Raw genomic sequence first — 72,089 nt, 5'->3', positions numbered from 1 at the left:
TTTAAAACTGTATTTCTCCTCTAAACCAATCACTGTCCTCATCTTCATATTTCAGTATATATTCAAATGTGGCCTCATATTTAAACCATACATTAGACATGTAATTAGGTATATGTTCAACTTGATCGACCATTTTTACATCGTCTGATGAGATGACTCTCAAAGCTGCAACGGTATGAAGAATACAAAGTATAGCTGCTCTATTAAGCAGAGGAAGATTCATGGGCTTTGGCGACATGGGCTGCAGTTGTAGTGCCTTAAATAATTCACTGTTTATGGAAGAGGAAATAACATGGTCAATTTTCTTGGGATTATATACGATAGCTGCTCAAATATCAGTAAGTTTAGCTTGTGTCTGTGGTCCAGGTGGGATATGGCAATTTAATCCCTGAACAGGAAAGCAAATTATATAGTTCTCCGTCACAATGGGCACAGCAGGCCATCCAACAGGTATAGCACTGTCACCCAGTGGCAGAACTCACACTCAGATGGTACAACCTCCAGCCCCAGCACCAGGGCCGGAATTTGGACATGCAGAGGAAGAGGGGGGCTACCACTCAGGACATGGAGTTCTATCTCATTACCAGACACAGTTTTTTCAGTCACTATGCAGGCATTCTTATGCAATTTAGTACATTTAGCGTCCATAAATGTTTGGGAAGTAACTTTGGTCTTGCGTTTTTGAACTTCTCCTTTCTTTATATTTTCAGCACTAGGTTTCAGAGACACACCTACATTTGCCATTTCTTCCTGTACTGTGGTCTCACGGCCATAATTTTAAAAGCCTCAGTATTTGTACATTGATCTTTGACTATTTTCAGCTTCGAGTTATACTCTTATGGAAGAGGACATACTGGACATCCAATTTGTTCTCCAACCACTCACCTTTGGCCACTAAAGTAATGAGGAGATTTTCGAAAGCCCAAAACTTATCATTCGAAGTCATACTAGTATTGCGTGTATCATTCCTATTATCCAAAAAAAACAGGCGGGTCCTGGGAGTCCCTCTGCCGGACATTAGTCCCGGTTACAAGAGACTTACCCAGAGTCTTTAGCTTACTATCTTTCGCAGAGGAGAAATATCCACAACATATCAGTCTTTGTCCTGCCCAAGGGCAGTCCAGCACCGAAATGCTAAGCAATTCTCCTCTGAACAAGAGTACCAACAGCAACCCCAGACAAGTGTTTCGGTCTGGTTGGACCTCATCAGTAGGGTGGAGCTGTTCCTCTCTAAGAATAGTGAGCAAGGAGTCCACGTCTGGATTCCCCTAGTAACTTAGTGTGAGACCCAAAGTTACTTAAATATGCAAAAAACAAGGGGGGACCTGGGAGGCACTCTGCTGTACATTAGTCCCGGTTACAAGAGACTTACCCAGAGTCCTTAGCTCACTATCTTTCACAGATGAGAAATATCTAAAACATATCAGTCTTTGTCCTGCCGTAGGGCAGACCAGCACCGAAATGCTAGGCATTCTCCTCTGAACAAGAGTACCAACAGCAACCCCAGACACGTGTTTTGGTCTGGTTGGACCTCATCAGTAGGGTGGAGCTGTGCCTCTCTAAGAATAGTGAGCAAGGGGTCCACGTCTGGATTCCCCTAGTAACCATTTCAAGCGGGCTGGATAAAACTTAATTCTTGTTCACACACATTTCCATTTGGTGTGCCATACACTCCTAAGGGACTTCATTACCTACATGGTGATTAGGGTTGTCTCAGTTTTCAGCTGAGCGTGACTCAAAAAAGGTGTGCAGGTCAATACTAAAGGGACATGGAGTAGATGACAGATCCATAATGTCACCCATATATTTGACCTCATTCACCTCGTTCGTAATATCAAAACTATTGGTAGGATCAGGGAGGTTCTCAATACTATAATTTGCCAACTCAGGTATCATCACATTTACAAGAACCTTTTCAAATGACAAGCCTTGGGTGACGTATATATTGTTACATGGCTATTGGTGTACCTGTTCCTGTATAGGTAACCCTAATTGTGGGCTCACTAAGTCAGTAGCATTGATAGGGATGGAATTTACCCAAACTTTCACAGTTACTGCATCTTCTACATTGAAGGCCTCCTCAGGCAGTGCAATCACTGCTTCAAGTAGCTTTGTCCCAATACAGACCAATGATACATTCAATTTTGCTACAATTTAATTCTCAGCGGTTTCCTCCTCAATTCAGCTTAGAGGGCACACTTTCGGAAAGAAGATCATCATTTTATTTTACTTTACACCCGAGTTGGGCTTAGAAATAATTTTGGGGGGCAAATCCGGCAACAGTGGTGCATTGGTTTCAGCGTACTTAACGGTGCGGTATTATCACAAGTCTCCAAGTCTATGATGTCACTACGCTCCAACAGCATTAATTCAGAATTCACTAGCATCATAGACCTCACAGGGGTACCTGTATATTATATAAAGTTGGGCGCAAGACCAAACCCCAGACAAGAATACAGCGTACAAGTGAGGGACGGGGGAAGGGAGTGTCCTTAAAATGCTAGCAGCGAAATAAGTAAGCACAACAGTTTAGAATGCTGAAGGTATATATCGGCTGACCAAACAATTATATCACCATAAAATGCGGCCATATGCACACGCTCATACAGACTTAATCAACTGTAAATGTATCCCCACACCTTCACTAATCATGTGGCGAGATCAGTTGAAAAAAAGTAAACAAAATGGAGGCACCAGCATGAAATGTACTTGGATGGTAACCCTGACATTCACACTTAGGCTAACTCACTACTCAATAAGAGACTACGATCTTAAACAGGGAGTCACAGGGATAACCACCACTCGTGCAGGGGCAGGTAAACATAGATTAAATAATCTAAGATTTCACTGCTTGCTGCGAGCACCAAGCACTTCCTCCAATGTGCGCACACAAATGTGCACGCATTAACCATTAAGTAGATGGATCTGGGTCAAGGGGTCGGGCCTATTGGTGCCTACAAGATCGGTTAAGATAAAAAAAGGGACAGATACTAAGTAAGTAATTCTAAAAGAGGAAGGGTGGATTACACTTTCAAGCTATAATAAATATAAAGTCCATAAAGTCCAGCGAGGAGCAGATCAGCACCTTTGCAATCTATCTCCCAGTAGCGTAGTAGGGTGACAGCATCCACAGCGAACAGCACTTGCACCAAGTACATCCTCCAATGTGTCCAACAATTATTAAACTGTGAAATCAAAGTGGTCCTGCAGCTGGTTAAATTGAGTCCCATGCACATTTGAAAGTCGTCGATTGTCTGTAAACTGAAATTGGTCTGAGCCCGGCTGAGGCAGACTAATTGTAGAAAAGGGGTCTGAGCTCAGAAGAGGGGGATCCCAGGTGAACAGTAACACACACGATATTGCTGTGGCAAATGTGAACCCGACTGAGTAATGCCTGCAAACTCAAGCTGATTTGAACCCGACTGTGCGAAGCAAATTGTGAATATAGGATCTGAGCCTGGTTGAGGGGGATCCAGGGTGAAGAGTGAATCACTCGGCATGAACATTCGGAAAGGAACTTTTGTTTCATTGTTTCTGATACATCAGACCCTCTGAAGCAAGAGACTTTGAATAAAAGAGGCTTGGGGGGTTATTACAAGTTAGGCGGTAAGGGATAATGGGCACCGGTAAGGAGACCGGTGCCGGTAATCCCTAACCGCCCAATTCCGAGGTCCCTTAGCGGGAACCGCAAGGGACGTGTGGTCGGACCACAAATCCCTTACGGGTCCCGTTAGGGGACCAGGGTGCTAATTACGGGCCTGCCATTAGCAGGCCCGTAATTAGAGCCTTCCCCATTCCCATTGAGCCCTATTGGGGCTCAAATGGGAATGGGGAATGGCATTTGGAATGGGGACTTACCGGGTCCGCCTAGGGCGGAATGTCCCGGTAGGTCCCCACTACACCAGATCGGACCCAGACACGATTTTGGAGGCAGCCATCGTGCTTTTAGCACCATGGCTACCTCCAAAGTCATAATGAGGCCCCCGGGCACAGAAGGCCCTGATGTTGGTAAAAAGAACTATGACCTTGTGGTTGTCATGCGATATGCGATCCCCCCGCATGGAGATTGTGGCAGCAGTTCCGATGGAGTGGACATTAAAGAATACACTGGCTTTTTCTCTTTCTCTGGTAACGGACTAGTCTTTGCAAGTTTCTCTATGTCGTGACGTAGCCATTGCCGGAAGACTTACTCTGCGTCTTCCTGGCAAACGGCGCGTTGCAACTGTGTGTTTTCTCACTCTTGGTTGCTGTACGCTGTGTTGTGTTTTGTTACTGATCTCCCTGCTCATTACGACCCCTGTCGTTTCCCATTTTCCCTGCCTCCACTATTCCTCCATTTTCCCCTTCCTCGCTCTTTTCCTCTCCGCTTGTTCCCGGTTACGGCTCTCTGGGTCCCTTCCGGACTCCGCTGCTTTCCGCGATCCTCCTTCATTGGACCACAAGCTCCCGGCGCTTCCTGGATTACGACTTCACCTCCGCTGCCTACTACTTGGACCATCAAGAGGGGTTTTTTGTATGCCTTTGGCTTTTTCCCCTACTTTCACCCGCCTGCGGTGACGGGGCCGCAGAGGCCGCTATTCACTAGCGACCGCTGTGGCTTCCCACCGCGGTTGGGATACCGCCTCCGCTGGCTACCATTATCGTGAGGCTCAGCAATATTCTACAGACTCAAGCTCATCAGGTGAGGAGTCAGAGGAGGGAAGTGGGACTGATGAGTTTGAAATTCAGATTGTTAATACGGAATCTGACAGCTTGCAACACCCAATGGCTACTCCCGAACAGATCCAGGAACTAGCTGGGGCCATACAAAAGCTTTCTCAAGACGTCCAAACGTTGAAAACAGAGAATCAAGCTCTACAACTTGTCTCTCAAGAAATTCAGAATCTAAAGGCTGAGAACGTAGTGCTCAAACAATTGATGCCCACTAGAGAAAATCCACAGATACCCGAATTGCCCACAATGCCTTTATCATCTGGCAAGTTTGATGGGTCCTCAAGGAAGGTCAGTGAATTCCTCGATTCCTGTAAACTGTATTTCACATACAGACCCGTTCTCTTTGCCACAAGCAAGGCTAGAGTAGGGTTTATGGTGTCAAACATGGTGGGTAACGCTTTGTCGTGGGTAACTCCACTAGCCATAAGTGATGCACCTGCTCTTCAGATTTATGAAGATTTCTGCACCCTTATCAAACAGACCTTTGAACGTCCGGAAATCTTGTTTACAGCTTGTGAGGAGATTCTTGATGCACACCAGGGTTCTATGGATGTTTTGATTTACATATCTCATTTCAAGATGTTGGCTGCCTTGGCCGACTGGCCAGAGAAGGCTCAATACGCAATTTTCAGAAGGGGTCTGAAAGAAGAAATCAAATATGAGCTTGCTCGTATGTCAAGGCCCCCAACCCTCTCAGAATTGTTCTCTGCAGTTCTCCAGGTTGAATACCATTTGTCGGAAAGAAAGAATGAAAGACGAAAATACAAATCTCGGCCAGTTCTCGAGGGTATCCAACCCAATGTCCTTCCCTCCTACTCTACTCACCCCAAAGAGGAGCAGATGCAGATCGGAATCACCCAAGGACCTCTCACCAGCGAAGAAAGACGTCGCCGTCGAGAGAGAGGACTATGTGCATATTGCGCATCCGACAAACACTTGATTACAAACTGTGAAGAATTAGCAGTACGCAAGTCGGGAAACAAACATCCTCGGAGTTGAAAGGGACCAACTTCCGAGGTTTTCAAACAACTACTCGTCGCTACGTTTCACTTGCAATATCCTCACCTACCCAAGACAAGGCTGAAGATTCTCGTCTCATGGTGATAGGCGGTAAACTGCTCATTCAAGGGAGATGGGAGGAAGTTTTGGCTCTACTCGATTGCGGTGCAGCCGGCAATTTTATGGATGTCCATTGGGCCACCGATAAAGGTATCACACGCCTGGAGAAGTCTGAAAATCAGAAGGTGGAAGGGGTTGATGGTACTCCTTTATCTTCGGGGCTCATTACACACTCTACTGGGGCATTACACCTCCAGATCTTTCAACATACAGAGACAATTACCTTTGACATTATCCGGGCCACCCATTTTCCGATTATTCTGGGAATAACCTGGCTTCGCCGTCACAACCCCAGAATAGATTGGACCAACAACCATCTTGCTTTTGAGTCAGAGTATTGCCAAAAGCATTGTGGTTTACCTATGGGTACAGTGAATATACAAACTGCCAACTCAACCGCATCAATGTCCGTTGGGATTCATGCCCCACCAACAGAATATCATCGTTATCAGCAGGTGTTTCAAGAACAACCCACATTGGAACTTCCACCTCATCGACCAGAAGACTGGGCCATTGACCGGGTCCCCGGAGCCCTGGTACCATTTGGGCGCATGTTCTCTCTCTCCAACACTGAAAAGAAAGCACTTCAAGTTTATTTGGACAATCATCTACAGAATGGTCTCATCCAACCCTCTAAATCCCCCGCAGGGGCACCATTGTTTTTCATTCCCAAAAGGGATTCTACTGATTTAAGACCTTGTATAGACTTTCGTGGTCTCAACAAGGTCACCATACGAGACAGGTATCCAATGCCTCTTATTTCTGACATTTTGGAGGTAGTGCAAGGAGCCAAAATCTTTACCAACCTGGATTTGCGAAGTGCGTATCATCTCCTCAGAGTTTGTGAGGGAGATGAGTGGAAGACCGCATTTCGCACTCCATTCGGTTTGTATGAATACCGGGTCATGCCCTTTGGATTAGTCAACGCACCAGCCATCTTCCAAAGGTTCATGGACCGCTTATTCTCGGACGTGATGTTTGTATCAGTGGTAATATATTTGGATGATATCCTTATCTTCTCCAAAGAACCCATGTCTCTGATGTGTTGAGCGGTTTGCAAGAACATCATCTAAAGGCAAAGATGGAAAAATGCGTTTTTAGAGTGAACACCATACCCTATTTAGGATATATCCTCTCCAGTGAAGGGGTAGCTATGGATGACCGGAAAGTAACCGCAATCCTGAAATGGCCATCACCGAACTCCGTGAAAGAAGTCCAAAGATTCTTAGGATTGGCAAATTACTACCGTTGCTTTATTCAGAACTTCTCTGAAGTGGTACTTCCCCTTACTTCACTCCTAAAGAAGAGCTCATCTCCATTTCTATGGTCGGCTACGGCAGAAGACAGTTTCACATTTCTCAAGACTCTCTTCTGTTCGGCTCCCATTCTTCGTCACCCTCTCCAATCACAACCCTTCATTATCGAAACAGACGCCTCGGCAGCAGCAATTGGAGCAGTTCTTCTTCAAACTTTCGAAGGCGTAGAACATCCCATAGCCTATCTTTCTAAAACCTTAACGAAAAGCCAGAGAAACTACTCGGTTTTAGAAAAGGAACTATTGGCAATGAAACAAGCTTGCGAGGTCTGGAGACATCTTCTCCAAGGAGGTAGTCACCCTTTTACTATTCGCACGGACCACAAAAATCTAAAGGTCCTAGAATCAATGGAGTGCGTAAATTCCAGACAAGCTCGGTGGGCACATTACTTTGCTCAGTTTGACTTCCACATTACCTATGTACCGGGTAGTCAGAACATTCTGGCGGATGCTTTGTCTAGAAGGGCGGAAGACACATCCCCATTTTCACATTCTGAACGTATGTTCCCCGATCATGTCCATATAGCCACAATTAACACTTTCCTACAACAAGTCCGGCAAGCTACCGCTATGGAACAAACAGTTATTCCCAAGGGTTTCCAGTTAAAGGATGGACTCTGGTTTCGGGGATGCCAACTCTACCTGCCTTCCAACGACCTCCGAAAGAAGATCATCACTCTTTGTCATGATACTCATACAGCTGGACACAGAGGAGTGTCTGGAACGTTAGACCTCGTTCAACGGTCCTGTTTTTGGTCTCAAATGCGTAAGGATGTAACAGGGTACGTTTAGAAGTGTCCTATTTGTGCTCAAGCCAAATATCATACCGGCAAACCCATAGGACCTCTGGAACAATCCACAGCACCGGTGCAACCCTGGAGTGTTGTCACTACGGATTTTATAGTTGATCTCCCTCGATCTGACGCATGCACCTGTATCCTGGTGACAGTTGATACTTTCTCCAAGATGGCGCATTTTTCTCCACTATCCAAGATCCCTTCCGCAGAGGGGATGGCCAGGTATTTCTGTGAGAAGTTTTTCGCTTGCATGGGCTGCCTGACAAGATTGTGTCAGACAGGGGGCCCCAGTACATCTCAAAATTCTGGAAGGCCATATGCCAACACTTGGGTATTGAAAGAGCTCTCTCGTCGGGGTTTCATCCTCAGACAAATGGCCAGACTGAGAGGACAAATGCCACCCTAGAACAATACCTAAGATGTTTCTGTAACCAACAACAAGACAACTGGGTAGAGCTTATGCCCACTACAGAATTCGCTCATAATAATGCAAAACACTCTGCCATTAAGATGTGTCCATTCTATTGCAATTATGGTTTACACCCACGAAGCTTACTTCCAGTAACTCCCATTCAGTCATATCTTCCAGCCATAGAAACCATTCTTTCTGCCATTCAAGAAGCTCATACCACAGCTTTTCCAGTCTGCAGGATACGGCCAGAGCTAATAAAAAACAAGCGGATGCTCATCGCCAGCAGGGCCCATATTGGAAGGCCGGAGAAAGAGTTTGGTTATCCACCAAATACCTCCCTCATTGGGCACATCCCTCTAACCTTTCTCCCAGATATCTGGGACCATTTACTATTCTTGCCAAAATTAACCCTGTCTCCTACAAGCTTCAACTCCCACACAATCTTAGACGTATCCACCCGGTGCTTCACTCTTCACTACTCAAACCATTTATTTCATCTCATGGACTCTCCATATCGAACCACGCCCATTTGCAGGATATCTCAGAAGCAACTCCTGAAGACGGAGAATATGAGGTTTCCAACATCTTTGACTCTAGATACCATAGAGGGCGGCTAGAATATTTAATTGGATGGAAAGGTTACCCTAGGTCGGAAGACTCATGGGAACCCGTGGCTCATGTGCATGCCCCAAGACTCCTCCGCAGATTTCACACCTCTCACCCAGGAAAACCGGGGGGAGTCTCTTTCAGACGGGGACATACTGTCATGCGATCCCCCGCATGGAGATTGTGGCGGCGGTTCCGATGGACTGGACATTAGAGAATACACTGGCTTTTTCTCTTTCTCTGGTAACAGTCTAGTCTTTGCACGTTTCTCTACGTTGTGACGTAGCCATTGCCGGAAGACTTACTCTGCGTCTTCCTGGCAAACGGCGCGTTGCAACTGTGTGTTTTCTCGCTCTTGGTTGCTGTACGCTGTGTTGTGTTTTCTTACTGATCTCCCTGCTCATTACGACCCCTGTCGGTTCCCATTTTCCCTGCCTCCACTATTCCTCCATTTTCCCCTTCCTCGCTCTTTTCCTCTCCGCTTGTTCCCGGCTACGGCTCTCTGGGTCCCTTCCGGACTCTGCTGCATTCCGCAATCCTCCTTCATTGGATCACAAGCTCCCGGCGCTTCCTGGATTACGACTTCACCTCCGCTGCCTACTACTTGGACCATCAAGAGGGTTTTTTTGTACGCCTTTGGCTTTTTCCCCTACTTTCACCCGCCTGCGGTGACGGGCCGCAGAGGCCGCTGTTCACTAGCGACCGCTATGTCTTCCCACCGCGGTTGGGATACCGCCTCTGCCGGCTACCATTATCGTGAGGCTCAGCAATACTCTACAGACTCAAGCTCATCAGGTAAGGAGTCAGAGGAGGGAAGTGGGACTGATGAGTTTGAAATTCAGATTGTTAATACGGAATCTGACAGTGGCGAAGAAGCCCAAGAGTGTGCTGTGCTGGAATGACCTGCCTTGTCCTGTGCTAAAAATGTGGGGAAGGGAGGCCAATGGCCTAAACATCCTAACTTATGATTTTGTGAACACTTCTTTCTTTTTGTGAACATTATCCCACATTATTTTCAGCATAGCTGTAAGGACTGGCAGTAGGTTTGTTTAGTATGGGCCGTTTTTATTTGACTAGATTCCACTAGGACTGTATTGTTATTATTTGATTGTCGTAGCTTGCTCCCATCTTAGATTTAGGTTTAGATAGGCGTTCTTCACACCCCTAATAGAGTTCAATAAACACCCTTGAACTGTGATCATTTGTGTCCATCTTACTTTGATACCATGCCTTCGTTACACTACAACTTCCTTTCCACTCGGACCCAGTAAGGATGGTCTGTGAATCCCAGATTTAGCTTTTCTGATTGCTGATTCCTCTAGCATGGAGGTTCTCCCACCCCTTTGACTACAGCACTTTTGGTACCCAAGGTAAGGTAGCAAACCTAACTGGAAGTCCTGCTATTTCCAAACCATTATCTAGGATGTCTTGGTTTTGCTGGAACTGACACAGGATTTGGGTACATCATTGGGATTTTTTTAGCTTACCCTCATAGCTTCCATCTTGACATTAGGTAAATAGCTCTAAGGGGTCGTTTTTGCTTCCCCAAAGGAGTTGTATTCCCTGGTGGAAGAATGGGTTTATCCCAGCTTGTAAAGTGAGCAGTCCATTCCCAAGTCTGTGGGTATGTCTCCTGCATTGCCAACAAGGATGTCTCTTTTCTCCGGAGATCCTATATCTTGGCCTCCTGAACCACTCTTAAAATTTTGAAAGTTTGGTACATAGAAACACCTTCTTTCTGGTAGGATGGGCAAGACTCCCAACTCTGCTGCATGGTACCCATGAAGACTCTGAAAGGAAATCCAGGCTTTCAGATAGATGTGCTGGCCTCCATTGCCACAGATGACTCGGACAAGCGTATTTGCTCTAACCTCCTCAGGATATATCATGTCTGTCCAGGTTGATTAATACCTGCTGCATGAATCCAGTTGGAATATCACTTCCTTTCTGTTGATTCTGAAGCACAAGTGATATGTTTTACTGGGCCATTATCACTGTTGGTTCCTTAACCTGATATTCTAGTTCCAGACACCATACACCTTCTCTTCCCTCCCTTCCATAAGGGTGTATAAAGCTTGGGTTCACTAAGGATGACTCTGACATCTTGGGATGTACTGGTAACTTCTTTAATTAAGTTTGTGTACATTTTATTAAGTACGTCAAATCAGGTACATTCAAGTTTAGGGCAACACGCACCGGCATCCTCTCTCTCAGGGCTCTACATCCCCAACTGACTCTCACAGAACGCATTCATACATCAACATTCTCTCAGGCCACATTCTCTGTCACTCACTCCAACATTCCAAGCATTCAGTTCAGGATCCAGGGGAAGCTTAATCACTACGTATCTCCTCTCCTTAATAATAACAAATAACACCTACCAGCAAAAGATACACACTCACAAAAACACACCATCCAACGTGCATGCATCCTTTACCTCAAAACAGAAACACTCTACACACACCTAAATCTTAAGAGCGTCCTCACCCAGTGGGACATACTTCTCCAAACACATGCCTCTCCCTTTTCTACCCAGTAAAAAAAAGACAACATCAACTTAAACAAAGATACCTCACTAATCTCCTCAACAACTTCATGCCTACCAGTCCCTCTACGCACTAGTCATGTCACAACACCAACATCACACCATTTACTCAGCTCCCTCAGATCCATTCCATATGCACAACTCACTGGCTGCGCACACCACATATTCCTTAGACCAAGCTGGGTACACTGAATATCCGGATAAAAAACACCTCAATCTTAGTGTCACTATCCCACATGTGCCTGTGTTAAAAGAACACCTTCTACACCATGCCTCTTCCTACAGGAAGCTCTAAAATCACCAGTCCCCACAACATACAACACTTTATTAACCATAAGTCAACAATAATATTCATACTACTTCCCCACAGCCAGTCTATACAACAAAACACACTGGCTGTACACTTCCAATCCTAGAAACCAGGCTGGATATTCCAAACACCCGGATGAACAACACCCTACAACATAAACACCCAAGGTGCTGTGTCGCTACCCCTAACAGTTACCTGTGTCTCATGGTCCACCACACTAGAACCAAGCACACCTGCTGTGAGAAAACACAACATAACTCACACACGACAACACTGAGCACTCACAGCATCACAACCAATGGCAAACTCATACCATGTCCACACACTTCAATATAACATGTCATAACATTTAAAATACTTAGCATTTCTACTGAACGAGTTCTACCATTAAACTCCTAAGTTCTCTAACATGAATAAAAGTCCCACCTGCAAAGGAAAATCATTAGTGTGGCAAAATTTAATAAATCACACTCAACTCCGTTTACTGTAACATTGCCTAGACCACCTGCCCATAGCCTCAAAAAGTCCATCTGTGGGAAGAAAACCATTAAACATACTATTAGCACCAAACTAGCATTGCACTAAAGTTACAGCACACTGGGCCTCAGTACGAGTTTGGAGGCAGCCATGCACTTAATAAGGGCATGGCTGCCTCCAAACTCAGGTCCGGGTCTGTGGTCCCTGAATGCGGAAATACCAGGCCATTCTGACTTTGGAGGGCCCGGGATTTCCCCATTCAGGGAACCCGGACCCAGACCATCCCCATTAGGGCTCAATGGGAATGGGGAGCATGCTAACAATGGGCCTGTTAATGACGGGCCTGTTATTAGCATTGTTAGCTAGCCGGTCCGATAGCACAGCGAGTAGAGCGCTCGCTTTGACATCTGTGCAGAGCCTGCTGATGCAGGTTCGAATCCCAGCAGTGCCAAACTCAGCCTTTCATCCTCCCGAGGTCGATAAATGAGCACCACACAGCGTGGGTAATAATAAGCACCGCTCAGATACTGAGGGTTTGTAGCGCTATATAAATGCTAAATTATTATTAGCATGATGGTCCCCTCACGGGACCCGCAAAGAACGTCTGGTCTGACCAGACGTCCAGAGCGGGTCCCACGAGGGGACTTCGTAATGAGGCCGTACGGGGTTAACGGCGCCGGCACCTTTACTGGCGCCATTAACCCCTTACCGCCTCACTTGTAAGGAAGCCCACTGTCTATTGCTTTTAAAAGATCACCTGTGGGAATAAAACTGTTAAACCAAATGATGCCATTAATACTATAATTGTTACAATCCTGTGCTAACATCATTCTAACGGAGGCCACGACTCACAAACTGTGACATTCCAAATGCCACCAGCTTGCACTCCATTTCAGATCACCCAACAATACAGGCCTCACATGACGATTAAAATCACACACTATCATGTTAGATCTCTGCTGCATTACTAACAATCCACTACCATACCAACTTAAAACAACTTAATACTATAACCAGAACGTTTAAACCAATCATCTTGGTTGCTGCTTCTCCTATCATCCTATCAGCTCTTATTAGAAACCAAAAGTACCGCTGGGGACACAGCCCCATTTGTTCATTTGCTGCCCCTCCTTGGTCCAACGACCAATTGCGCTCCGTTTAACCTCCTTTGTAAAGCACATTAAAATCCCATTCGGGGCACAACCACTGACTGCGGCACCTTCTCACCTTGCGCACCAGTGTCACCGCAGCCTTCACTGGACGTTATACGCGCACCACATGAGCCCTTCCAGCACCTGGCTCCACCTCAGACAGCGCCTGTGCCTCCTGCCACTTCAGCTGTGCGCCACCATGTCAACATGTGCCATTGCAGCTCCACACAGCCACGGAGCTCCTTCCCCCAACTCCAGGGCTGCTCTCACTTAGCTGCACACAGCTGCACAGCAGTTTCCAATTAATGTACTCAGTCTGCCACTTCAGGTAAGGCTTCTGTGCTTGTGCTTCTACTCCTGCAGTGCTTTATATCCCAGCAAAGTCGTAATTTGAGCTGCTTCTCAGCCCCTCCCAAGTGCTGTACTGGCTCGAAGCCCCTCCATTGTGCAGAAATGGGCTCCAAGCCCCTACTAGGCGCTGCAATGGGCTCCAAACCCCTCCAACGCACAGAAATGGGCTCCAAGCCCCTCCTTAGTGCAGCTATGGGCTCCAAACCCCACTCAGGTGCTCCTATCATGGGTTCCAAACCCCTCCATGTCACAGCCATTGAGTTCCAAACACCTACATTTCTGTAAATGGGCCCTTAGCCCCGCCAAAGTTCATCTGACAGTCTCTAAGTCCTCACTGTCTTTTGCCTGCCACCTGCTGGCAGGCCTGCTGGCCCCAGGCCCTGGTGCCGCTCTCTACTTCCTGCGCCTCTGCATCCAGCGATAGGCCCCTCTGCGCCTTAAGGCAATCAGCGCTGCCCTTACCTGAGAGGATCTTCTTCCTTATTTGGGGGCATTGCATGTCCCTTCCTTTGTGCTGTCCCCCCAGCACAGCCAGCATCTGTGTCGCCATTGTAAAGCTCGGGTTCTCCAAAGATGACTCTGACATCTTATTACAGTTTCTGTACATCATATTAGGTTTATCATGTCAAGTACATTTGAGTTTAAGGCAACATGCACCGGCATCCTCTCTCTCTGGAGTCTACATCTCCAGCTCACAGAACACATTCATACATCAACATTCTCTCAGGCTGCATTCTCTGTCACTCACTCCAACATTCCAAGCATTCAGCTCAGGATCCAGGGGAAGCTTAATCACTACAGGTGCAATATTTGTTTCAATGGGTTATGGAGTGGGCTGAATTAGACAGGTGTGGGATACGTTTCCAAGATTTACACAAGTGTAGAACAGTGTGGTAGCTGATTATGTTTGGCTTGTCCTTGTTTTATTGGTCTCCTGAGGGATTGCCTTTGGCATCGTTGTGGATACCTGAGGAGTTAGGTGGGCTTACCTGAGATCCTTGGTTCATCTGTCTTCCTCGGTTGTCCCATCCTAGGTATCAGACATCTGAGGGTTGTGCTAGATTCTTGCTGAACTGCAGATGCTGGGGCCTTTTCTAGGGGTCCTTCATCTCCCTTGGTCTTCCATTGAAGAGCCATCTGCATTTCAGTGGAATAGGAATGTTAGACTGTCTCCAGATTAGACTGATGAAGTGTCCAAACTGACCACTGCAAAATGCGTGCCATGGTGTTCTGGAATTACTACATTATGAGTTCTTCCTTTCTACCAGTAATGCTTTTCTGTCCTAACCACTATTCCATTTGGACCCAGATACCATACGACAGTTGTCAGGGTGCCTCTTCCAATGTTTGCCAAAGTTCTCCTAAATGATGTGGATGTAGCTTACTTTCTTTGTCGAGTCTCTTTGTGATGTTCAAACTGAGACCAATGTATGCCATGTGACCATCTGCACAGAGGACCTAGAAGGCTGCTTGGAGTACCCAGGCTAACATCAGTGCAATAAAGTGGGAGCTGATGCCCTGTCCCAATGAGCAGTAGAAGTATAATGCTCAAAGTTACAGAAGAATGCCTTGTGATACTCTCCTCCCATGCAATTTGTAATAGGTCCATTGGGACCTGATGTAAGAGTTGTAGAAGCATGTTCTGACCAGTGAACAGTCTAATGAAGATGCTGTTAAGGGTTGTCAACCCTGGGTCTGGGTTGGAAGTGTGGCCTCTTGCCGGATTTGTTTTCAAATCACAATGTGAGGAGATTTGTTTGAACCTAATGTCTTAGGCAAATTCTGCGAGGCTCCTATCCAGTTGAGGCCAAAGGGCTTTGACAGTTGCCATTTCTTGTGTCCTGGGTCTCTAGGATGTCATCTGCCTGATGAGGCACACGTGCTATTGATCTGTCAGCTACTGGACTATGGATAGCCAAATTTCCTCGCCATGAGATTTGAACGCAAGTTAGACAGATGAGTTTCTCAGTGAGAAATGGCTTGCAGGAAAATCCCTCTTGGGAAGAAAAAAAACAGCAGATGTGCATGTCCAGTCAGGCTGTGCAGACCATGGGGTGATCTGTTGATAGACTGGCATATGGAAATCTCTGGAAGGTATGAGGATGGAATTGTCCGTATACTGCCCCACAAAAAGGTTGAGGACGACTCCCATGAGTGACAGACGACAGATCCAGTGATAAGGCTGGTGGGTTGGCAGACTAGGAACAATGGGCAAGTAAGGAGGTGGGCAGATACGGAAGGAACATACAGCAAGTGAACAGAAGCCATTCTATTTGCAAATTAAGAAACAGGACTACAAGGAATAGACATATCCCACTCATTCAGCAAACCTGGAGAGTTGCAACACAGTTGGTGCAATTCGCCTTCCAGCTTTGCACAACTGCTTCTGTTCTCATTTCCAATAGCAGTGGGCATATTGGGAAGTATTGATGAGGGCTGCGATTTTGGGCCAGGAGGATAGCTCAGGGGCAACGTCTTCACCTTGGAAGCAAGACGACACACAGCAACCCACGGTCGATCCCCGGCTCTGTGCTTAGAAACCTCTGGGTATTAAGCAAGTTATAAATAACCAATTAGAATTTCAATTACAAAATAAACTAGACTGTCAAGCATAGTTCCGTATGTGGGCATAATGCTTCCAATGTAGCCACAGAGAGCCATGATTCTATTAAGTGCAACAAAATCAACCACAGTGCTGAAATCAGACTCCACGGCCTGCTGGTCAGGATCAGATTCACCACTCCTATAAACCTATCTTAGATTCTGTTGCCAGGGTACAGAATTTACGGCCTTACCTTTCGGTGCCTTGGTTCCGGAGACTTTAGCCATATACCAGAGTAACCATGGTCAATCCTGCAAATGACACCACATGTCACTAATGACAACCTTGAGTGCTCTGAGTGCATACACAAGACAAACTGAGTCTAGTTCTTGTAACCCAAGAGTTTTAATGAATAGCCAAAGAAAGGTGTGGTTCAGGTAAGTGGAGACAGAGAACATAATGTAATTGTGATTTGGGAAAAATGAAGAATAAAAGTGACAAAGAAATGTCTCTGGAAACAAAAAAAGAAGGCAAAGTGTTCAATGTCAAAACTGTAAGAGAACGAAAACTCTGTCACAAAGTTCTAAGCTCAGGCGTGTCATAGTCCCAATCCATGGGCCAATTATGCACTCTGGTCCTTGTCTTAAAGTTGTGGGCTTTTAGGGTTCCTCATCCCACTTCTGTAGAATCTGAAACAGGGGCCAATCCAAAAAAATCATGGGTTTGGAAAAGTCTTAGTTTCTCCTCCAGTAGTCTAAGACAAAAATAGCTGATTTTCAACATAGGTCAGCTGTCTCCAGGTTTTAGGGAGATGCTAGTGTGGGTGTTTATCACCTGACCACATCTCTGTTCTAGTGTCTTGATCACTGGAGCACAACCTCTGTGCTACCTTGCATTATCTTCTGACCATCCGTGAGGTTTTAGCATCTAATTTCTCATAAAACCTCTAGATCTCGCCCTTGACTGAACTGTCCCATGCAACCTCCCTTGTCTAATGGGGTCACGTGTCCTTATCCCTCCTTCTCAGTCTGAGTAAGTATGTATATTCTTGTTGCCAGATGTTACCACCCCAATGCCCTCCAAAGGAACTGAGGCCAACTCTTGCTTTCTATGCCTTCCTTAATACTCTCCCATAAATGGCTCCATTCATCCTCCAACAAACTCCAACAATACTCTCACCAGATGGAAACACTCTGCTTCCCTTACAGCTATTTCCCACCAACCTTAAACTACCTCTTCCAATCTCCTTCCTTCTCAGTAGCGCTCTTACTCACCAGTGTCCCCTAACGTCTTTCCCTCCATCTCCTTCCTGAAGACCCCATGCACTTAGACTAAGCAGACTTAATGTTGATAGGAGGGTCTCTCCATACCAGAGGTGGTTCTTAGGGGCATGGATTGCACTGGTGTAGTGTAGGCTGCACTGGCCTATGATTGAGTCCTGAGCCTGTGGTCATGCGGGCTGAAAGGGCTTTGACCCAAGGCTATGTTAAGACCTTCCATTGTCAAAAGAGAAAGCATATCGTGCCTCCTATTGTAACGCTCACCTGGCTCCCACGGAGGCGCTGGTCTGGTCTGGGTTGCTGTGGCCTCTTCAAGCGTGATGCGCAGAATTCGGACCACCGATTGAACACGACCCCCAAATCTTGCTTGTCGGGCCTGTGGGATTATCCTTCTGCAGGTGAGAAAGGGGATTAACTGTCTGCGGAATAGTGTGCTTGCTCCCCCCTTCCCCCCTTCGTTCTTCTCTGATTCCTCCAATACACCCTGTTTAAGCTCACCTTATGGTTTGAAAGGATGAACTCTCCATCCTGCTTCTGGTGCAGGGGCGCGCGTTCGTCCAGTTACTTCACTGGTTTTCAGAATGCAAAAGTTCAAGTGTGAGCCTCCTTTTATGTTGTCTTTCCTGACCTTTATTTCAGGTGCAGAACAAAGGCGATGCGTTGAGGGGTTAAATTGTCGGTGGTAAAATCAGGTGAGTTAGTGATGAGGGCGACCCCTCTAAATGTCTTTATAATTCCCCAGTAATGTCTTTTGTCCTTTCCCCATAGGGGCCGGGGTGCGGTACCTGCCAAAGATACGGCGCCGGCCCGAGATGTGGAATGATTCACCAAGAAAAGCCGGTAAGTATTATGGCTGAAAATGTCCTTTCCCCTTAGGGGCCGGGGTGCGGTATCTGCCAAAGATGCGGCGCCAACCCGAGATGTGGAATGGTTCACCAAGAAAAGCCGGTAAGTAATATGGCTGAAAATTCGGCTTTCCTCTTGTGTTCCCTTGCTCACCTTTTGTTTCTTCTTCTCTCCCCTAGGTGCAGAGATGTGGCGAACGGTGCTGAGAGCCGCGATGGAGCCGGGCGGCGTCTCGGGAACAGGTGAGTGAAGCACGGCGCTGCAGCGAGCAACGCGGTGCTTTTAAATGGAAGTCTTCCTTCAGGAATGCTGGCGTGAAGATTCTGGATGCAGGTAAGAAGGTTGAATAAGTTCTTGGTTTTCACCTTTCTCTTCTCTTATTCCCTTACAGGTGTTCCAGGTTCGAGGCGGGCGTGGCTGGAGTCCAGGTGCAGGAGCAGACACAGTGAGCGTTCAGCTGCTGGGATGCAGAACAACGCGAAGCACGTGTGGCTGTCCGGGCGTGGCTTAAATAGCTTTGGAAGAAGTTCCAGTTGAGTATTCTTCCACAGCCCCACCAAAGTAACAAAATAGTTCCATCAGAAAAATAGTTCCTCCTAAGCCTCATTTGGCTTGGTTCTTCATGCAGCATGGTCTGCATCAGGTGAGTGTGAAGCATGGTCTGCTTCAGGTAAGTGCACCAAACACTTCCCCTTATGAGCCTGGCGCTTATGGCGCCAGGACTGATGTCCAACATGAGCCTGGCGCCAACGGCGCCAGGACAGAGTCCAAAGAGCCCCTATAAAGGCCCGCTGGGCTTTTACCCGGGGGCGTGATGCCTGCTCCCGGGGGTGCTGGGCCTGGCCTGGTGCTCCGGGGGTAGGCATCATGACAGCACTCCCCCCCAAGGCACCTCCCAAAGTCTTTTCCCCAGGAGATTTCGGTTTGTTCGGGAAATTCCGATGGAACCTTTTTACTAGCCGAGGTGCATGTACGTGGTCGCTGGGTTCCCAAGATCTTTCCTGGGGCCCGTACCCCTTCCAATCAATTAGATAGAAAAGTTTTGATTTTGAGATCTTAGAGTCCAAAATGTTCTTCACCTCGAATTCAGGCTCCCCATCTATCTGGACTGGTTCTGGTGGCTTTATTAATCTGGTTCCTGGTTGCACTGGTTTCAAAAGCGACACATGAAAAACGGGATGAATCCGCATGTTAGCTGGTAGATCTAGCTTGACTGCCACTGGGTTAATTATAGCTTTGATCGAGTAAGGGCCTAAATACCTTGGATTAAGAGTCTAAGGTCCCTTGAGCGATAAGTGTTTGGTAGCCAACCATACTTGATCCCCTATTTGGTATGGAGGCGCCTCCTTTCGATGCAGATCCGCATTCTTTTTGTATTTCCCTTTTGCATGTTGTAAGTGTGCAGTAGCATCCTTGAAGGCTTGAGTAATCGTAGAATGCAAATGGTCCACTGCGGGCATTTCGAGGCTCAAAGGTGAGTCCAAGTCTGAAGTACGAGGGTGATAGGGTATAAAAGAGGCTCTGACCAGTTCCAGAGTGTATCGAGTTATTGTATGCATATTCAGCCACCCATAAAATATCCTTCCAATTACCCTCCGATTGGTGCAACATACATCGTAGATATTGTTCAAGGGTCTGGTTCATTCTCTCCGTTTGACCATCGGTCTGTGGGTGGTGGCTGGTTGAGAGTCTTACGTCGATTTGTGCCAGTTGACAACACTTTTTCCAAAAATGAGAAATAAACTGGCTTCCCCGATCGGAGATTAGTATGGACGGGAATCCATGCAGACGGATGACATTTTCTAGGAATTCCTTGGCAAGAACAAAAGCTGAAGGTAATCCTTTCAACGGAATAAAATGGGCCATCTTGGAAAATAAATCCACCACAACCAGAATAGTATTGTATCCATTACAAGAGGGCAGGTCCGTGATAAAATCTAGTGACAAGGTGTGCCAAGGTGCTGGTGGAATGTCTAAGGGTTGAAGAAGACCGGCGGGTTTTGTTTTTTGACCTTTGTTTTGGGCGCAAACTCCACAGGACATCACGAAAGATTTAATATCCTTTCGCCAGGACGGCCACCAGAATTGTCGTTTAATTTTTTCCTCTGTTTTGGCAATGCCAGGATGTCCTTCCATCAGAGTATCATGATGACGGGAAATAACCAGTTCTTGCAATTCCTTTTCTGGCAAAAATAAACGTCCTTGGAAGTAAGGTAAGCCATCGTTGATTGAAAAGGCAGATCCCCTCTTGATCCAATCCTGCAAGGCTGAAGAGTCCAGGAATAGTTTTACCCATGCTTGAATGTCTTCAAGGGTTTGTAAAGTGGTTATCCCCAAGATTCTTTGTTCGGGAATTATCGGCACAGGTTCTGAGTTTGTGTCCATTTCTCCCATTCCAATTCGAGATAGCGCGTCCGCTTTGCCATTCTTACAGCCGGGACGGTAGGTGATTACAAAATCGAACTCAGCAAAGAATAAAGCCCATCAGAGCTGTCGTGAAGATTGAGCCTTGGCAGTTTTTAAATATTGTAAATTTCGGTGATCAGTTATCACGGTGATGGTATGCCTGGCGCCAAGAAGATAATGCCGCCAAGCATTAAAGGCGGACTTAATGGCTAATAATTCCTTATCGGTGATTGCATAATTTATCTCCGGTGGCGAGAACTTTCTGGACCAAAATGCTACGGGGTGCAGTTGGTTGGTTTCGGGGTCTCTCTGAGACAGGACAGCTCCCATGGCTAAGCTGGATGCTTCGGTTTCGACTATATATGGGAGATCAGGACGCGGATGTTTCAAAATAGGTGCAGATGTAAATTTAGCTTTTAATTCCTGAAAGGCCTGTTCAGCTTCCTCGGTCCATTCAAAAGGTTTATTCTTCCGCAAGAGTGCTGTGATGGGTTGCACCAGCCGTGAAAATTCCGGGATAAACCTGCGATAAAAATTGGCAAAACCAAGCATGCTTTGGACACCTTTCACCGAACTAGGTGATGGCCATTTGAGGATGGCATCCACTTTCCGTGAGTCCATTCAGACCCCTTTAGGTGTCAGGATGAATCCAAGAAACTCAACCTTGGTGGTATGGAAAATGCATTTTTCCAACTTTGCGAACAGTTTGTGCTGGCGCAATTTCTCAAGGACGGCCCTGACATGTTTTCTGTGATCAGATTCCGAAGAGGAGTACACCAGAATGTCATCGATATACACGACAACACAGACATCGATGAGTTCTCGAAGGACATCATTCATGAAGAATTGGAAGGCAGCAGGCGCGTTGCACAACCCGAAAGGCATCACCTGGTATTCGAATAGTCCATATTTTGTACGGAAGGCCGTTTTCCATTCGTCGCCTTCTTTTACTCGTACCAGATGATAAGCCCCCCGGAGATCTAACTTGGTGTATATGCAAGCGTCCTTCACTTGGTCAAGGAGTTCAGGGATCAATGGCAGAGGGTAACGATTTTTAACAGTTATCTGGTTCAATGCGCGGTAATCGATACATGTTCTAAGGTCGCCTTCTTTTTTTGGCACGAAGAACAAAGCCGAGGATGCCGGAGACTTTGACGGGCGAATGAAACCATTGGCTAGGTATTGGTCTAAATATTGTCTCAAATGCAGATTCTCCGGCTCAGTAAGGGCATAAATCCTGCTACAAGGGGGTTGTGCACCGGGCACCAGATCGATTTGGCAATCGTACGATCTGTGAGGAGGTAACGTGTTGGCCTGTGCCTTTTGGAAGACGTCCTGAAAGTCTTGGTATTCCGGAGGTAGTTGCATGGAGACAGAGGTTACTGATGCTAGACTGATCTTCAGATTTTCTGGGTGGCAGGTTCGTGCACACTCCGGAAAGGTTATTCTCTTCACTCGCCAATCAATTCGAGGATTATGTGTCTCTAACCAAGGGATTCCGAGAATAACCTGAAACTGTGGAGCCTTGATTACATCAAACACAACTGCCTCCCGATGGCCGTCCGGACCTACAAGTGTCACCTCATCTGTGGAATGTGTTACCGGTCCCGAGGCAATTTCGGTTCCATCAACTGTGGTGATGACATCTTTGCTGGTTTTAAGACGCAGGGGAAGGTTAATCCTGGAGACCAATTCACGATCCACGTAGTTTCCTCTAGCCCCACTATCGATGTATGCCTTTATTGCATGCAACCGCTTAGGCTGTTCCGGATCTACGAGGACCATTGGCACAGCGAAATGCGAGGTCTGAGAGTTTGTTTTCAAGCTTGGCAAGCGGACCCCTACGCTTGTCGGGCGGGGTCGTTTCCCGATACAGAGTTTCATGGATTTTATCAGCGGCTCCTACCACCTTCCTGGGCGGACTTGCCGGGCAATCTCGTAGAAAGTGTCCAGAGGATCCACAATAAAGACATAAGTGCATCTGCCGTCTTCTTTCACGTTCCTTTTGCGTTAAAGGTCCTTTAACTCCTCCGATTTGCATTGGCTCAGAGGCTTCAGCCCCCTTGAGGTTAGCGTGGGTCTTGACTAACACCCGGGTCTCAAACTTGGACCGATCAGCTTTTCTGTTTTGCAGTCTGTGATCCAATTGGACCACTAAGTCTATATATTCTGAGCATTCTTGGGGCGGATTTACAACTTGGGCCAGGACATCTTTAAGTTCTCCGCGTAGACCTCGATAAAATAACGTGATTCTTTTATCTTCTGGCCACCCAGTTTCCACAATTAGTCTATTAAAGGTTGCAATGTAGGAAAGGAGGTCTTGATTGCCCTATCGCAGAGATAGAAGTTCGTCATCTAGAGCCTGCCCCTGGGAGTGACGAGCAAATAACCTTTCCATGCTTGCTTGAAATCCTTGAAAATCCCGAAGAATCGGGTCATCTTGAGTTACCAGTGGAACTGACCAATCGGCAGCACTGCCGCTGAGATATGACAATACAAAGGCTACCTTGGTCTGGTCATTAGGGAAGGCCCCAGGTCTGCACAGGAAATGCAAATGACACTGATTCATGAATACGGCGAATCGTTTGGGGTCCCCAGCAAAGCGTTCGGGTGAGGCCAGCGGCATGTTTCAAGGTAGATTTATCTGCACTGGGTTACTGGAAAGCACAGGAGCGGGGTTCCCTCCGGAACCGGGTAAAGGGGTTTGTCCAGCTTGACCTTGCAAAAGCTGTCTAGCCAGGTCATCAGCTCTTTCCTTTGTTACAATCACTTCCCTCCTGAGAGCATTCATTTCTTGACGAGCGGCGTGTACTTCGGCCCGTAATTCCCCCAGTAGTTGGGCCAACTGGTCAGTCTCGGAAGTTTCCATAGCGCCTGGGTGGGAATTTGTAGGAAGGCATTGCGTTCTGCAATGCTCACCTGGCTCCCACGGAGGCGCTGGTCTGGTCTGGGTTGCTGTGGCCTCTTCAAGCGTGATGCGCAGAATTCGGACCACCGATTGAACACGACCCCCAAATCTTGCTTGTCGGGCCCGTAGGATTATACTTCTGCAGATGAGAAAGGGGATTAACTGTCTGCCGCGTAGTGTGCTTGCTCCCCCCTTCCCCCCTTCGTTCTTCTCTGATTCCTCCAATACCCCCGGTTTAAGCTCACCTTATGGTTTGGAAGGATGAACTCTCCATCCTGCTTCTGGTGCAAGGGCGCGCGTTCGTCCAGTTACTTCACTGGTTTTCAGAATGGCGCTGGCACATCCACTTGAGTTTTCTGAGTAATACGCCGTAAGTATGAAGATGCAAAAGTTCAAGTGTGAGCCTCCTTTTATGTTGTCTTTCCTGACCTTTATTTCAGGTGCAGAACAAAGGCGATGCGTTGAGGGGTTAAATTGCCGGTGGTAAAATCAAGTGAGTTAGTGATGAGGGCGACCCCTCTAAATGTCTTTATAATTCCCCAGTAATGTCTTTTGTCCTTTCCCCATAGGGGCCGGGGTGCGGTACCTGCCAAAGATGCGGCGCCGACCCGAGATGTGGAATGATTCACCAAGAAAAGCCGGTAAGTATTGTGGCTGAAAATGCCTTTCCCCTTAGGGGCCGGGGTGCGGTACCTGCCAAAGATGCGGCGCCGACCCGAGATGTGGAATGGTTCACCAAGAAAAGCCGGTAAGTAATATGGCTGAAAATTCGGCTTTCCTCTTGTGTTCCCTTGCTCACCTTTTGTTTCTTCTTCTCTCCCCTAGGTGCAGAGATGTGGCGACCGGTGCTGAGAGCCGCGATGGAGCCGGACGGCGTCTCGGGAACAGGTGAGTGAAGCACGGCGCTGCAGCGAGCAACGCGGTGCTTTTAAATGGAAGTCTTCCTTGAGGAATGCTGGCGTGAAGATTCTGGATGCAGGTAAGAAGGTTGAATAAGTTCTTGGTTTTCACCTTTCTCTTCTCTTATTCCCTTACAGGTGTTCCAGGTTCGAGGCGGGCGTGGCTGGAGTCCAGGTGCAGGAGCAGACACGGTGAGCGTTCAGCTGCTGGGATGCAGAACAACGCGAAGCACGTGTGGCTGTCCGGGCGTGGCTTAAATAGCTTTGGAAGAAGTTCCAGGTGAGTATTCATCCACAGCCCCACCCAAGTAACAAAATAGTTCCATCAGAAAAATAGTTCCTCCTAAGCCTCATTTGGCTTGGTTCTTCATGCAGCATGTTCTGCATCAGGTGAGTGTGCAGCATGGTCTGCTTCAGGTAAGGGCACCAAACACTTCCCCTTATGAGCCTGGCGCTTATGGCGCCAGGACTGATGTCCAACATGAGCCTGGCGCCAACAGCGCCAGGACAGAGTCCAAAGAGCCCCTATAAAGGGCCGCTGGGCTTTTACCCGGGGGCGTGATGCCTGCTCCCGGGGGTGCTGGGCCTGACCTGGTGCTCCGGGGGTAGGCATCATGACACCTATTGTTATAAATATATTAATATTGGCCTACGCCAAGCTGCTCAAAAGTCGCTTGCGAAAGAAATCCGTGTTGCAAGGTCCTGACCTTAAATCAATGTAAGCCGCCATTTTAGGTCAAACTGCCATTTTAGGATTCACTTTGTAAAAGTCACCCTGTGAGTTAAAATGGTGGACGATGTCATTCCAGAATACAACATGGCCGGCTTGACCTCTGTACATAGCTAATATGTAACTTGCCTGCAGGCCACTTGTTGAGGTCGTGAACTGAGACCTTTTCCTTCGTTGACCTGGGTGTAGAAGAATTACTTGTGCAATGAAACTAATCCACGAGCATATGTAGAAACAATGTATTCAAATACTGAATGTAGAACATCTGTTTAACTACATTGTATTAATGTTTGAGAAGGCCTGCATGGAAAAACATAGAATACACAGTTATTGCATAGGCTTGTTGATACATGTATTAAAGGCAAACCAGTTATATGCGGTTGCTCGAGACTTGGCACTGACCCTAGATCGGTGATGTATTAAGTGGAATATTAACCCGAAGTGGGACTGGGCATCGTGCCCACCAAGTGTATAAAAAGCAGATGCATTCGAATGTACAACGTCTCTCACTGAACACACTGAACCAAGCTGGAGTTCGTTGTGTTGTACTGAGGGCCGATAGCTATCTGATTTTGCTCTGTTTTTGTAACTGGATTCAGTATAAAATAAAGTACTTTGTATGTTCCTTTGTAACCCGTGTTCGGTGTACTTCCTTTTGGGGTACTCAGCCTTGATATTTTATTTTGTTTTCACACCATCATCTTGAATTTGAAAACAGTCTTGGACATGTGAGTGATCCGTTTCCATCTTCTTTGATGATTGTTGGCATGGTCTGCTTTAGACTGTGTCATTCTGTCTCCCTGGGGTGTAAATCACAAGTTTGTAATACCTTTGATAAGCAAGGGAACTTGTTGTTGGTACTAGAAAGCTTTCATTTCCGGAAATGGCAACATTGTAATGTTAGGAATGTTACTGGGAGCAGGAGAATAATGTCTAACAGCACAACACATTTTGAAACTGTTCCACATATTTGTGTTTCAAAATGAAATAGATAAGTTATGTTATGGACTTTGATTAATCTTTTTCATGACATTCTTGGTAGCAAGTCATCACAGTTGCGTGAACGGTTCACGTTCCATAAGGCGTGTTCTAAGAAAGTCGACATGTTCTGCAGTGTAGTACATAAAATGTCCTTTCCCAATGTTCCATGGTACATATATTCCCCCATTATTTTCCCTATCTTCCTTGCAGCATAGAACTTCATTAGCAACTTTATTATAATCAATCCGGAAAGCAATCCACACACAAGCTGCAGCAATATTTGGCACGAGTTTTGAAAGGTATTGTTAAACCAACAGCAACTTGACACGGAAGTTCACACGTGTGCGTTAACTTTACTGACGTTAAGGATCCATGTGTTTCAGTTGGGACCTCATAAATACACGTTTTTGATAAAGAAGCAGCCTTGTGGTTCAAATGCACATGTTCTTGAAAGCTATCAAACATTCGTCTGCCATCTATACACATTTGACAAGGGTAAGACTTACTGCCCTGTTGCATTTGTAACTTTGTCCTGCATGAGGGTATCTAAAAATATCCACTTCTCTTCTGGCAAGATGGTTTTCTGTTGACATTTTGAGGCCTGATATCAAGGCCTCATAATTGAACTCATACTGGAATTTGATTCTGCGTGTGACTTCACAGCATTGTTAACCGACTTTAAAGAATTGTACTGTGATAGGTTCTATAGTTCGAGACAGTCATTTATCTTAATTCTTAAAATAATGGTGACTGCTTTGTTATAGTTGATATATCAATGAGTTCCGACAAAGATCATGTTAAGCTTGAATAAAACGAATGGATGGCGTTGCTCTATCTTTCCTCCATTTATGTGTTTCTTAGTAGATGGAGCAGGAAGTGGGATTTCCTTGTCATTTCATTTATTTGTGGAGTGAAACACAAGTCAGAGTCAAGAATGCCAGGATTGTTTCTTACCCTTGCAAGTGAGAAAGGTAGGGGGCAATTGTGTCAAACATTCCGAAGAAATGTATTTCTGTTTTTGGCCATGACTGCATTGTTATTATCAATTCTCGGAACCTGCACTAACTGGGGGTATTTGTGCATAGTGCCATTAGTATAATTAAAACTTTTATTTTTAAAACAATCTGCAAATGGCTTCGGTACAGTTTAAATTGCACCGTACAGTATTTGATTGGGGTGCTAGTTGTTTGACATAGGAGATAAAAGGGCCAAGGGGATGATAAAACCTTTTAGTACTTACCTCTTAAGAGTTAAAGGGAGGAATATGAAATATCTTACTCTGACTTGAACTCAGCACTCAGGAATGAAACTAGCCATGTTAATGCAATACCTTCAATCCCCATAATTTGTGTAAGCCTTTTCTCTAGTTAAGCATGATCCACGGTGCATCAGTGAGTTATATTCTAGGGAATTACGGCACTTCTCTCTAATAAGTAGAAGTGATGTTCCCATACTCCTGAAAGCTCTAAAAGCCTGGTTCTGTTATATGATTGGTGAAAATGGTCGCCAGTATATTTGGTACCTGTGCGATATTGGTGGTGTTTGGCTGATATTAATTGGGGTCTGTCACATTCATTTTGTTGTTTTTTTCAGCCGTGGAATAATTGGAAAAAGCAGAGCAAAGAGGAAGAAAAAGATCTGGAATACTTTGTAGCATTGCTATGCAGTCCCTCTTGTGTTGAGGAGTACTACATATAGGTAAGCATAGGTGAGTGCACGTTCCAAGACTCTGCTGGGAATTTGTTCTTGGTGATCTCTTTATGGTCTAGCTTATCAGTCTGGTCCCACCTACAAATTCCATTGGTCCTTGTGCCCCAGGAGATAACTTGCCCTTAGAGTCCACCACCCAATCCCCATAAATTCAGTTGGTTTATGCATCTTTATTAAGGAGTGCCTGGTTGAGAAACTGTAGGTGGGTCCTCACAGATGTTTGTTGACTCCCTTAGTCATGGAGTGTCTGGATTGTGTACTCGCCTATGGTTACCTGGTTGTGGTACTCCTCTACACCAGAGGATTTGGATAGCATTTCTCTCTAGTGCTTTGGGTCTTCTTCGTCTTCACCATGTCTGGCATCCAGTAATGTTCTATCTGAAGGTCTTTACATGTGTGCATATTGCTAATGTCCTTAGGTTCTTTCCAGTACACATCAGCAAATACTGTACATATGAGCCAAAGTAAAAGCGATACCTTTTCTTGAACCACTTAGGATTGGTTTCCTTTCTGAGCCTCCTGCAATCAGGTATGTTCCTTTATGTGACTCTTCAGGGGTCTGATTTCACACTCAACGGAGGGTCAGGAACTCGTCCCTCTATGTAGGAATGGGACACTTTTTGGTCAGGGTAGATTGGTAATCTCCCGGCAAATAGAGGTACCAGTGGGTTCACTCAGTAAGCGTTTGTTACTCACCACGATACAATGTCAGATTGAGTTAATGACAAATAAAATGGTCACCAAGCACTGCTTGAATTATGTACTTAATGATTCATGAATACAAACCTTTTATCAAAGATAGATTTACAAATATAAAGATCAGTGGTCATTCTTATTTTCCCGATATGCTCTTCAATGTTATGCAAAGTTAGCTGTTATCCTTGTTGTTGCTATTAGTCCTCATCCCTTATCCCATAGGGGTAGTTGAAATTAGTACTAGTTGGATCTTAGGGTTGGAGACGCCATCGGACTTGCACCTGAACACGGAGTGTTGGAGACTGAATACTTTGCTATGCAGTGGGTACTTTAGATTTGTGTAAACTTACTTGCTGATGATTTGTGAAAGCTCCTTATCCTGACGTGAGGCGACTGCGGGCCTAGGGCCTTTGAGCCTCATTCCCTCTTTGAATTCGCAAAAGCTACATTTGCATTGCATTGTGGAACTTGCAGTGCAGTGACAACAGCAGTCATAGCTCGAACAGATATTCTGCGAGAATTGGTTATTTCCTCTTTCTGAACCAATCAACCTCTGTGCGAGGCTATTACTGGGTGGTGACTGCCGTCACCGTGCATCGTGCCTTTGACCATCTCAGTGATCACACCGGCCCTGACAGTGGGGCCCTGAAAGTTCTTCATATACTGATGTGAGGCGACTGCAGGCCTAGGGCCTTTGAGCCCGTCTGTCTCTCTGAACTAGTGCAAGCTATACTTTGTACTGCATTGCCTTGTATTGTGGACTCTGTAGTGAACTAATTGCTGCAGTTATACCTTCAACTGCTATTCTGCGTGAAACAGACATCTTTTCTGTCCGAACTTAAAGGAATGGTTCACCCAAAAATGTTTATTTCAAAAATAGATAGGCTACATAAAAAAAAACGATTGGCTTTTTTTTTCTCGAAGTCCCTATGTAAAAGTTTGAGCAAATCAAGCTCAAAAATTGAAAAAGCAAGCAAATGGGCGCATCCATTTTGTGAAATGGATGCCCGCCTGTGCTGGCTTTTGCGGCACTAATGAAGGAAAAGCCAGCCAGCTGTAGTAAACAAAAGCTACCACTGGGTGGCTTTTCCTTCATTGGTGCCGGGACTCGGAGGACGCAGACCGGAGACTACAGGCAGAAAAGCTGCAGCTGCATCTCGGTAAGGGCTATTTATTTATTTTTTTAAAATAAGCACTAGTTGCGGGTTTTTCTCTAAGTTTTCCGGGCTGTAGGAGCCCGGAAAACGTAGAAATAAAACCGCAGCTTTAAAAATGTATTTATGTTTGCGGTCGCTTTTGAAGCGACCGCAAACATAAATACAACGTTATTGTGTTTGAAAACGCTGCGGTTTTTCTTTCTAAGTTTCTCAGGCTCATCCGAGCCTGAGAAACTTAGAAAGAAAAACTGCAGCGTTTTCAAACACAACCGCGTTGTGTTTCTGCCTAAATCTGCTTTCCCATTTGGGGCTCTAGGGCTCCCTAAGGGGAGCCCTAGAGCCCCAAATGGGAAAGCAGATTTAGGCAGAAACAACCGCGTAGTGTTTCTGCCTAAATCCTCTTTACCATTTGGGGCTTTTGGGCTCCCCACAGGGAGCCCTAGAGCCCCAAATGGGAAAGCAGATTTAGGCAGAAACACAGCGGCATGTAAACACAACCGAGTTGTGTTTCTGCCTGCCTTTGCTTTCACTTTGGTTCTCCGGTGCTCTCCTGGGGGAGCACCGGAGACCCAAAGTGATAGCCACGGCAGGCAGAAACACAATGCGGTTGTGTTTGAAAATGCTGCGGTTTTTCTTTCTGAGTTTCTCAGGCTCCTCCGAGCCTGAGAAACTTAGAAAGAAAAAACGCAGCTTTTTTTTTCAAACACAACCGCGTTGTGTTTCTGCCTAAATCTGCTTTCCCATTTGGGGCTCTAGGGCTCCCTAAGGGGAGCCCTAGAGCCCCAAATGGGAAAGCAGATTTAGGCAGAAACACTGCAGCATTTAACATTTCCCATTTGGGGCTCTCGGGCCCCCCGTGGGGAACCTGAGAGCCCCAGATTGGAAATCAGATTTAGGCAGAAACACCGCGGCATGTAAACACAACCGCGTTGTGGTTCTGCCTGCCTTGGCTTTCACTTTGGGTCTCCGGTGCTCCCATGGGGGAGCACCGGAGACCCAAAGTGATAGCCACGGCAGGCAGAAACACAACGCGGTTGTGTTTGAAAACGCTGCGGTTTTTCTTTCTGAGTTTGTCAGGCTCCTCCGAGCCGGAGGAGCCTGCGAAACTTAGAAAGAAAAACTGCAGTGTTTTCAAACACAATAACGTTGTATTTATGTTTGCGGTCACTTCAAAAGCTACCGCAAACATAAATACAACATTTTTAAAGCTGCAGTTTTATTTCTAAGTTTTCCGGGCTCCTCCAGCCGAGATGCAGCTGCAGCTTTTCTGCCTGTAGTCTCCGGTCCCCGTCCTCCGCGTACAGCACCAATGAAGGAAAAGCCACCCAGTGGTAGCTTTTGTTTACTACAGGTGGCTGGCTTTTCCTTCATTAGTGACGCAAAAGCCAAAGCCAGCACAGCGCCGGGCATCCATTTCACAAAATGGATGCCCCCATGTGCTATCTGTGAGCTTGAATTGCTCAAAGTTTTACATAGGGACTTCGAAGAAAAAAAAAACGCCAATCGTTTTTTTTTTATGTTGCCTATCTATTTTTGAAATAAAAATGTTTGGGCGAACCATTCCTTTAACATTCTTCTGTGCAAGGGTATTGCCGGGCGGCGAATGTGGGCATTATGTCATTGAGCAAACCTAACGACAACTTTGTTTTTTGTTTTTTGATAGAGGGGTCTGGAAAACTCTGCAGGCCACTTCCCTTTGTTACTGTTTCCTGGCAAGGACAGCTTATAATAGTGCTTTCGCAAAGTGTGTTCGCTCCCTGTCTGGCTGTGAATCCTGTTTTGGAACTGTGGACTTTTTGTGAGAAGGAAGGAGTCAGCACACAGAAGTCGTCACGTGATTTTGCCCAGAGGAATCCATGAAGCAATTGGCCGGGTATGAAAGCCAGCCTTTGGGCTAACAGACTGTTAACAGACTGTGAATAGACTGTGATAGACAGAACATAGAAGGAACTAAAATTGGTTTGTACCTTCTTTTTAGGAGTGAACCCGCCCATCTCCATCCGGAATACACAAAAGCACAGCGCACGCGCATTTGTGCGCGCGCATTTGCACAAGTGCTTTCGCAAAGTGTGTTCACTCGCTGTCTGGCTGTCTAGCGGGTGTACAGTTGTACTGGTTAATTAATAATTTTTTAGTGTATTGATTTGTATTTTTATTTATTTATTTTATTTTTTTATTTTTTTATAAATTCTATTTTGTGTCACAATGGGCCCTAAAAAATTCACTTTAAAAACTAGAATGCCTGCAGTTGACTCAATACAATCATTGGCAGCAGAACAAGGAGGAACATCGCAAGTAAGTGTATTTAACTTACGCGTTAAAAAATTAGCATCTGCTCCAAGACACACGGCTTTGCTACCGCGTTGCTCGATATCACTTCTGATATACAATTGTTTTGTACAAACGACTCGAATGAACAAAACCCAGTAAATCTGCGAAACCTACAGGTGCGAGACCTAATTCAAAAAAAGTCAACTGGCATAGTTACTCAGTCGGTTCACGCCACCACAATAGAAGAAACAGAAAAGAATGAACCAGCTGCAAAGTAGGCTGAATTGCATGGACAAACCCCTAATGACCAGAGATTAATTTCCCTGTCGGGAGAAGTAGCAGACACTACACTAATCACTTCTTGTACAATGAATGAAACACACTTAGGTATGGTAACTCAGCCGTTAGCACGAGACATTGCCTTAATCCCTCTGCACCCAATTAAATGCACCGTAGCGGCACAGAGGAGACTGAGGCATGCTCATGAACAATTAACGCTTATGGGAGAAATAGATGAGGACGCCCTAGATTTTATGGATTTATCAAGTAAATCTAGCCCATGTTCACAAGAGATCCAATATATATGTTCAAATTCCGGGGATTTAATACAATTGCAAGAAGATATGAGTGATAATGCCATCGTGGAATATCAAGACCACATATCTCCCATTAAAAAAATAACTCAGGAAGAACACATAAGAGAAGACATACTTGATTATGAACAAGGCACTTTTGTAAACAAGTCACTTTCATTCATTGCCCCAACTTCACGGCGAACCAAGTTTCAAGACTTAACGCGGGAACCTGGGTTTTTTATAAATAATGACCACTCAAAACGTTTTTCATTTCCCAAAGCTCCCGCACTCAATAAAACCTTAGGAGCCATGAACACGGCACTACTAGCTATAGCGAAATTGTATGAAACAATAGAGGCTAAAATAAGTAGGCAGACTTCTATGATAGAGTTGCTCACTCGTAAAATAACCAGTATTGAAACTCTCATCAAACCTGGTGTTAATTTAAGTATACAATCATTAAAGAGTCCCCCAAATGTGGTAGACCAACTCATAGAAAATAAAGCTACCCAAAGTGAGGAAGTTACCAAAGTTGAAGGAGAATGTAATCACCAATCGGAAAAAAGCATGGAGACACAAATCGGTCCAGCAGATATTGGCAAAGAGCTCAGAAAGGAAAAAAAACCTTAAAAAGTACAACCTACAAACACGAAAGGCGAATCTGAGAAATTAACTGATATAAATCCAGTGATTGAAGTAACACCTCTTAGTAAAGTCAACATGTTTAATGTATTTACATCTATTGGGAACAAGCACGCTATAGAAAAAGATCCAATGACAAAGTTGAATATGTGTACCAAAAAAGGTAGAAAACAGGTGAGCAGAGCTCAGCAACTTAAGTTGAAAACAAGACCAAGAAGAATTATAAAAGCAGTTAGTCGCCTGCACAATCTAGCGAGTGAGACATTGACCTCAGTCCCAATGAAAGATGCCCCATTGATAGTGGTTTCTAAGCCCGTAGATTATAGTACCACCGACAGCCTATGGGGCGCTAGATGATCTTGTAGCGCTTTCCAAGGGGGTGGTATCTCTGAGCGAACGAGCGCACAAAGAACAATCCAAAAATGAGAGAGAGGTCACAAAAACATCCCTATTTGATAATGCCATTATAAAAACAAGTACATCAATATTAGCACCAATTCATGCGATAACCACCAATTCTGACCAAACACGAATCGACGCACTTAGAAAAGAAATAAGTGCGTCCATTGATGCTTATATGTTGCAGAAACCAATAGATGGGGCTGAAAGCAAAGCCCCTCAAGCTTTAACTACAGACCTAACCATACAGGTAACAGAGGAAGACCACTGCATACCTGTTACTAATACTAAATCGAATATGCCGACGTTTTTGCCTTTGAAACCAAATGAGATCACACAGCCTGACTTACAGTCAAATATGGTATCACAACCTAGAACTGAACAAATTGTCCCCCAAGAGTTGAGAGATATAATTAAATTATCTATTGACATATATATTTCAGAAAGTAAAAGTTGATTAGGAAGGGATGCCATGTCATGTCAATCAGCTTTTCCAGATGTATCAGCACTGTTGCAAGGTCCTTTTGGATTAGCAGAAGGTTCTAAACAAACATACGAAAAAATGACAAGCTCATATGATGTGGGAAAACAGTCACAGCAAGCAAACAAGAAACTGCATATTAATCCTCAATCAAGTAACATGACTGGAATTGATTACAAAATTACCATTGTTTGATACTCAAGTGTGACCAGACGCTGAGTATGTGTTAAATAGAGCAAGTATATTAAATAGCTGCTCAGAAATTCCCATATTGAAGAACTTGATAACAACAGATAGCGACCTAGTGGAATTTATTAGCAATCACAAACTGGATGAAGCTAAAATATATGTACGATCAGGGCTGGTCGCTAACATATTGTGGCAAGCTAAACCAGACTTGTTCAATTTCGGGTTTGTACTAACCCAAAATAATCCAGTGATACCACAGACTGAGAAATTAGCAATGAGAATTTACAAACCAAACCAAACAAGAGAAATGGAACAATTTACAGACATGCACTCCTATAGAGATAGGTAATAACAAGTTGTGGCGAATGAGAAAATAAGTATAGTCTCTTGGAATACAAGAGGATATAAGCATTTCATTAATTCATGGGAAACTGAACTCGGTATGCACAACCTCATTGTATTGCAAGAAACTTGGTTGATGAATGCCCCAATATGGGACTCACATACCATTTTAATTACACCTGCGACAAAACAACTAATGGGGCATCCAAAAGATGGTCTCCTGATAGCAATTAAAAAAGCTGCAGGCATGAAATGTGTAATGTATCCATCCCCATCACCATGTTTTCAAATGGCAAAGATAACCAGAGGCACATTGACGTTTGCTGTCGTTAATGTTTATTGGAGCAGACAATCAGCACCGGCAGAAGCATTTTTTGAAAATATACTCCTAATATTGGATATGTTACTTTTAGATTCTGAAATTGTACATACTATAATCATGGGAGATTTAAATCTGCATCTCATCACAAGTGTCAACATAGAATTTTCTTGCGATGAAATGCGATGGTCCTCCATGATGAAAGAGAGAGATTTCATAATTTTAAATGGCACAATAGAGAGTGATGTACCAGCGCAATATACGTGAAGTAGAGGTCATCAAAAATCTATTTTAGACTATATATATGTAAACTCTGGTTTTCTAAAGCATTTGACCTCATTAGAAATGACTCCATCAAAACAGAGTGATCATAGTATCTTACATATGTCCTGTGTGATACCAACAAGCTCCATGAGCCTCCAACGGACGGACCATTGTAAACATTTGGTAGGAAACAATGGGGGTAATCGACTTCGTTGGAGTCGATCTAAATTAGATCAATACATGCTAGATATTGATAAGGTCCTCGGATCCCCTACAGTGAATGGCACTGAATGCTATGTCCAACTAATGCAGATATTTGAAGAACACAAGTTACAAGATCATAGCATTACGTTTGAGCATTGCCATCCCTTTGATTCCATTCTAAAACATCGGAAAGCAGTGTTAAAAAATGAACTGCGAATGTTAGATTGGAAAACAAATATAGATAAAAAAGTAAAGAAAAAAGAGCTAAGAAGGGCATGTAAAGCCTGGCTGAGAGATCGTAAACATCTATGGAAACAACTGGATAGTGAAGCAATGCTCAAACAAATTGTGAGCAAATCTACTAGTGGCATATGGGCCTTTATTAATAATGCTACATCAAAAAATCAGAGTGTGATACAAATTAATGCCATTCCAAAAGAAGACTGGGAGAAATATTTTGGAGAATTGTCCATCTCCCCTTTTTAAAAAATTGAATGGCCCACACCTTCTGAGAACAGAACTCATTAATTTTGCATTGAAATTGAAGACATTATACACTGCATTAGTAACTTTTCACGAGAAATGGGACCCGACGGCCTACACAACGGTATGATGAAAAAACATCCACAGGAATGGGCAGGAATACTGTATCAAATCTTTAACCATATCTTTTTAGTAGGTCACATCCCAAAATCATGGAAGCAGTCATTGATTGTCCCGATATTTAAGAAAGGCAATAGAACTGATCCAAAATCATATAGACCAATTGCGTTACTGGACTGTCCTGGAAAAACTTTTGAACGACTAGTCCTCGGACAATTCAATGAATGGCTTGACGCAAATAACCATCGAGATCCATTTCAGATTAATACCCGGACTCTGGACAGGAGTTAATATTATTACCATAAATAGTATATTGTGCAAAATGAGACAACATGGCCAACCATTATATACTGCATTCATAGACTTTAGGATGACGTTTGACACCATACTACGAGAACTTCTATATAAAAAACTAATGAATAAAGGATGCGCATGGTACATCTTAAAATGGGTAACAGAACTATACTCAAATACTTCTATCCGGGTCAAATTATCCACAGATGGATTATTAACAGACCCCATTGAAACAGCCTGTGGTTTGAAACAGGGTTGTTTATTGGCATCTGCAATGTTTAATTTCTTTATTGCTGACATCAATTAGTGTTTTTCTAAAATCAAGGCAGACTCCCCGAGAATTGATGGAACGCATGTAAAATACCTTCTCTATGCAGATGACATGGTGCTATTTTCCAAAACACCGAATGGGTTGAGAGAATTACTTTGTGCGGTGGACTATTACACCCAGACCAATTATATAACGATTAATGTAGCAAAAACCAAAATAATTCAATTTGGTAACATTAAAGAGCGTAATGCCAAACATAAATGATCATTGCAGAATGTGTATTTGACATCTGAACCCAAATACATATATTTAGGCACCTTGATATCGAATCAAGCCAGGTTTTGAACTATCCCAAAATAATTGGCATCTGCCATGTTTAATTTATTTATTGCTGACATCAATTAGTGTTTTTCTAAAATCAAGGCAGACTCCCCGAGAATTGATGGAACGCATGTAAAATACCTTCTCTATGCAGATGACATGGTGCTATTTTCCAAAACACCGAATGGGTTGAGAGAATTACTTTGTGCGCTGGACTATTACACCCAGACCAATTATATAATGATTAATGTAGCAAAAACCAAAATAATTCAGTTTGGTAATATTAAACAGCGTAATGCCAAACATAAATGACTATTGCAGAATGTGTATTTGACATCTGAACCCACATACATATATTTAGGCACCTTGATATCGAATCAAGCAGGTCGAGTCGCATTAGATCTGCATATTAAACACAAATTGTAGACAGCAACCTCTCAAGCACGCATAATTTGCACCAAATTTTGTAAATTCTCAATATCTCCTGTTCTGATATATTTCAAACAGAAAGTAATACCAGTAATTACGTATGGCTCAGAAACCGTACCTGATAGATCATATAGCTACTGGGCCAAATTAGAAGCTGAATATTGGAAAAACACTCTCAAGCTTCCAAAATCAGAACCCATATGTCTTATAAGACATGAACTTTGCTTAATATCGTTGCATGCAGTACATGATTGGAAACTATGCTCTTTTTATAGGAAATGTATTCTACTAGAATTCAAAAATGCATTATTCCATGTACTAGCAAAATATTTATTGAAATCAACTGATGTGTTTCCATCACTATGGCGAAGGAAAGCAGAAAAAAATATTATTGCGGATGTCACGTTAAAATTATTACTGGGAAATCCGGATAAAGCAAAAGAGGGCATTTGGAAAACTGACTGGATACAAACCAGACAGGCATGCTACAAATATCAAAAGTTTGTGAATAATCCATTTGCTATGAAAAGTTATGGTATAGTTGAAACATACTTAACACAATTCCCAAGCTCATATCATCGGAATGGTTATTTACGCTTTTGTTTAAATCGTTGGCCCACAAAGGCGCTAATGTATCTGCGTAAACAGATTCCAACCAGTGAATTGAAATGTCGGTTTTGTAAACTTGTACCTGAAACAATGAAACATCGATGCACAGATTGTGGTAGCATATATCACCTAAGAGTGATACATTTTAAGCATTTGTACGAGGATTACAAAGATCTTGATGTAGATCGATTTTGGGAAATGATATTTCATACAACAATGAGGAGAGTCAGATATGCAATTCTTAATTTTCTATCTAGCTTGAAGTTAAAAACTGGGAATACTCACCAATCATAATGATGTCCCTTCTTTACTGCTGACATTGCTGTATGAATTGTATTGTGAGAAGTCTGTCTATTTTTATTATTCTTTTGATTATGTATTCTAAGAAATTTGCGTTTTTATTTTTTTCCCCTTTTTTTCTTTTCCTTCTTTCTGTTTTATGTATATATTTGTATTTTAAATGTTGAAAAGTCAAGATTTATCTTGATTAAAACAACAAGTAAATAAAAATAAATAAAAAAATTCACATACTGTTTCGTTTCCTTGTTTGTCCCCATATTTTCTGCCACTACTTGTGTTACCTTTACTAGATCTATGCCTACCTTGAGGAGCGGCTTTGCTCGAGCGAGAAAATTAGTACTAAGGAGCCAAGTCAAACATCTACCAAGCCGCCTATCATGAATGGGAAGGAGCCCCCCACCTCAGACTTATTACCCGGGACATTGCCCTTGCTTACAAGTCATCCAAAGTTCATGAGGAACTCTATGTTTGAAGAAGGGGCATGGGTGAGGAATGAGGGTGATCCTCTGCGATCAGACGTTGCTCTTGCCACTGGTATATTGATGGAAAATGGCAAGGTTTTTTTTGTACAGGTACATAAATTACAGCTAATGTGGGTCTAGAAACCCTTGAGAAGACACATACCAATGTGGGATATTGGAGTTGACAGATGCTGAATGTTTACAAGAATGTTTACCTCTAATGAGGAAAGTTGTTAGATTCCATGCATTGACACCTCGACAAGCTCCTCAATTGAGTGACAAGTCAGGAGCTGGAGGCTCTATGTGTTTCACAAACTCACTTAATGGTAGGGGCCTAGGTAGTTCCGTCACTGAAACAAGGTTCCCTAAGGTGGCCTCCACATATGGCTTCTCTAACCTTTTTGTGTTTGGAAAGTCCAGTGAGGAACTTATGCCAAAACCCAGACCCCTCTGTTTGTCTAAATCAGGTGGACCTACAGAACAACATAGCCCTTGCCTAGGGAGTAAGACAAGGGATATCCACCAAACAACTTCCCTTGAGCAGCTCCAGGCAGCTTTTGTCTTGAGGACTCATTCCATCAAGCTACCAAAGCAACAAGGGATTTGCTTAGGGACATCATTGATTTAGACATGCATTCTATCTTTGACAAATCCAATCTTACAAGGGAAAAAAGGCATATGTCGGAGGAGAGTGTGAATGAGAATACTTCTATTGGTTTAAATCAAGTTGGGAGGCCCTGTGGTGATTGGGCCTTGTCGAGCCACAAAAAAGCACCTAATCTCGGTATACAGAGGAAGCAAGGGTTGGGTATGGGGGCCCAACAGACTTCTCCTGGGAGGGGCCAAGGAGAGTTGGATCAATGTAACAAGGTGAAGAACCCATTGTCACCCTCAGCTCCAAGTACTGGTGTTTTGTGCACCATTGGGATAAGGGAGGGGAAACATACTTCAACGCTCCCTCAGAAGGAACATACGCTTGAGCTCAGTGCTCCTGTTGTTCCTGCTGTAATTGTGGAGGCAAACACCAAGGAAGGTCTTGTCACACAAAACCATGCTGAATGCACAAAACACACAAATGTGATGGGGGTTTGAGAGCTGATATCTCTCCCTACTGTCAAACTTGCATGTAAGTCTGAACTTGGCCCTTAGGATGTTTGGCGGTACACAGGAGAATCTGGGGGGGTGATTTTGGCAGGGCAACAGACTGCCTTCAATGAATTATTGGTATGAATGGCGTATTTGGTGGGTTTTGCCAAGGGTACGACCCCATTTAATAACAACTCAAGGGAGGAGAAGGTGAGGTCAGATGAATGCAATGAAAGATTTTTGAACTTGGATGCTAAGATCACAATAATACTGGATGCCTTATCCTCCAAGGAGTGTGCCTCTTCTACTATCATTAGGGGCCTAAGAGGGGAGCAGGAGATTAATCCTGAATTCGTCCAGGAACAGAGACATGATAGACAGGCTGTTAACGCTCCTGACTGTCCGTCGGCACTGGTGGAGGTTCTGGGGCTGTTGGATAATGAGGATGCATAACAAGCGGCTGATTTGGTGACAGAGGTATTATACCCATCAATTACAAATTGTGATAAATTAGATGCGCTGAGGAGATCACCTCCTAGGGGGAAAAATGTAAAAAGAAGTCCAAACATGTTACAAAAACAAAAAACATGCCTCCTGCTAAGCTTTAAGGGAGAAATTCAAACCTAAAAGCTCTTCGACAACTGTCTGACCGAGATGAACAAATCGACAGTAATAGTGCCTGTGAACGAACGCGAGGGGGAGACAACATGGGTTCTAAGGAGAAGTCGTCATCTCAGGCTGCGCCCCAAAAAGGGCCTAGGACTATTAGAGAAGGGACTATGGAGGGCCCAAGTACTTCTTGGATCCTACTCAGGGCAAGGGGGGAAGGTTCATCTGATCGTCCACAAACTAAACAGACCAAGATGACTGTCTTTGGGAAAATCATTAGTACGAAACATGCTCGGGTGTCCACTGGTCTGCAGCCCATAGTTACTCCCTCTAGTAATGGAGAGGGAATTTTACCTTCTGGCATGACAGTGGGAATCCTGGTTGATCTACCCAGGAGTAATACTCCCTTGATTAAAATCCAAACAAAGGAGATTAGTCCTCCAAGCGGGAAGGTTACCTTGGGCTCCCAGAAACGGCATAAGGCTACTGATCTCCCAGAAACTGGCTCTATTTACAACAACAGTAAATTGTTAGCTGGGTCAATAACAACAAACATGAGAAAAAGACAGGGCTGAATGGGACCAATTTACTGACCATCTTTAAAAAGATCCCTCTTTTGAGATCTATAATTTTGGATGACATTGATTCAATTTCTCTGCCCATTCTTGACAATTCATGAAGGGTTAGTTATTTCCATTTGGAAATAGTGGCAAGCATGGTATGGGGGCAAGAGAAATATCTAGAGTCCTTGGGATTTGACTTTGTGGCATTGCAAAGCATTAACAAAGCTAAATCTTTCCTTGCCTTCAAGGAACCCACTACAGTAGCAGAAGAGGTAGCAGGGATGCCTATCCCTACTCCACTTCGAGGCTCGAGTACAGCACTGTCATGTATTACACATGTTTTGGGTAATGGTCAGCGCTGGAACTGGATTCAGCCGGTCCTGAAGACACTGGAAATCATTAGACAATGACCGGGGCATGCATGACACCATTGAGATTCAAGTGATCTCGTGGAATGTCTGTGGAGGTACTAATATGTCTACATGTATGGCTAATCCTCCTCTCAGTGGGCTTCCTTGAATGTACATGTTCCAAGAAACTATGCTTTTGGCCCACCCTGTACTAGAAGGCTTTCATACTATTTGGTGTCCTGCAGTAAAGGAGGTTTGGGGGAGACCTAGAGAGGGTCTTGCAGTAGCTATTGATTGCAATTTGAGGTTAAAATGGGAAATTATGTGTAGCAATGAGTGGCTTTTGCGAATCAAGCCGGACCTGGGGGTATGCCTATAACCTATTTTGCTACTGAATCTTTATTGGAAACCTACAAGGGTCCCGTTTGAAGGCATCAAAGAAAGCCTGGGTGATATTTTGCGTGCCTGGTATGAGATGGGTAGTGGCAAGCACATCATTTTAGAAGGTGACTTTAACTTGCTCTTTGCCGAGGGAGCCCTGTGGAATGATATTGGGGTGACTCCTTCCTATCTCTACCGTGATATAAAACAAGGTAGTCACTGCGACCTTTTTCTAGAAGATTGGTATATGGTATTGCTGGACAATTCTCAGTCTTCCGCTTCATTCAGACACACTTGGCACAGAGGCGATTGTAGCTCCAGGATGGATTTCTTCTATATTGAAAATAGCCTCTGGAACAACTGTAGCTACTTGAAATGTAATTCTACTGAATTAGGGGATCACATACCTCTATCTTTTTCCTTGAGTATTGCTATCCCGACTTTCCACTTGAGACCAGATTTAGTGGGGCTTTCTAATAGCAAAAAACAGGGTCGATAGTCATCTGGGACAGAAAGACCATCTTTAAATTTAACCAACTTTTGACAGCCTCTTTGTTGAACTTGACCCGCCCGCCTCCCATGCGTAACATGACGACAGAAGGTTTTGATGATTCCTATTACAACATAATTTTGGCTTGCGCTTACAAGATCAGGCACCCTTGTTCTAAGGTTTACTCCAAGCTTGGTGGATATTTGGGTGATGAAAGAGTATTTTGTTCTAAGTTACTCAAATGTAGGGAACTGGCTGCTATAAAAAAGCAGTCCTTGACAGCATCTGATTATGCGGCCCATAAATCAAAAATTTCCCAAAGACACAAAAACTGTGTTAAATCTCTGAAGATGGATGCTTATCTTAGAATTCATCAGACCATGCTGGAACATCTTTGTAGGGGGAAGGATGGAAAATTATGGTTAACTATCAATAGGACTTTTGAGGCTACCAAGGGGGCTACGGATTGCCCTACACAGGCCAATGTGTGGGTCAAATTCTACACTAACAAATATGCCCTACCTCTTAACTTTAGTGACACTGGAGGACTTCATCTGGGGAAACTTGTTGAAGGCCTGTGAACGTGGGATAGAGATGACATCTCATGGGCTATATGTAGACTTAAGCCGTCCCGCACTCCGGGACCAGATGGTATTCCCCCGTTTGTCCTCAAAGTGGCAGCTAATTTATGGGACGAACTTCTGAAGCCTATGTTCGATAACATCTTTCGGACCCATATTATTCCTGCCTCTTGGGTGCAATCTATTACTATTCCCATTTACAAAAAGGGAGATGTACTTGAGCCCAATACTTATAGGGTTATAATGTTGATAGTCGCAACAAGCAACATTTTTTCCTTCCTTCTCCTGAGGGACCTGAATCGAGTGGTCAAAAGTAAGAATCTTCTGAGCCAGTTTCAGATGGGTTTTAGGGAAGAATTGGGTACCACTCTTAATGCGAACATTTTGGCCCATCTCAGACACTATGTACATTAAACACGTGTGGGAATGTTTTTTAGCATCCCTGGTCACGTCTAGTGCATTTGACAGAGTCATTAGATACAATTTTTGAAGCACAAAGTTTGCAAATTCTCCTCGCTCCCTTTGAGGCGTTATTATCTGGCTAAGTTTGAACCTATAATCCTGTATGGCCTTGACCTGCCTTGCCACAACATGGGCTCTACCTTGAACATCATACAAGGGAAGCTATGGAAGGAGGTGCTGGGTCTTTCCATGGCTATCCCGAATTCAGTAATAAGGCATGAGTTCTGCTAGATATGTCTGGAAGCAATTTACTATTTTCAGGAAATTGATTGATCCACCCAAAAATTCACTCTATGGGATTCTCCATTCAGCCAAGGCATGCATAATCTCTACCTTCAATTCAAGAGTTCAGACTATAGTTGAAGTCTGTACTGGTCTCTATTGGGGTTACAGAGGAAGATGTTGTGCAGCATCCGGGGATTGTTAAGAGGATCCTCTTCAGGGCAGACTGGGTGGAAACTGTGGACTACATTGCTTCCTACTCAACCTATGGGGAGTATTCTCATTTTCTGCATGCAAGAGAATGTATACCACTGTAGCTTCAACGATTTCCTTGTGCTAATGATTGCATGAGGTATATGAGTTTTAGGCTTAATCAATTCCCCACCTACGAGAGGATTAAGCACTGGAAGGACTCCCCATTGCCGTTTACCAGCAATTCTTCTAACTATAACTGTAGATTATGTGGGGGCGAGGACTCTTTTCGAAACCTTGAGGCACTTAGTTACTGTGTGTTCTTACTTTGAAAAACAATGTTTAATGTGCTTCAAGGATAAGACTGGTAAGAACACGGATGTGACCATGAATTTATTCCGGTTTAGATACATGTGGGGCACTAATATCTCTTTGATTCTAGACTTAAATGTATTCTTATCGTTTCTAACAACAAAATTGGACAAGAGAAATCTAAAATCTGTGTGATGTTAATGTTGTGGCATGCTTTGTTATTCAGAATTTGGAATTGTGTATCTTGTTTTGTTGTGTTTTAATAGTTTTTATGAGTGATAAATGATTTCATTTTTTTGTTTATTTATGTTGTGTAAGGTTTTCTGTAAACCGTGAAGGCAACAGTAACAATAAAAAAGTACTAGATGAGTGTACCAGACTGTCCATTTTGGCATTATAATCTATCAGAAAATAATTGATATGGTTACTATAGGTATTGATTTTGTGTTTTGCTCAGTAAGGAAAGTGCAACATTCGTATTATTACTACAATGTATACCTGGGCATTAGAAATACATATTATATTCTAGAAAGAGAGCAACTAAAAAAGGCACACAAGTGGGAATCATTGTATGATATACATTTGAATGTACATTTACAGAGATAAAAACAGAATGAATCAACATAAAGTTCACCATTGTCCCTGCCTATAAGTCAGTTTTAGAGCTAATTAATGTGTTTTTTAAGCCAATTCTATCCACTTTGGCCCTGAAAACTGTTCATGGGATTCGGGCCTGTCGACTGATCAAGGTTGTACGAAGAGCAGGTTATGCAGTAAACCAACTGCTTTACCAAAGCTGAGTTCACACTTCTGTAGCGCGTTAAAATAACTGGAAAATTGCACTTCAAGTAAGTGGCTGGAATGGAGTAGTTTGTATGCAGAACATCCCCAAAAGAGCCCAGTAATTGTCTAAAAGGGGCCCAGTTTGCACAATGCCCCAGGAATTCTCAAGGGTTTGCTTCGGACAGCAGCCTCATTGTTTTATCTTCAGCAGCCAACCTGCATACTGAAAGCCACTCTAACTTGGAAGTGTCTTCATAGTCACCCATGTATCTCTACCTTTGAACTGGTCATTTTTGGCTGAGGGGCCCTTCCGTGCTGATCTTTCACTCATTGGTTTGTACATTGTTAGTTTGCACCATGAACGATCCCCCACCCCACTCCTCACTTCCATGAGGTGGCCTTACTGTGGCATAAAGTGATATACAAGTGTGGCATATACTTATGCTAACAGTGTGGTAACATAGAACGCCCCTGCAAAGACCCCTTGATTGTGTAGTGACCACATTCTCAGCCAATACACTATCAGACTATTGCACTATAATTCCATCTTTCTTAGTGTCAGGCTTGAAACATTTACTACTGTAGACTGTGCACACAGTTCCACAGCAGCCATCCCACCCTATCAGTCTCCAACTACATTCACATTTCACTAAGCCTATTCTAGACGAGGCCACATCTGGTCGCTTAGCTTGTTAGTCCCAAATTACTATTCAGTAGTTTGTACCATAGAAACATTTAAATGTTAATCCCAGGTCAAAAAAAACGCTATAATGTAACTGGGTGGCTGGAACACATCTTGAGGCCATCACACAATCAATACAGTTAATACAAGTGACCAGTCTCTAAGCACAGGACCTAGGGTTCATACCTGTTTTGCTCTGTGTTGTCTTACTTGTTTTGAAATCCGGAACTCTGCCAATTTAATGATGCATGTCATATGCACCTAAACCACCACAGATCACTAATGTTCATGCTATCCCTATTTCCCTGGCATTCCACTCACTTTCACATCCACTTATCTTTTCCCTACTCCTTCTTCAGAGGCAAGTCTGAATACTCTGAATGTGAGGGCACAATACGTGAACCTCCACTCAAGCAAGGCACTGAAGCCACTATGGTGGTAATTTGGCACCATATTTATTTATTTATTTAAGTGTTTTTATAACACACCTAATACCATGTCTGAGTTCGGTTTCTAAGCATGGATCCAGGATTCAAACCTCCGTTGCTCTGCATGGTCTTGCTTCCAAGACCGGCGCTTTGCCCCTGTGCTGTCCTCCGTTTCCATATTAAAGGATTCCAATGTATCATATAACGTGCATTTAACGTTTCACCCCTGTTGCCTGTTTCTGTCTTCTGCTGCTCTTTTCTATTTTCTGTAGACCAAGGTCTGGAGTCACAATACACCACTCTCTGTGCAAGCCTCATTGTTGTGAGACAACTGCAGTGGTGACCAGTGCAGTATAACATGGAAAACACCTCTTAACATAAAGTACACAACACCTTTGCTATGGACTCCTTTCTCTCCCTTAGTCATGCCTCCATTCAATCAGTTGAGTACTCTAAGACAACCATAGTGCCATGTTGAACTACCCAAGTAACCAACACAATAGTAGATGCCTCCATTCCCTATTTCTTTGAATACCTTCCAAACCTTCTCTTCTGCATGATCAACTGGACGGTGTCAGGGTAATTGACAATCATAAATCTTCCCCTTAACATCACAACTTGTACTCTCACGTGTTCTCTGTAAAGACAAGACATGGAACTTTAAAATGAAAAGTGTTGTCTTTGCTGCTGTGGTGGAGACAACGTTTGCATGCGTGGGAGAGAGGGAAAGAAGGAGGACATTTAAGTGTCTGTTTGCTTTCTCCCTGCAACAAATATAGAGTAGATAACATGTTCACCTTGGCTTTCAAACAAGAAAGGTTATCATTATAAGGTTTGTTTTCAGACGAGAGTCCATTAAACATATACGAAGTCACAAGGTCACAAACCCAATCCACCAAAACACATGGACGCAACAAAATATAATATACATATTCTGCTTCAGTTAGTAAAAATTAAAGATACAACATCACTAAAAACAATAAAAGCTACAAAGAATCCAGTCAATATCCCAAATACTCAAGGTATTACTTGTTTCTTTAATGTATGAGGCCTCATTTAAGTTATTTGCTTTTTATCATCAATCCCTCAAATTATGCAGACATAACATGTAGAGATGCCAACAATTCAGTACAGCTCATTTGTAGTTTTACTTGGCTTAAGTGCCTCTCGTGACATTCTAATGTTATTTCTCTGTATTATTGGTTTTAGCTAGGTTCTTCAAATCGGGGTTTATAAAGGTCATAAGAATAGAAAATGGATTTAATCTTTGAATAATGATTTGCAATAATCATACTCGTCAGATCTCCCTTCATGCCACGATGTCTGGACAAGTCGGACCTCGCTGTCTGTGGGGTCCATGGCTCGTATTATCCACCACTGACTACTGGAGGCTGAAAGAGAGAGGAGATTCCATCTGCTCAGTTGTGAGGGCATAAGCAGCACTTCCTGGACCTTCTGCTGTACTAGAGTACAGCCATTGGTTTGTTGTGCCCACCCGCTCTGCCGGTAAAAACACTTGTGTCTCTGTTGCTAAGCAACACTTGAGGCCACACCTCCTTGCCTCACTTTCATCCCGCTCACCGGCTTTGATTTCAATGTTCCAACCAGCCTGGGCAAAGCCCAGGCAAGGTCAGGACAAATCGGACCTCGCAGTCTACGGGTCTATGCGGAAGTTCACACCCCAATGCTGGGGGTACCATCATCTTGACATACCTGTCCATCCGCCACCCTAATGCGGTACCGACTTCCTCACCTGGTCTTTCATTACCGGCACACACAGCTCATACATCAGCTGGTTACCTTTGCTCCACCTCTGTGCTCTGCTCACTCTTTCTCCTTTTTGCAATATTCATGGACCCTTTGAGTCCAGAGCCAACAATGCCTTTGTGCTTTCGAGACAATACGCAAACCATTTCTACTCTGAACTTTGCTAACCTGATCTATCCCTCCTGCACTTCCAACGTTGCCCCTATCAACCTAGGACTATGGAACACTGGATCACTTTGCAACAAATCTTCATCAGTCCACAATTTGATTTTGCTACAAAATTGTCATTGTCTCTGTGTTACGGAGACTTGGACACCACCTATTAACACCATTATACCTGCATCCTTTTCTACATCTTTTACTACCTCTTGTCACATCCCGCATTAATCTACCCGCAGTGGAGGCACTGGTATTTTATATCACTCGTCTTTTACACTTAGTCCTACAATTTTTACTCTTCCATCTTTTTCTTCTCTTTCATTTTTCATATACTGCTCAACTGGGCCTGTTAGCTCATTTTGCGAGGACATTGGTGCATTACTGTCCAATGTTCTACCCTCTACAACTCCTCTGATAATTCTAGGAGACTTTAATCTCCATCTTTTGTCGGCACACTCTACTCTTCCATTACTTTCAATTCTCAACTCTTATTTTCTGGACCCTCTTGTCACTACTCCCTCCCATATTTCTGGTTCTTGCTTAGACCTTATATTAACCTCTTCTCCTGCTACATCTTCCAAGTCCTCACTCCCAGTTTATCTCTCTGATCATCATCTTCTCTCTGTTTCAATTATTCCAACTCCTCTTTCTGCTGTTTCCCCTCCTTTAACCCCTTTGACATACTTTTGGTGTGGTTTATGCAATTTCAAAACTCCTCTCTTTTTCTCATCCTGCACTTCTACTTTACCCTCTCATTCACCCTATGCAACCCTATCAGCTGATTAGGCTGCATTAAGTATCTCTTAATCACTTCTCTCTTCGCTTGACATGCTCTATACTTCCTCTGCTTTCCATTCCTCACAAAAACATCATCAACCTTGGCTTTCTCCTCATCTCTGTGCCATTAAACGTGTTCTCCAGTGACTAGAAAAAGTGCAGCAGACTATAGTTCCTATGCTTCATTTCACGCTCCCTGCGACAATTGCCTCCATTTAGCTAAACAATCTTATTTTTTTGACCTTTTACATATTCAATCCTCTCACCCTGGACACCTATTTCAAACCTTCACTTCCCTCCTACTCCTGATTACTCAATTAACACTATTTTCTCAGCCTCTGACTTTGCTTCATATTTCATCTCTAAGGTGTCTTCGTTTCGCTCTGCCATTGAATCGTCCATCTTGCAAAAACTACTTCTGTCCCTACTTTATCTCCCAGGGATATTATCCCTTGCTTTACTCCAATCTCCAATGAGGAGGCCTCTCTGCTGTTGGCCCGGGTTCACCCAACCTCTTCCCCAATGGACCACATTTCATAAGCACTCATTCCTAAAGTCTACCCCTCAGTTGTTTCTTACCTTACAACTTTGTTTAACGCTTGCTGATCCACCTAAATCTTCCATTCTTCATTCAAACATGCTTCTGTCATCCTGATCTTAAAGAAACCTTCCGCTGATCTGTCCCCTGCTTCCAATTTCTGTCTGCTCTTGCCATACCTTTCCAAAATATTGCAACAAATTGTTTACTCTCAAGTCTCAACTTTTGTCTCTCATAATTTGATCCTTCCCTGTTTCAATCAGGATTTTGCACCGGTTATTTCACTGAGACCACCCTTCTTTCTGTCCTAGACTGTGCACGTTATTCTAAACATTCCTCTCTTCTTATCTTACTTGATCTTTCTGCTGCTATTGATACTGTTGATCACTCTCTTTTACTAACTGGCATCTTGTTACTGTTATAACTGATGAAAATTCAACACGGTATGATTTATCTAGATTTTCAACAAGGGAACAACTTGGAATAGACACTAACCTGATCGAGCCTTAACTTGACGGAAGCATCAACTGCAGAAAGAAAGGATCACCCAGAAGTCCATGCCCCCTCTAACACTGGGAACATGAAAAACCAGCGAAGGGGAGCACGAACCCCAGGGAAACCCTCTGGGGAAAAAAACCCTGGGCGTCTGAGAACGGTCTTCTTGGAAGGGCGACTCAGGAGGTCTTGAACTGATCTTCTTGGAAGGCAGACTCTTCTCAAGGCGGAGAGTGAGGGAGGAGTCCTACAGGACGAAAAAATGACAGGTAAGTGGGATAAGGAGAGAGTGTGAGAATGATAATCTAGAAGAGGGAGAGCGCTTACTATTAACTGAGGTGACTAGAAGTAAACCCTTCACCTCGGGCAATCCCGGTGGGTGAGAGTGTTGGAATCCGAAGGGGGACGAAGGGAAGAATGATTAGTGATAGCCCAAAGTAAGGAAGGAACGGGGAAATGAAATGAAGATCGGGACTTACTTCCGCAAAGCGGACTCTGGTTCTGAATCGGATCGGGTGTGAGACTCAGTCCCCGGCTCGAACGAACGGGAGAAATCACAGGAATCACAGAGGGGACAAAGGCGGGAAGCTCGAGACAAGACTCAATTCTATAGGGGGAAAGAATGAGGATTAGAAAGGTGAGTCAGATAGCTAGTAAAGACTTAGACTGCAAGGATAGGTTCTTTCGAACATACGGAGCATCACATTCATCAGAAGCGACGCCTCGAAGCGGTGTTCCGCATCTCTTAAGAGACGTCAGGTGATCAGTTACGTGCTTCTGCCGGCAACATGGAACAACTAGACTGTAAAAACGGTTCCCTTTTGCCCTATTGGATTTATCTAGGAACACATCTCCACACAGAGACCAATGATGTCGGACTTGCCATCGCAGAAAAGGTGTAATAGTATGCCCCCTCCTGAGGGGCGGCGAACCCGGCTTACCCAGGTGAAGGCGAAAGAAACGTCGAACCAACCGAGGGGCATGTACCCCTGATGCCGGTTCCCATGTTCTGTCTGCAGGTGAGTAACCTTTCCAATCAACAAGGAATTGTAGACGTCCTTGATGATATCTAGAATCACATATACCTGCTACTTCGTATTAGACTCCCGAAGTAGTCATGACTGGAGGTGGCAATGGTCTGACTGATCGAGGGAATCGATCTTATACACTAGGTCTGATCTGGGACAAATGGAACACTGGATGGATATGAGACCAGGAGGGAGGCAAAGATAACCAAACTGTTGCTGATCACACTCGTTATAATATCGTAAAGGTTCCAAAAAATCTCAGGGAAAGCTTAGAGGGAACCAGATGTTTGGGAAGGAAACGAGAGGCCAACCAAACCTTTTCTCCACGGTTGAGAATCGGAGCATCTTGGCAGTGTTGATCGGCGTATCTTTTGTCCCAATCTTGGGCTGTTTGTAGTGCAACACGTGCAGTTCAGTGTCCCTCTAGAATGTCCACAATCAGACAGTCCACTCCGGGTATTCTGGATGAGGTGGAAGGGCCAGACTGTATAAAAGAAGGATGGTATCCATACGAGCAATAGAAGGGACTTGTCTTCAACGCTGCACGCTGGGCATTGTTGTAAGCAAATTCGGCAAATGGTATAAGATCCACCCAGTTATCTCTGGTGGCCGAAACAAAGCATCGTAGGTAGCCTTCTAAGGTCTGGTTGAGGCGTTCTGTCTGCCCGTTGGTCTGGGGATGGTACCCTGAGCTCAGAGCTCTCTTAATGCTTGACTTGGCACACTCTTTTCCAGAAATTTGATGTATATTGCGGACCTCGGTCGGAAATAATCGTATCTGGAAGACCATGTCTTGCAAAAATTTTGGTAATGAATATCTTTGCCATCTGAGCGGTTCCTGGAATCTTGGGTGACGGAGTGAAGTGGGCCAATTTGGTGAAATAATCAATGGTTACCATAATAGTGGTGTTATGCGAAGAAAGAGGGAGATCCACAATAAAATCAGTAGAGATGATTTGCCAAGGTCGTTCAGGTAGAGGCATTCGGGCTAGTAGACCAAAGGGGGAGTGCATAAAGTTTTTGATTGGATGCAAATACTGCAAGCTTTCACATAATCTGAAACGTCCAACTGAAGAGAAGGCCACCAGAAATGACGCTTGATCAAATCGATAGTTGTTTGAATGCCACGATGTCCGGCTGCCCAGGTGTCATGGCACATCCGAAGAACTTCTAATTGCAAGGGTTGTGTGGGTACCAATACAGTGCCTTCATGAAAATACAACCCCTGATCTTTTGTAAGATGGTAAGATGCAGCTAATTCGTCACACCATTGTTGTTGATTTAAGGTCTCAGATGTTAGTACTTGGAGAAAATCTGAGATGACTGAGATAAATCGTTCTCGGGGAAGCATCTTTTCTGGACAAAAATGAGTGGATTAAGGGTCTTTGCAAGACAGCGCATCTGCCCGTAGGTTTTGCTTCCCAGGTAAGAAAGTAAACTCAATTCGATATGGAAGAAAAAAATGTGCCCATCGTGCCTGTCTACTGTTGGTGGTTTGAGCTTGTTGAAGAACCTTTAGATTCTGGTGATCCATGCGTACTTCTATCAGGTAGGGAGAGCCGAGTAAGAGATTTCTCCATTCTTCAAAGGCTTTCTTTATTGCCAGTAGTTCCTTTTCAAGTACTGAATAGTGTTCTTCGGAAGGAGTGAATGTCTTCGAGAGATAGGCTACAGGTCTTTCGTTCCCTCAGTCTTGACCGTTGTAATTGAACTGCTCCTAGAGCATGGTGCGAGGCATCAGTTTCTACAATGAAAGGACGATTCTGATCTGGAGTGACCAGTATAGAGGCTGAGGTAAACAGATTCTTCAAAGTGTCAAAGGCGTGTTGAGCCTTGTCGTTCCATGAGAAATTGACTCCCTTGCTCAGTAGTCTTGTGATAGGTAAGATAATCTCAGAATAGCAAGGAATGAACTTCCCATAAAAGTTTGCAAATCCCAAAAACCATTGGATCTCTTTTACCGACGTGGGGGATGGCCAATCAAGAATGGCTGAAACCTTCCTCTGATCCATGGATATGCCCTGTTCCGATAAGACAAACCCAAGGTAGGTGATCTGTGTTTGATGAAACTCACACTTTTCTACTTTACAATATAATTGATTATTCTGGAGAAATTGCAATACTATATTTACATGGCGGATGTGATCGCTTTGATTAGCCAAGTAAACCAGTATATCATCCAAGTAGATTATTACAAAATGAAGGAGGATGTCTGCAAATAGATGGTCCGTGAACCTTTGAAACACTGCTCGAGCATTTACCAGTCCGAATGGCATCACCTGGTACTGGAAATGGCCAAAGGAGGTACGGAAAGCTGTTTTCCACTCATCACCTGGTGCAATTCAGATCAGATGGTATGCCCCTTTAAGGTCCAATTGGTTTAAATTGCTGCTCCCTGAACCGCTTTCAGAATATCTTTAATCAGGGGCATCGGTATTTGTCCAGGACAGTGATCTTATTGAGTCCCCGATAATCTATACAAGGACGCAATTCTTCTGTGTCTTTTTTAGGAATAAAAAAGAGAGAGACTCTGGCAGGAGATTTAGATTCAGTGATCAGCCTGTTCGGCAGGTTACAATGGAGATACTCTTTGAGAGCCTCTTTCTCTTTGAGTGACAGCACATACATGCGTCCAAATGCAATAGGTTGGTCGGAAAGCAGTGTGAGGTGGCAATCATCCCGACGATGAGGTGGTAATGTGGGAAAAAGGGGTTTAGAGAAGACCTTATAGTACTGCTGGTGACAGGGTGGCACAGTGTTTAACTGATTGATAGATGAGATTTCAGGAAGGTTAACCTCTCCAGACGGAACCTGAATCCCAACTGCTTCTTGTGCTACACAATGAGTTAAACAGTACTCTGAACCCAAAAAAAGAGTTCCTGCCGTCCAATGTATAAACGGGTTATGGGTGCGGAGCCAAGGGAGTCCCAGAGTCACCGGAAAGTGGGAAGCCTTTATCAGGTCGAAAACCAGGCTCTCCTTATGTGAAGCGCTCAAGCAAGTAACTGGTTTGGTTTGTTCTCGAATAGGCCCAGAGATTAATGGACTGTCGTCTACTCCTTGAATGGGTGTGGAGCAGGATTTAAGAGTCCTAGCAATCCCGTGTGTGGCTGCCGACTGATCGTCTAAGAAATTCCCTGCTGCTCTGCAGTCAAGTAAGGCAGGAATACCTTGAAGTATTTGATCTGGTAGGCAAAAAGTCAGCGAAAGTACTATCATGGATGGATTAAGGATGGGCTGGTCAAGAGATACAACTAAATTAGGTGAGGAACCCAGACTAGATTTCCCTACCGTGGTTCCCTCTACGGCAGGGATTTGGCGTTTCCCGGCATTGGGACTCGTGTTCTGTGCGTGGGCACTAATGGACAATCACGTAGTATGTGAGAAGAGGATCCACAATATTTGCAAAGCCCCAAGGTCTTCCTCCGTTCTCTTTCGGTGGGTGTTAATGGACCCTTGACAGATCCTATTTGCATGGGTTCATCAACAATAGAAGACATAGGCACACTGGGGAGTGGATCAGAATGTGAACGATTTCCCTTTGGTCTCTTTTTCTCATGGGCCCTTTCTTGAAGCCGGTAGTCGATTTGCATAGTGAGGGTTATCATTTCTGCCAGGTTGGTCGGTCGAGGAACTTTGATAACCTCATCCTTTAGTTCCTCCGAGAGACCCCAGTGGAACAAGGTTAGTAGTCCATCATCTGGCCATCCTATCTCCGAAGATAATTGTTTAAATTGGGTAATGTAAGAAATTAGATCCTTTCTTCCCTGGCTGAGATCAAGTAGCTTTTCTTCGGTAGAGACAGAAATTTCCTGGTGACTAAACATAGACCTCAAACTGTTAAAAAACGCTGGGTAGGAATCTAATAAAGCGTTTTCTGACGTAAATAAGGGGGTAGCCCATGCTAATGGGGGACCTGACAAGTGTGATATTAGGAATCCCACCTTATCTTTATCTGTTGGGAAAAAACGTGATTTAAACGTGAATTGCACGGTGCAACTATCCAAAAACTCCTTGAGTTTGTGTGGGTCCCCATCAAACCTGGCCATACTTAAGGTAATAGGGGGAGTCTCAGAAAATGCTATGGCAACTTGTTGTTTTAACTGAGCGTTATCCTGTTTGATTGCCTGCATCTCAAGGGACATCGACTGCATGGCAGCCGTTAACTACTGCATTTGCTGTTCCATCTTGCCACTGCTCGATCCTGTCAGTCTCTCTTTTTGTTTTTGGGCGTCGTTTACTGTTACTGTTATAACTGATGAAAATTCAACGCAGTATGATTTATCTAGATTTCCAACAAGAGAACAACTTGGAATAGACACTAACCTGATCGAGCCTTAACTTGATGGAAGCATCAACTGCAGAAAGAAAGGATCACCCGGAAGTCCCTGCCCCCTCTAACACTGCGAAATAGAAACCAGTGAAGGGAAGCACAAACCCCAGGGAAACCCTCTGGGGAAAAAACCCTGGGCGTCTGAGAACAGTCTTCTTGGAAGGGCGACTCGCGAGGTCTTTAACTGATCTTCTTGGAAGGCAGACTCTTCTCAAGGCGGAGAGTGAGGGAGGAGTCCTACAGGACAAGAAAATGACAGGTAAGTGGGAGAAGGAGAGAGTGTGAGAATGATGATCTAGAAGAGGGAGAGCGCTTACTATTAACTGAGGTGACTAGAAGTAAACCCTTTGCCTCGGGCAATCTGGGTGGCTGAGAGTATTGGAATCCGAAGGAGGACGAATTCACTGCCAAAGGAAGAATGATTAGTGATAGCCCAAAGTAAGGAAGGAACGGGGAAATGAAACGAAGATCGGGACTTACTTCCTCAAAGCGGACTCTGGTTCTGAATCGGATCGGGTGTGAGTCCCTGGCTCGAACGAACGGGAGAAATCACGGGAATCACAGAGGGGACAAAGGCGGGAAGCTCTAGACGGGACCCAATTCTATAGGGGGAAAGAATGAGGATTAGAAAGGTGAGTCAGATAGCTAGTAAAAACTTAGATTGCCAGGATAGGTTCTTTTGAATTTACAGAGCATCACATTCATCAGAAGCAATGTATGCGGTGTTCTGCATCCCTTAAGAGACGTCAGGTGATCAGTCACGTGCTTCTGCCGGCAACGTGGAACGACTTGACTGTTAAAATGGTTCCCTTTTGCCCTATTGGAATTACCTAGGAACACATCTCCACACAGAGACCAATGACGCCGGACTTGCCATCGCAGAAAAGGTGTAACACCTCTCCTCTTTTGATTTTGGGTCTGTTGTTTCTTGGTTCAAATCGTACCTTTCCCAGAGGATATTCTCATTCTCCTGGGCCGGAGCATCATCGGACACATCCACGCTCAATGATGGTGTTCTACAAGGCTCTGTCCTTGGTCCTTTTCTGATTTTGGTCTATAAAACTCAACTTGCTGATGTTATTTCCTCCTTCTGTCTGTCCCATCACTTCTACACTGATGATACTCAGCTCTTTCTGTCTTTCGCACCTCTCTCATTAGACATCCATAACAAGCTCAGTTCCTGTCTTCCTGCCATCAAATCCTGGATGACGATTAACTTTTTAGTATCAAAGATACTAAAACTGAGTACTTTTCTTTTCTGCTACCACTAGACCTCCTCCTTTTCCTCCCCCTGTCGTTTTCATTTGCACAACATTTGGAAAAGCTTGTTCTTTCATGACCTTTGAGGCCACCAAACATTTTGTATCTGCTTTAATTTACTCTTGCCTCTTCTACTGTTCCTCTTCCCGCTTTGGGCTCCCTCTGACCCGTCTAGCTCCCCAGAAATATTTGTTTAACGCCTCTATTTGTGTACTTTTCCCTCTTAGCTCGTAGCAACTTTTTCTTTTTCTCGCTAATCTCTGATGACTCTCTTTTGATAAAATTGTATTTCTTGTGTCTAGTGTTTAAATCTCTCCATGGTCTCACACCTGAATATCTGTCTTCTCTTGTCAAATATTACACTCCCTCTTGCTCACTTTGTTCTTTCCATTTTGTCCTTACTGTCCCTTGTCCTCCCTGTGCTCAGTCTTGCTTTTGATCATTCTCTTTGCGTGTTCCTTTATACTTGAAGGCTCTTACTCTCTCTATTTGCTCCATTTCTCTCTATACTATATTCCGGGTCTCTCTGAGATCTCACCTACACCATTCTGGTTAACAATGTTAAAGTAAATGCAGTTGTTGTCTGTGTTTCGGTGTTTTATCTTCATTCTTATTGTACCGTTTTTGAACTCATGTACAGCGCTTTGGTGTAACACACTATATAAACCCTACATGAATACAAATACAAATAAAATACAAATCGTTTATATGCTGCCAGGGTGATTCTACCAAACCTACATTTTAGATTTAATAATTAAGCAGAGAAGTTTTCAATCTTGGACAAATTGGATTCTAATCATGGTAAGGATTTTGTTTCAAGATATCGGCTTGGTAATTATTGTACAAGACCTTTCTGTACCATATCTGCTTCAAAGTCTGCTGCATTGGAGGTTGCCTGCCAGATGGTATAGATTGAGAGTGGTTAACACACATTTTACATGTATCATCCATGATTGAATTTAATTGATATTTTATTTACATTGCGCTCATACACAAGTGTTTCTGAGCACGACAAGGGAAGGGAGCCAAACAGGAGAGAACAAATACAACCATCTTACTAGGCCCAGTGACATTGAGAACGTGCAAGTGCATGGGAAAGGGAAAAGGGGAAAAGTGCTTGGAAGGGGGGAGAAGTGGAATGTGCAGAACAGAGAAAACGGATAATAATAAATAAAAATAGATAAAAAATAAATAAGGGCGACAAACGGTGGTAGTGCAGCCAGCAAGTGGCAAGTGCTGGGGTTTAGCCGACAGGGTAAATCTGAATAAGTGCAGAAGAAAAGAGGGGGGGACTGCATGGGTACAGATACAGACCCCAGTGCAAGGGGTGGCTGGGAGGCAGTGCAAGAGGGTGGCAGGGTGAGCAGGTACCTGGGCCCGAGGGACAGAGGGTGACCAGGTGCACAATGCGGAGAGAGAAAACAGATCAGCTGGGGAGAAGAGGGGCAAAGGTAGATGCAAAGATAAAGGTCATGAGGTGCTTCCGGAACCGGTGATGGTTCTCCTCAAGTGTCAGAGTGGAACCAGCCGAAGACAGACATCTACCCCTAGCTTGTTTCTTAGAAAAACGACTGACCCTAAAGGAGTTAGATGTGGAGGAGTGAAGAGCCTGAGAGGGGAGGTATTTACGGAGGGATAGTTGAAGGTATTTTGGACCCAGGCCCCAGAAAGCCTTGTGGACAATGCAGAGAGAGAGAGCACCTCTCTGCAATAAGAAAGCAAGACACATGACTATCCATTAAGGAAAATATTGAACTAAAAACCTTGAGTCTCACATTTAAATCCCTGAACCTCACAGCTCCACCTTACCTTACAGAAAGATTCACTATTAGATCTTCCACACAGGTCACCGGATTGGTCAGCATGTCCTGCCTGGTGGTCCCGAGATATAAATAAAAAAAATCTGCAGGGAGCAGTTTCCCTGTTTTAGCGGCCCAATTGTGGAATACAATGCCACCTGCCATTAAGACGACCCAGCTATTCATTAACTTCAGGAGAAACGCCATTTCTTGGTTTATCAGTAAGATCTAATTGAGATCTAGTAGTTTTACACCACATCTCCTCAATAGGTGTAACTGCAACTGCTCTTCTATTATATGCCTATGTATGTAACAACTACGAAGTGGCTTCTACTAATGTAAATGTATATTCTTGTGTATATATTCTTTTGATTATGTTGTCTATGTCTGTAATAAAAATGTAATTGTGATCCAATGCGCCCAGATACCTCAGGGTCAGGTGCACTTTAGAAATAAATAAAACAAACAAACAAACAAACAAACAAACAAACAAACAAACAAACGTTGGGTTTTAAATTTAATCCTTGCATCCACTGGGAGCCAATGAAGAGATTTCAGAGCTGGAGAGATACCGTCCCAGAAATTGAGGCCAAGGACAAGTCTCAGAGTGCTGTTCTGGATTAGTTGTAAAGGGCGGAGAGTGGAGGCAGGTAGATTTAGAAAGAGACTGTTACAGTAGTCCAACCTAGAGAGAACCAGAGCTTGGGAGACAGTGAGATTCTGGGGGAAGGAGAGGAACGGCAGAGTACCTCTAAGGAGGTGAAGTAGGAAGTTTGACTTTTTAAAGACGTCATAGATGTGGGAGGAGAAGGAAAGTGTGGAGTCGAAGATGACCTCGGGGTTCTTAGCCTTCCAGGTAGGGCTAGGCGGAGAGCCAAAGGAAGCCGGCCAGAAAGTGAGGGGAAAGGATGGTGAAGGTGTACCGATGAGGAGGATCTCAGTCTTGTTGGTATTTAGATAAATATTGTTGGCAGCACACCAATCTTGAATGGCAGTTAAGTAATCAGAGATGAGAGAAGGAGAGGAGGTGGCCGGGGGAAGCCTTAAAATGAGTTGAGTGTCATCAGCATAGCACTGGAAATTTGAGCAAAAAATGGCAATGCAGCAGGCAAGAGTTGCCAGGTTTTGGCTGAAAAGCCAGGGTTAGAGGTTAGACCCCTGGGCAACACCACAGGTAGAGAGGGAGATAGATGATAGGAAGGATGCACGTTGTACCTGGGAGGGTCGATCAGAGAGAAAAGAGGTCAGCCAGGCCAGAGCCTGATCGGTGATACCCCGGTTGTCACGGAGACGGTTGAGATGATCGAAATGGTTGACCATGTCGAAGGCAGAAGAGAGATCGAGTAGAATGAGGACAGAAGGAATGTTGGAGTCAAGATTGGAGAGCAGATTTTCACGGATGTTCTGGAGAGCAGTTACTGTGCTTCTGGCAGCTCTGAAGCCAGATTGGTGGTCATGGAGAGAGCCAACAGAATCGGAACGAAGGTTAAGCTGAGAGATGGCCAGCTTTTCCAGGAGTTTGCCCAAAAATGGAGTAATGGAGATTGGGCGATAGTTAGCCAGACAAGAAGGATCAGCTGTGGATTTCTTAAGGAGAGGATGCACAAGGGAGTGCTTCAGGGGGGACGAGAAGGATCCTGAGGCAAAGGAGAGGTTGCAGAAAGTGGCATGGTTTGGAGCGGGGGTATCAATGTGGTCAGTGATGGTTTTAGAGAAACAGGGATGAACCTGTTTTGATGAGGTTTTCATAGATCGGACTTGTCTAGCGACCTCATCAGGGGAGAAAAGAGGAAAGGATGCGAAAGTGGGTGGGGGTAGAAGAAGGACGGTCAGCAAGGAAAGACGAAGAGGGTAGGGGGTAGAGGAGGAGAGGGTGGGCTGGATTACCTGGGTTTTAGAGATCAAGTGAGAGGAAAGGGCATTGAAAAGGGCCTGGGTGGCGACAGGAGAGGTAGGGGCTGCAGCAGGGTTAGCCCGCTCCTTGCAGATTTTAAAGAGTTTGGCCGAGTTGTTGGATGCCGCAGAGACACGGGCTTGAATGTAGACTCTCTTCTTGGTGCAGACAGAGTCGATATTGTCATTGGAGAAGGTGACAGGCCAGTTTGTCAGAGGATGAACATTTCCCTCCATTTCCTCTTAGCCGCCCTACACTTATGTTTAAATGTAGCTAGGACGGAGTCCTACCAAGAATTGCACTTGGTTTTGGACTTCAGGCGGATCCTTATCACAGTGACAAAAGCATCAAGAGTAGCATAAATAGAGGAGTAGAGCAGGGACAGGGCTGTGTCAGGGTCTGAGTCAGCCAAGGGTGGAGGGGGGGAGAGAAGGTGGCAGTGAAAGCCTCAACTGACACACGCCTCATGGGCCGGATGTCCGAGAAGGTAGGTGGCAATCTTGGGATGGGCTTAATTTGGGGAGAAGAGAGGGATACATGAGGTGAGGGGAGGCAGTGATCGCACCAGGAGAGAGGAGAGCTTAGAGGAATAGAGAGGGGGATGCCAGAGGAGATCAAGACGTCAAATGTGTGACCTGCCGAGTGAGTCGGGATAGATCGGAGGACAGAGAGGGAGAGGGTATTGCAGAGGTCACAAAAGAGCACAGATTAGGAACAGGGAGAATCGAGACAGATGTTGACTCATTAAGGAGGAGGAGTTGAGTGATTGAAGCAAGAAGGGAGGAGGAGAGGTCAGCCCGCTCAGAGAGAAAGGAGGTGATTTGACAAGGGGGAGGATAGAGAGTAGTAACAGTAAATGAGTGGCTAGCAGAGAGAGAGAGAGCCTGCAGACAAGGCATTCGAAAGAGGAGTACGCCTGAGATGGGATCATAGAGGTGGGAATCTACTCAGGAAAGATCAGGGCTATACCCCCTCTGGACCGGGTGGATCTGGGTACGGAGAATCTTGTAGCCCTCGGGGAGAAGAGTGTTAAAGCTTGTGACTGAACTGGCCATGAACCATGAGGTGGAAGATGTCAGAGGTGTGTTTGACAGCAGAGTAAGAGTTGAGGGTGGCAAGATGAAGAAGGTTGCCAGTCTTAAAATCCTTCCGGGCGGGGTACAAATCAGTATGCCCTGCAGAGGTGTGGAGGAAGACCAAGGTGGGGCAGAAGAGAAGGGAAGGGAGGGCAAGGTAAACAAAGGAGGAGAGGAGGGGACATCTGGAGATGAAAGGAAGTTGATGAGGCGAGGGGACCGCCTATAGAAGAGGAAGAGATTGGCCTGAGGGCCTTGGACCATGACAGTGCCATTTAGGTAGATATTAATGATGACTCTAGAGGAGTCGAAGGAATCCTTGAGGGCTTCCCAGTGGGTGCCACCATTAAAGGGAGAGGAGGGGACAGGACAGAGCACAGAGATCATATGAGGGGTCCATAGATTTGGCAAAGGAACAAAAAAGAGGATGTCGGTGAGGGTCTGTCTGGAAGAACCATGAACCATGAGTCACGATGAACCATCCGGTGTGACTGCCTTTATAGATTTAAAATGTGGGTGTCGATCACAGTTTGATTCAGTACAGTGCGCAATATGTGTTTTAGGTGTGCAACATAAACAATACTGACTAACCGAGCTCAAGCTTTCGTTTTATGTTAGGCTAGCTTTGTGACAATGAAAGTAATTGCAACAGGAATTTTCATTCAGTTTTTTTACACAATTCATTTTTGAAGTGCCCCAGATCTCCTCAGCATAGAGGGCTGCTGAACTGCCCTGTGCGTTGCAAACCTCACTGGATGATGCAACTGTTCTATTTACCTTTAAAAAAGGAGAATGTTGCACCTAGTCTTCTATTCAGCAGTAGGTGACTTTTTTCAGCTGGGCTTTCCATCGACCATTTCTAGCATGCCACAGGATTGTGGGAGGAATGGTTCTCGCACTAAGGATCACCAATTGGGTACAATGCATTTTTTTACTTTTATAAGTACTTTGTCAATGGTCTTTGGCAACTGTGAGACATTCTGTTCAAAAGGAAAGGCCACTTTAGTGGTAAGTGTGGGAGTTCCCAGGGAAAAGATATCATGGTGAGTGCTGGAATTTGCACACTTTGACCCATGCTTCTTGTCCCCGTCATAACAAGAAGAGGTGGTGATGAGCATTGATACGATCAGTGAATGTTGGACTAGCTGTCCTTTGAGCCGTGACTACGGATTTGAAATCACCTTGTTAAAAAAGGATATTCGATTGATTGCTGAAAACCCCTGGTGGAATCATGCCTTTTCGAACGGGTCTACGAAGTCAGATTAAAAGAACCTGCAGCATCCTGGCAAACAAAGGAAGATGGTCAGGCATGGGCATGACAAACTTCTCATTGTTTTGATCATAGTTTGGCAAGTACTGGCCCTCTTTGCAAGGAAGCCGAAATGGTTTCAGAACTAATTAATAACTTGGGGGATCAGCGTTTTTGCACGCTTGGCTCGCTAAATGGCATGGTATTACACAAGGAGGAGGCCCTAGGTACGGGTGCCTGCCCAAAACGGAGTGGGGAACCTCTGAAGTCATCTAAACAGTTTCACGGCTGTAGCTCATCTCCGCATCCTGTCACAGGCCTGGTTGCGGGGAAGACTATTACTAACTTCTTTAAAATTTCGGATTCAAATACAGTGAACAAACTAGCTGGTTTAAAACAACTTCACACTGGATCAGACGTATATGAATGAATTGAATGACCCTAGCCTGATTGAGCATGTAGACTCTATAATTCATGAGGATGTAAGGGTTTGGGGTAACATATACAGTTCAACATACCTGTGATCCCTCTACAAGGTTTGCCTACAGAACTTACACATTGTATAGAAAATGGTGGGACGATTTTACACCTAATTCACCAAAAATATTTACCATTAAGGGGAATAACAACATCCACCATTTTTAAAAGAGGTGGCTGAGCGCATTTGCCTTACCTCTCCAGAATTGTCAGCAATGAACATGGTTTTACGTTCATTTGTCACTCTCTAGGACAACATATGGGATGATGGAAGGGTGCATACTATTATGCCGCCAATATTAATGTAGAAATGGAAGAATTGTCTATGACTTATCCCCCTTAAGTAATAGATCAGCAGGAGCATGCAAATGGAATACCTACTTGGCCTCATAAAGAAAATATGATTCTCCCCCAAATTTTGAATGGGGCCCTGCAACAACATGTCCTGGGAGGGGGCCCCACATGGAGAAAAATTAAAAATTTGTTTTTTTCCTCATTTTTAAAAACCTTTTTACATCTATTTTTGTATTCACTCTACAATTATAAAGAAATTATTTCTGTAACAGAAATCATTTCTTTATGAAGGCAGAGTGAATACAAAAAAAAACTTTTGAAGTCCCGGGGCTAACCCTACCCTATGAGATTTAGACCCTAGGCTGGAGGCCTCCATGTCATGGGCTGGGGGCAGCCCTATGACTTCAAAAATAAATAGTTTATTTTTGAAGTCACTCTGCCTTCATAAAGAAATTCTTTCCGTTATGGTTCGGTCCTTAACAAAAACAAATTCTTTATGAAGTCAAAGTGACTTCAAAAAAGAAACAATTTATTTTTGAAGTATTATGGCTCCCATTAACCCCATGACGTGTGTGTGTGTGAGTGTATGGTGAAAGAGTGCACACAAATGTATGGTTGGCTGGGTATGCGTGTGTGTGTGTATGATGAAAGGATGCACACTTAAATGTATGGGTGGCTGCCTTGGGGTGCCTGTATGGTGAAAGGGTGCACACTTAAATGTATAGGTGACTGTCTGTGTGAGTTTATGGTGAAAGGGTGGACACAAATATATGGATGGATGGGTGTGCATGTACAGTGAATGTATGCACACTTAAATATATGGGTGGCTGCCTGGGTGTGCCTGTATGGTGAACGGGTGTACACTTAAATGTATGGATGTCTGGATGTGCGTGTGTATATATTGTAACTGGTGTGTGTTCTTGTGATCAGGGGTGCAACAAAAACCTACATTTCAGTGGGGATAACCCTTCAAATGTTGGGAGAGGCGCTAACTTCACGTCTGGTGGGGAGGGCAAACATATCTGTGTTGGGGCATCTAACTTCTTTACGCATTTTAATGAGACTATTCTAGTGCCGCCTCAATGTTACAAGCAGTTTACTCTCTCCTTTAATTCTGAAAGCACCCACTTATGGACTGCTGTGAGAATGACTGGTCTCCTGTGTCATTTGAATGCAGGTACTAACAGTGAAATGCTGTATGTTAGTAATTTCTGGACCGGGCTCTTGTTAACAGCGAAGCCCAGGTGCCGTTCAACATCTGTGTCCTTTTCTGTACAGCAACTGCTCTGTAGGTCAGCCAAGTCAAGTCAACATAGCCCACAATTTAAGGGGGTTTGGGGGTGCTGAAGCCCAGTTAGCGCAATGGTGTTGCACCACTACTTGTGTTTAATGCCTCGATTACTTATTAGTAATCTGTATTACTCTTAGCCCTATTCTTCCTCATCCCAGTACTTGTGTATGAGGCAGTATGCCTCATACACAAGTACTCCACGCTCCGAGTCTCCACACGGCTGGAGGCTTCCCTCGTCCCCCACCGGGGACATAGGACCAAGAAGGTAAATTGGGGGGGTGGGTGAGAGGGAGGGAAGGGATTAAAAAAAAAAAAGACTTACCCTAGTCCCCATCCCCGCTCCGTGCCTCCTCATTTGTTGAGGGGCTGCCACGCCCCCCGTCGGGGAAAAAGGCTGTGGAATCCCGATGGAGGGATTCCCTGCCGGGTAGGGGCCTGGCGAGAGCCAATCAGAATGCTTGTTGCATCCTGCTTCGCTCTCGCCGGGTTACAAATTAACAATAATTACTTCTTATTACAGCATATGTAAAGCATTGTTCTATTTTCCAGTCATTTAATAGAAATCCTTTCAATCAAATAAAATCTTACACTGCAGAGCCACCTTAAATAGGTCACAGTAAAACTAAAGACATACTAAGTAGAGCTATCAGGATTGGTTAGACGATAGACATATGATATTCTTACAACAACAGTAATGGCATTAAATGGACAAGAAACATTTGCAATCAACTCAATGCTCTCCACTCTTCTATCCACTAATGCACATGTAGTGCCACTTATCCATGCTAGAAGAACTACAAAGAGGGGTAGAGGTTTTGATATGTGCTCTGCCCAGACTTGTCATAAAGCCTGACTCTGTATTTTCCCACACACTACCTTACAGTTTGGAGCTTGCCGAATAAAATACATTTTTTGGACATTTATATTTAATGATCATGGACAATTAAAATATGTTTTGTAAAGTGTAATGTGTAAAAGCTGTATACAAATGCTTTATTTAGCCCTTACCTTATAGAAGCAACCATAAAATTAGAATTTGAAAAAAAATTAAAAGCACTCTTTTTATTAGGCCCAGAAAGCAGATTTAAAATGTGTTCGATAATATAATAGCTGCTGGTCTGATTCCTCATATGCAAGCCAGTCAGTCCATTGATGGTGGATGGACCCTGCCTGCCAGCTCTGCCCTACACACATTCTGTTCAACAGGATATCCAGGAATCTCTGTGTAATCACTCTCATTTGGTGCTTGCTTCATAGTGTGAATTCAGGCGTATTTAAAACAATTTTTCGTGCCTGCTATCTGGATCTGCAATGTCATTGCCTAATCTTAATTCTTATCTTTTTAGCCAGTTGGCTAAACTTTTTATCTAAAGCTTAACATTATTTTCAAGAAAATACAGTTAAAATGTGTTGTAGGAAATAAAATTGCTCTTTCATATGACCATGATTTTGTTGAAGTGTAAGCCTATTATGTTTCTCCATATGCAAATCTATTTTCAAAATGAGTGAAAAACCAAATTAAACTGCAGAACATGTGTATGATAGTGGAATCCTATTGACTTCCGAATCCATTTAGTTTATTGTCGGTGTGTACTTGTATATGGAATAAAAACAATGATTCTAACTTCACTAAGTGGCTGGAAGATGCAGCTGTTTTACTCTTTTCTATTACAATTGGCACTTAAATGATGCACATTTTCAAATTCATAAACAACCTCATGATTCACATATTTATCTGAAGTCTTGCATGTGACTTATATTCCACATTTATTTATGATTCAGAGAGCCTTTTATTTAAAAAAAAAAGAAAGAACAGATAAACCTCCTTTGCAGAGCAATTTCAAAACTGTGTTTTCACAGAGGGGCCTGTGTCTGTGATTTGTGTAAGCGTTTGCAGCAACAAATAAATGAAGTAAGTTACATGTCAAACACTAAAGTAAGACATGCCTTTTTTAACATAAGCCTGTAAGAGTTCACCTACAGTTCAGATATGACTTTCATAACATTGTGATGTTGCTCTTGCAGCAGGGAACACATGGGCTCCCTCAAAATCCATTGCAAGTGATGTTTTGTGCAAACCTGACCAGACATCAGTTAATCCCCAGCATTAGAGAAGCATGTTTATCATATGCAAAGCTAGCATGGTTTGGTTTAATCCTGTTTTCTAGTGGATCCTCATACCAAAATGAACTATTTTTGTATACGCTATGAGCTCTTGAGCCCTATGAATGCCACACTCTTGGCCTAACTATCTATATTTGTCATATGGTTGTGGAGAGCTGGACAATAATGCCAACCCATTACATTCTCAAAATAAATGTTCATTATCTGACGGTTACAAATATTTACACAATCTAATTTCTTTGCCGGCAGTCTTACTATGTGGTTTATGTGTTTAGTAACATGTGTGGTGGTGATACACCAAGTCTCTGCATTTTTTATCCATCTCTGTCCTCATTTAAGATATGATATGATATGATATGGCATTTATAAATTGCTATATCTTGTTTGTTTTTGCTAGATGTAAAAAAAACAAGTAAACTGGCCTTGTCAGGAGGGAATGGGATGCCCTCTCAGCTGGGGGGCCTACAAGACAGAAATCCACAGCCAGTCCTACCCCTAAGGTGCATGGTGGATGTTGCGATGGCCCCAATTCCTGTCCCACCTTGTGCCAGCCTGTATCTCAGCTGCACACCTCGTTCTCATAGTATGCCTCCTATACAAGGTACATACCAGTGTTTCTCTATTTCTCTTAGATACATGTCACTTGAGTGGGATACCAGTAAGCACACCAAAAGAAGACCTGACCACCAACAACAGATGCTGCGGTATTCAGGAGGTTGTAGCAGAAATAGACAGAATAACAGAGAGAGAGAGAGAAGGACGCTGTAGCCCCCATGTGAACCAACGCAGTGGGATCATTGATCTTCAGTATGGAAAGAGAGATTAGTGGGGAGAGAGGGAAGCTGTGGTGCATATGTGCGGCAGGCCTTAAGACTGTAATGTGCTGCCAACGAATATCAATGACCATGTGCAGCTGCCCGTAATCCCCTTAGAGAACCAGAGACTAAAACATGAGAGCCCAAACCTCACTACCCTAGAAATTACCTTAGGGGAACTACACAATGGACCGCAAAACACGAAAATAAACAGAGGCCTCTCTGTGCCACCTTTGTAGCTCTGCAGTAGACCTGCACTGGGAAGGTGAGCTTAGCACGCTATAACTTGTGATATCTGTAACATGCCCAGGGTGGGTAAAACAGGGCCTGCTTGGAGAGCGACAGAGGTCCAATATAGGCAAGAGGAGGGGTATAAAATATGCCCACATGAAGCAGAAAATGTAGGTTATTCAGCTGAGTTCAGGGGTAGCGGGGGTGGATGACGAAGAGACCATCAGGAGGGAGGGAGGAGAGGTGAAGTATGGAGACAATTTCTGGAGAAGGTGAGGTATTGGGTAAGGAATCGAGGTGGTACTGCAGTGCGGAAGTGCATGCTAGTGTGGCAAGTATGGTTATGTGAATTGAGTATAGGAAGTAATTTTGAAGTGTTTGATGCTGAGGGAAAGGTGGGTGACTGAAAAGTTGGGTGAGGAAGAAGTAGAGTTGAGGAGTAGTGGTGTGGAGGAGGGAGTATTAGTGTGGGGAGGGAGTTGTGGCAAGGAGGAGGGAGGAGTAACATCAAAGAGTAGATCCAAGAACTAGAAGGAAGATGCAACATCAGAGGTACAGTAGAGTGGAGAGAGGAGTGAAGTAAGGAGAGGGAAGTTGGAGGAGGTGAGTGGTACGACCTGTAGGGAGGAGAAAGAGAGAGGAGAGCATGAGCATAATAGACTTAGGAGCAAATCCCTCAGGGTATCTGCAAGGCATTTCTCCTACCTTTGTAGAACTCGAACACTGGATAAAGTAGGGAGAGTCTTAGGAAACCCATAAAAGAGTCCAGTAAAGCTAACTTGCTTTCAAGTCCTCCCTTCCAGTATAAAGCAGAGATTGGACAGTAGGACTGAACACTCACTATCTATTAACCCAGGGCCAGGGATACCTGTGTTATGGAGCAGGTACTTTTAAAGACAAGAGGGGAGAGTAAAGCCATAGGACCCCGTTAAAAAATCAATAAAAACCCTTTACCCACATCTCAGTTTTGGAGTGATTCCTGTGACATCTCTGAAATAGAACAATGTGAGTTGAATTCTTGCTATGACAGTACAAGATTGAACCTTGCAACCAAGATCTATTGGGACACATGATCTTTACTTAAAACCGTTTTCCCTAAATATTACCCACTCTAATATTTCATATAATATGGTGCCAAGCTACAACATTTCCTATAATTGTCAGCCTTTTGCTGTATAAGTAAGACAATGACCTTTAATTTTCCTCTCTTTTTTCCTGCATGTTTCCTTCCTCATTCAGCTATCACACAGTCTATTCTTGAATAGGCCACGCTTATGTCTAGACTGAAAGTCCCATAATTATTATTCAGGAGTTTGCTATGTCATATAAATTAAGTGTCCTGCCTGACAATGAAAAGACTCCAATATAACAGTGGCTTGTTTTGGCACAGCTTGAGTCCATCACAGGTGCTACAATATGAATATATATTTATCTTTTCATTTTTCTTAAAACCAACTTCAAGCAAATGCTCAATTTTCCTTTGTGAAATATTGCCCCGGTAAAGGTTTGGCACCCTGGAGCCACAATCCAATTTGAACTGATGAACATGCACCCAAACTAAAGTATCACATAAACCACCCATTACCTTTAAACTCCTATCCTCTTCTTAAAGCCCTATTTAATTTTATCTTTGTCCGCTTTTGTCACATATTCACCCCTGACCCTTTTTCCTCTTACTTCACAAACTACAGGGTGATAATCTTGATTGGGCCATGCGAAGAACTCATGGTGGCAACAGTAAAGACAGACACAAGTGATCACAGCTGAAGGGTGTTTATGGAACAATCTTTACAGGTTGGAAAAATGCCTAAACTAAACTTAACTCAAAGATGGGAGCAAGCGTCGACCATCAAATGAAAATAAGGCAGTCCTATTGGCTGTGTGTGAAATAAAAAGGGCCTATACTAAGAAAACTATTGCCAAACCTTACAATTAATACGAAAAGGCCGTGGGATGGTTTTCAAGAAAAGAAAGAAGTGTCCTTAAATAATATGGCAGGATGTGATAGCATGGCACTCCATTCCCCACGTTTTGAGCACAAGGTAAGGTGGGATCTTGGAGCACAGCACACACTCGAGCTTCCCCAGCACGAGTCAACAGTCCTGTTCTAGTTTATCAAGAGCCTTGATGGCCAAGTCTCGTTTCACTTGAAAGTCTCTTGCCATTGAGGGCCTGATGTATTCAAACAACAAAACAAAAAGTTTCTTCAACAAATGAAAGTTTGTTTCTTGCTTTCACTTACGGTGAGGATTCTTCACCGTTGGGTTCCCCTCTTCTCGGCACTGACCCATCTTTTACTTTCAGCCTCCCTCCTCTGGTTCACTATGGCTTTCTCTTCTCTTTCGTTTCTCAATGTCTTTTCAAACAGTTCATAGTGGACATGCCTCAGCCGGGTTCACATCTGTCAATACAGTGTTTCTCTGGACCTTAGACTTTTCCCCTCTCATCAGCATCCCTCGGTCGGGTTCACGCTTGCCAACTTCACATTCACAATTGTTTTCGGGATTCACCTCTCTTTCTTTCACACCGTTTGCAGATCAAAGTCTTTCAATTGTACAGGGATTTTACTTGACCCTCTCTATGACCACTTTGACCTATTTCAGTGGCCCTCCTATGGCCTTCTGGTACCTGCAGTTTCAGTCAGGTGGGGATCAACCAGTGTCTCTTGAGTTATCACCCACGTGGTGCCAGTTTCCCTCTGCAGCTCGTCTCCCCTTAACACTTTTACAGTTCTTCCATAGTTCATTGCCACTTTGCGATTCTCACTCAACAAGGTCTGGTTCTTATTGGTTTACCATTCGACTCAATGGCTGTGATGAAATACTTGGCTTTCCTTGTCACCGGAGTCAAGGCCGGTAACATGGTTGCGGGAGCTTCCTTTGCTCCATCTTATCGGCGTAGGCTTGCCCCGCGTACCGTTGACATCTGTTGCAAGATACTTGAGCTGTTGTTTGTTTGAGCTTATGCTATCCCCCATGAAAGGTTTGCGGGCCTGGAATGAAAAAGGCAATGTCGCTTCTCTCTATGCCGCCCTCTTGATTCCCTACGCCTTTCTCCTTCTCTTGAACTGCTGCACGTGCTTAGCTGTTTCCTTTTGTGTCTGCCGTGCTCGTACTGTACTCTCTTGCTCCACGTTTTATCCCTGGGGGAAGGGAAAGGGCCATCAGGTCTGTATGGTTCTGATCAATTGCCCGACTGAACCCTTGTATTGGGACATCTAAGGTAAACGATTTTAGTGTTAGTCTGTTCTCTTGTGTCTGTCACTCGAAATTGTTCATGTTGTAAAAGGGGGGGTAGTTGCTTTTGAATATCCTACGTAGTAGGATGGGGAAAATGTATTGAAGGAATGGGGATACTGCATCTCACCCGGCGGTGTCCCACTACCACTCCCTAAAGCCCCCAATCAAGTTAATCCTCCATCACTGGTCAACCACCAGGAACTGGATCCAATAGCGATGGCCGTGTCCTGGCCATCTAGTTGACAGATCTCCGGGGACTAGCTAGGGAGGAACCTTCAGGTTTCTCACAGCCACAAAACAGAAATTCCAAATATGCCTCGGTACTCTAAGACCACCAAGGTGGTGATGCAGCAAAGTATAAAAGCTTAGTAGCTTAACATCAGAAAGTGAATTCCTCTTTTTGCATACACCACTGTATACCGCTTGTGTGAACATGATATAGGAATAGACATCAGGCGAAGAGCCTGTGGGAAACATCCCTTACTCAATCAGGAATCCTCAATGTGTATGGGTCTACAAGAACATTAAATATAGCTGCAAAATCTCAGATGATTAATGTATATCTATTGAACACATCTGACATGAGTATGTATTATGATCATCCACTACAGTACTGGTTGATTAAATGGGCCATTTGACCAGCATCACTTATAATATTTGCTGTAGGACCTCTAAGCTGCTGACCTGCCAGGGTTGAGTCTGAGTGAGTATTTAGTGCTGCTATGGCTAGTGTAGGAGTCATCTCATATAATTATTGTCTGCTTCAAAACACTCCAAATCGTGGAGCAGGGTGTTTTTTAGGTCTTGTAATTGTAATTGTAATAGTAATTGTAATTGGTTATTTATAACGCACTTAATAATGAAGTGGTTTCTAAGCGCGGAACGGGATTCGAGCCTGTGTTGCTCTGTGGTTGAGAAACAGATAACTCTAGTGACTGATTGTTGGTGGGTAAAGAGTACCTATCGTATTAAGACAACATGCCATTTGCATTTGTATTTTGAAGTCCTATTTTAAAACTAGAGTAGTGATTCAGAGAGATACTTTTCAACATGTTCCGTCTATGCATAAATTGCCCCGCTGGATGTTGCCAACGAGATCTCACGAGAACGCAAAATATTGAAGGAGATATTTGTCTTGTCTTGTCAGAATGGGCTATTGGGGGTTCAACAAATCTGA

This window comes from Ambystoma mexicanum, chromosome 7q (genome assembly GCF_040938575.1).
Source record: "Ambystoma mexicanum isolate Mex_15411 chromosome 7q, UKY_AmexF1_1, whole genome shotgun sequence".
NCBI classification, from domain to species: Eukaryota; Metazoa; Chordata; class Amphibia; order Caudata; family Ambystomatidae; genus Ambystoma; species Ambystoma mexicanum.
This window is presented reverse-complemented; position numbering follows the sequence as displayed.